This window comes from Triticum urartu, chromosome 3A (assembly GCF_056163025.1).
Source record: "Triticum urartu cultivar PI428250 chromosome 3A, HENAU_Tu73, whole genome shotgun sequence".
In the NCBI taxonomy this organism is placed as follows: domain Eukaryota; kingdom Viridiplantae; phylum Streptophyta; class Magnoliopsida; order Poales; family Poaceae; genus Triticum; species Triticum urartu.
Genome location: NC_141875.1, coordinates 266,531,507 through 266,603,595, shown reverse-complemented (window position 1 = coordinate 266,603,595; position 72,089 = coordinate 266,531,507). Strand labels below are relative to the sequence as shown.

The 72,089-nt window shown below is 46.3% G+C and overlaps 1 protein-coding gene and 1 pseudogene across 12 annotated transcripts; both read right to left on the bottom strand.

Moving 5' to 3' along the window:
* Nucleotides 1–30,248: 30,248 nt before the first annotated feature.
* LOC125543885 (uncharacterized) lies at nucleotides 30,249–34,049 on the bottom strand. 12 transcript variants are annotated; one of them, XM_087546875.1, is made up of 6 exons: nucleotides 33,239–34,049; nucleotides 32,299–32,612; nucleotides 31,682–31,913; nucleotides 31,517–31,545; nucleotides 31,328–31,422; nucleotides 30,249–30,790 (listed from the first exon to the last, which is right to left on the bottom strand). In XM_087546875.1, exons 1-2 carry the CDS (start codon nucleotides 33,761–33,763, stop codon nucleotides 32,478–32,480), a joined length of 660 nt encoding a protein of 219 aa, XP_087403001.1. In that variant the 5' UTR covers nucleotides 33,764–34,049; the 3' UTR covers nucleotides 30,249–30,790; nucleotides 31,328–31,422; nucleotides 31,517–31,545; nucleotides 31,682–31,913; nucleotides 32,299–32,477. The 12 variants fall into 12 exon arrangements, with proteins under 12 accessions (XP_087403001.1, XP_087403003.1, XP_087403005.1 ...); XM_087546877.1 differs by having other exon boundaries at nucleotides 31,333–31,422; XM_087546879.1 differs by lacking the exon at nucleotides 31,517–31,545 and having other exon boundaries at nucleotides 30,249–30,626; nucleotides 30,708–30,790.
* Nucleotides 34,050–38,673: 4,624 nt separating this feature from the next.
* Nucleotides 38,674–42,609, bottom strand: LOC147979414 (uncharacterized; annotated as a pseudogene).
* Between the last annotated feature and the right edge of the window lie 29,480 nt (nucleotides 42,610–72,089).

The following is a 72,089-nucleotide window of genomic DNA, read 5'->3' as shown; positions in this document are numbered from 1 at the left end:
GGCCACTTGGCAAATCTCGGTCTAGTCCGAGAACATTTAACACCCGCTCACGAAAAGAGATAAGAGGGGTGCGCCGGTGCAAGTAGGAGTGTCGGATTGCAAAACGGACAACAGGGAAGATGCTCGGATGCATGAGACGAACCCGTATGCAAATGTGATGCACATGATGACATGGTATGAAATGCATGCCATGAACAAAAGCAAAACAAAGACAAAACCCAACCACGAAGGGAATCTCACATCGCATCTCAAGAAAAGGTAAGGTTTAGAGTTACGAATACGGAAAGTTGTATCCGGGGCATTACAGCGGGTTATTCTCAAGAGGAGTGGACTCCGCTCCTCACTCACGAGAAAATGGCTGGTCAACGGGATGCCCAGTCCCATGCTTTATGCAAATCAAATGAAAATAACTACAAACAAAACTCCCCCGGGACTCTTGTTAGTTGGAGGCACTCGTTGTTTCGAGCAAGCCATGGATTGATGCTTGTTGGTGGAGGGGGAGTATAAACTTTACTATTCTATTTGGGAACCGCCTATAATGTGTGTAGCATGGAAGATATCAAGATCTCTCGGTTGTTACTTTGACAATGAAAGTATACCGCTCAAAATATTATTCATATCTATTTCAAAACCGAGCTCTGGCACCTCTACAAATCCCTGCTTCCCTCTGCGAAGGGCCTATCTATTTACTTTTATCTTGATTCATCATCCGCTTATTAAAAAGCACCAGTTGGAGAGCACCGCTGTCATTTGCATCCATTACTGTTAGTTTACATTGAGTATGACTTGACTGGATCTCTTTTACCATGAATTACAATGTCTAGTCAGTCCTTGATCTTTAAAGGTGCGCTGCATTTATGTTTTGCGGTCTCAAAAAGGGCTAGCGAGATACCATCTTGTTATATCATATCATGATTGTTTTGAGAAAGTGTTGTCATCCGAGATTTATTATTATTGCTCGCTAGTTGATTATGCCATTGATATGAGTAAACATGAGACCTAAATGTTATTGCAAATGTGGTTAGTTCATAATCTTTGTTGAAAACTTGAATGCTAGCTTTACATATTTACAACAACAGGAGCAAACAGAGTTTGTAAAATTTTTTCTTTATCACTTCCAGTTTATCAACTGAATTGCTTGAGGACAAGCAAAGGTTTAAGCTCGGGGGAGTTGATACGTCTCCGTCGTATCTACTTTTCCAAACACTTTTGCCCTTGTTTTGGACTCTAACTTGCATGATTTGAATGGAACTAACCCGGACTGACGTTGTTTTCAGCAGAATTGCCATGGTGTTATTTTTGTGTAGAAATAAAAGTTCTCGGAATGACCTAAAAATCAACGGAGAATTATTTTTTAATATATAAAAAATACTGGAAGAAAGATCCATGTCAGGGGGCCCACACCCTGTCACGAGGGTGGGGGCGTGCCCTACCCACCTGCCTCGTGGGCCCCTGATGCTCCACTGACCTCAACCTTGACTCCATATATTCACTTTCTGGGACAAAAAATCAGAGAGAAGGATTCATCGCGTTTTACGATACGGAGCCGCTGCCAAGCCCTGAACTCTCTCGGGAGGGCTGATCAGGAGTCCGTTCGGGGCTCCGGAGAGGGGAATCCGTCGCCATCGTCATCATCAACCTTCCTCCATCACCAATTTCATGATGCTCACTGCCGTGCGTGAGTAATTCCATCGTAGGCTTGCTGGACGGGTGATGGGTTGGATGATATTTATCATGTAATCGAGTTAGTTTTGTTAGGGTTTGATCCCTTGTATCCACTATGTTCTGAGATTGATGTTGCTATGACTTTGCTATGCTTAATGCTTGTCACTAGCGCCCGAGTGCCATGATTTCAGATCTGAACCTATTATGTCTTCATCAATATATGAGAGTTCTTGATCCTATCTTGCAAGTCTGTAGTCACCTATTATGTGTTATGATCCGTTAACCCCGAAGTGACAATAATCGGGATACTTACCGGTGATGACCGTAGGTTGAGGAGTTCATGTATTCACTATGTGTTAATGCTTTGGTTCGGCACTCTATTAAAAGGAGGCCTTAATATCCCTTAGTTTCCAAGAGGACCCTTCTGCCATGGGAGGGTAGGACAAAAGATGTCATGCAAGTTCTTTTCCATAAGCACATATGACTATATTCGGAATACATGCCTACATTACATTGATGAATTGGAGATAGTTCTGTATCACCATAGGTTATGACTGTTACATGATTGATCGCATCTGGCATAATTCTCCATCACCGATCCAATGCCTACAAGATTTTCATATATTGTTCTTCACTTATTTACTTTTCCGTTGCTATTGTTACAACCACTAGAAAACCCAAAAATATTAATTTTGCTACCGTTACCTTTTGCCACCGTTATCATTACTATCATATTATTTTGGTACTAAATACCTTGCTGCAGATATTAAGTTTCTAGGTGTGGTTGAATTGACAACTCAGCTGCTAATACTTGAGAATATTCTTTGGCTCCCCTTGTGTCAAATAACTAAATTTGGGTTGAATACTCTACCCTCGAAAACTGTTGCGATCCCCTATACTTGTGGGAAATCAATGTAATACGATTTTTGAAGGATTCTTTTGGAGTATTTTAGTGCATACATGTCCCCCCCATATCGGTTGCTTGATCCATATGGTTACAATCAATAAGCATTTCTCCTTTGGATTCATCTGTACTAGTTTTCTTAGGGAACTTTTCATCCACTCCAACCTCTTTTGAAGACGGCTACATTTTTCTAGAATGTAATCAAATGCCCATGTTAATCATGCAGATCAAAGATGGCATGTTAGTGCATTTTACAAATTCTGCAAACCAAATAGGCATGTAGTAATGTTCAAAACTGCATGTAGGCACTAACACATTTTCTTCTTTTGCAGATAAGATTAGGCCCAGTGGTGGATAATGTGATACAATATAATAATCACGTCGAATGCCTAGATCTGAATCTCTCCGAAATTACTTTGAACTCCTACTGAATGACCTTACAAGAGATTATATTCGCCAGGTTCTTTGTTCTAAGAGCAAGGTTGCTGAAGGAAATGAGGTTTGCTCTACATTTATTTCGCAAAAATGAATGGTTTGTTGATGAGCGCTGGCGCCTGCGGCAGAATGGAATATGCTCCAAAAAATGCTGAATTTCATTTTGGAACTTCGGATGACAGAGTAATCGGAAGTCATCGTGTCAACCCTATACATGTCTTCTTGGTGGCTGACCCCTTTGCAAAAATTGTGAGGTTTCGAAACCAGACTAAGAAGTGGTAATATTAGCATGGACCTCTCTGATATCCATGTGTAACGCCCAAGATGCGGCTATATCTCCCACGTGTCGAGGCACGACTTAGAGGCATAACCGCATATTGGTATCATCACAAGAAGGGTCATCTTCACACAATCCCATGTAAATGAACAAGGAAGTAAATAGTTGGCTTACAATCGCCATGTCACACAATGATCAAATAATTCATACATCATACAGAGTACACACAAAGTCCGACTACGGATGAATCCAAATGAAAAGAACATAACCCCCATTGCTAAATCCCGATCGTGTCCCTACTGGGCACCACTACTGATCGTCTGGAAAGGAAACATAGTAATGGCCAAGGTCTTCATCGAACTCCCACTTGTGCTCGGTTGCATCACCTACATTGGTGTCATCGGCACCTGCAACTATTTCGGTAGTATCTGTGAGTCACGAGGACTCAACAATCTCAAAACCAGCGAGATCCAGACTATTTAAGCTTAAAGGTAGGATGTGGTTATAAGGTGTAGTTGCACCAAGCACTAAGAAAATATGGTGCCTAACATACGAGTACAAGAGGAAGTTGAGAAACTACGCAACAGACGTAGAGCTAGAAGTGATCAAGAAGTGATCCTAAACTACTTACGTTCACACATAACCCAACCATGTTCACTTCCCGAACCTCGTCGAAAAGAGACCATCACGGTTACACACGTGGTTAGTGTATTTTAATGAAGTCAAGTGTCAAGTTCTCTACAACCAGATATTAACAAATTCCCATCTGCCACATAACCATGGCCACGGCTCTCAAAAGTTTATACCCTGCAGGGGTGTCCCAACTTAGCCCATCACAAGCTCTCACGATCAACGAAGGATATTCCTTCTCCTGGAACAACCCGATCAGACTCGGAATCCCGGTTACAAGACATTTCGGCAATGGTAAAACAAGACCAGCAACACCGCCCGATGTGCCGACAAATCCTGATAGGAGTCGCACGTATCTCTTTCTCAGGGCACACCGAATGAGACATCCTACGAGTAAAACTAACCGTCGAGTTTCCCCGAGGTGGCCCCACAGTCTGCTCGGTTCGGACCAACACTCCGAGGAGCACTGGCACGGGGGGGGGGGGGGTTATTAGAAAATCCTCGGGTTAATTACTCCCTATGCATATTTTAGTTGTTATTAGGCAAATGGTAAAACCAAGGTTGGGCCTTGCTGGAGGAGTTTTATAAAAAGCGAACTGTCAAGGGGGTCCCATAACCCCAACCGCGTAAGGAATGCAAAATCAAGGAACATAACACCGGTATGAAGGAAACAAAGGCGGCGAGAGTGGAACAAAACACCAAGAAAAAGGCCAAGCCTTCCACCCTTTGCCAAGTATATAGATGCATTAATTAAATAAGAGATATGACGGAAACGGTTTGCTAGGAAGGTGGGTTAGAGGCTTGAAATGTCAATATGGGAGGCTTGATAAACAAGTGGTAGGTAGCGCGACATAGCGATAGAACGAACAACTAGCAAGCAAAGATAGAAGTGATATCGGGGGTAATGATCATCTTGCCTGCAAAGTTCTCAGGGTTGTCCAAAGCTTGCTCCTCCTAAACGTACTCAATAGGATCCTCGTTCACGAACTCGTCTCCCTACTCTACCCAAAGCAAGATCACAAGCAACGGAACAATAATCAATCACGGTGCAATGCACAAGCAACATGATGCAAGGCATGGCATGGAAAGCAAGGTATGATGTGCAATGCATATGGCTACACCATAAGGGAAAAGATGATAATGGCATCAACTTGGCAAACCAAGCATGTCACTGGATAGGTTAGGAGATTTTGGTCAAAAACGATATAAAGATCACCAGAAACGGATGCATGGTTTGCAAATGACGAGCAAAATAAGAACAAGGCAAAACTACGCTTAACAACAACATAGCACTTAAGATGCATCATGACAATATTTTATAGCACTACCACATGGAAACAAAACACATGGCAGTGAAGTAAAGGTGTAGCTCTACAAATCATGAACACTGAGCTCCTGCTAGTACTCACTAGAACAAGTCTAAAACAACATCGCAAAGATGCAAATGACAAACAGTTTACAGACTTAGCAGTTTTGCACTGATCATGGCAGAAAAAGCATCAGGTAGCAATGTTTAGAGCTAGTAAACTACATGCTACATGATCATATCGTGGCAAACAAGGGCATGGCATGATAGTACTAAAGGCAAAGAACAAAACTCCCTTAGTGAACTTGACGCAAAGATGCATAGAAAATATGGTAGCATCAACGCAACCATGGCAAGTGATATGAACAGGTTTCAGACATGGAGGAAAATCATGCATGGCAGAATCAGATTCATGATAGCAACTTTGCAAGCTCGTGCAACTCACCACAAATCATTTAATGGCATCTCTAGGTAATCAACAGTAAGAAGACACATTTATGAAGCTAAACATGGGAAGATCATAGTCAGAGGGTGCATGGATCACTAGCAAACCACATGGCAAAAATGCACTTCCTGTTAACAGACTGACAGCAATAATATTTAGCAAAAGGAAAGCATGGTAATGACAAGCTACAGTTCCCCATAATTAAAAACAATGGCATGAATGGAAAGGGCATAACCATATCTTCAAAACACCCTTACTGAACTTCATCAAAATATGCATGGATCTACTTGTGGCAACAAATCAACATGGCAACCTAATGTAACAGCAAAAGACTTAGCAGAAAAAATAAGTAGCTGAAATTAGCAACATCAAGTGGACTACTTTGCATGCTTGTGCTAGTCAGCACAGGGCACATAAAAATACAACGCTTGCACCACTGTAAATATGGCATGAAGATGCTCCTAAAACATGTAGACATAATGCTCAAAGGATGAACACACAAAATGATATAAAAAGACAAAACAACAAGTTATGATGGATTCTAGCAGACAACTTCATTTAGCACTTTTGCAACGAAGATTAGGGCACCAATATGGACAGTAACATGCAAATAATTGATACTAGCATGTAGAGCATCATGAGATGGACATTTCCATATATCATATGCACAAATCGGAGCTACGAGCATGGAGATATGACATGGCAAAGATGGTCACATGAGACTTAGAGAGAATTTTGACCTCCGGATCTAGGGTTCGTACGGCACGTGAACCGAGGCGGTGGCTACTCGCACTCCGGCGAGGGAGGAAGTGGCCGGCAAGGTCAGGGGGCGGCGGATCCGGCCGGCGGGGTCCTTCCCTGGCCGGGATCTGGCAAGATCCTGGTGCGGCAGCGAGGTTGGAGCTACGGGACAGCGCGACGACGAGGCGGCGGAGCGGGGCGATGGACTCCGGTGGCGCGGGCGGCCGACGGGAGGCGGTACGGCGGTGGCAACGAGCGCGGGCGGTGCTGTGGGCAGCGGGGCAGACTGGGCGACGCTCGGGCGCGCGGGCGGCAGCGTCGGGCTCCGCAGGCCCGACTCGGGCATGCGAGCCAGCGGAGGTGGGTGCCGGCGCGGGACACGTGGCGGGCGGTGGTTGGCGCGGAGGCGGTGGCGCGGCCGTGTCCGGCGTGGGCGGACATGTCCGACGGCGCGGAGGAGCTAGGCTAGGGTTTTCGTCTATGAATTTTGGAGGGGAGGCTTATTTATAGGTAGAGGGAGCTAGGAGAGTCCAAATGAGGTGCGGTTTTCGCCCACACGATCGTGATCCAACGACAGAGAGCATGGAGGGGGTTTAGATGGATTAGTTGGCTGTTGTGGAGGGGTGTTGTGATGAAAAGAGAGAGGGGTTTCAGCGGTTACACAGCTAACCGTTGGGGGTAGCAAACGACCTCCCAATGGAACGAAATTTGACAGGCGGCCTACCAGTGTTGTACCAAGGCCACTCGACGAATCTTGGCCAATTCCATGAACGTTTTTCCCCCGCTCACGAAACAAGGTCTGAGAGGTGCAACGGGTGCATGTGTGAGTGTCGGATTCCGAAACAGACAACGGGGAATAAGACCGAATCCATGTGACGAACACGAATGCAAATGAGATGCACATGATAACATGAGATGAAATGCATGACATGAACAAAAATGCCAAACGAGGACAAACCGCAACCACGGAGGATATAACATATAACATTGCTGGAAATGGCAAGAGTTGGAGTTACAATTATGGAATGTTACATCCGGGATGTTACAACTCTCCACCACTACAAGAGGATCTCGACCCGAGATCTAGGATTGAAAGAACTCCGGATATTCGGAACGGAGGTGATCCTCGCGCTCCCATGTAGCTTCTCGGTCGGAATGGTGAGACCACTTAACTTTCAGGAATTTAATTGAGTTGTTGCAAGTTTTGCGATCGGTTTCTTCAAGAATGGCAACGGGATGCTCATGATAAGACAAGCCTTCTTGGAGGTCAATCTCTTTGAAGTTGATAGTGCGCTCGGGCATCTTGAAGCACTTGCGAAGTTGTGACACGTGAAACACATCGTGCACATTAGAGAAATTGGGCGGAAGCTCAAGCTGATAAGCGAGGTCACCTCTTTTGCCAATGATCTTGAAAGGACCTATATATATCGGGGCAAGCTTCCCTTTGATACCGAAGCATTGAGTGCCTTTCATAGGAGAGGCGCGGAGATAGACATTGTCTCTGATCTCGAAAACCAAGTCACGGTGCTTGCTGTCATAGTAACTCTTCTGGCGCGATTGCGCAGCTTTGAGATTTTCACGGATGACTTTACACATTTCTTCAGCCTCTGTGATCAAGTCATTGCCAAGAAGTTGGCGTTCAACAGTCTCGGACCAGTTGAGAGGAGTATGACACTTTGTGCCATATAGAATCTCAAATGGGGCCTTGCCCGAACTTGCTTGGAGCTGTTGTTGTAGGAGAACTTGTCATATGAGAGGCAATCTTCCCACTTCATACCGAAAGAGATGACCCAAGCCCTGAGCATGTCTTCGAGGATTTGATTGACTCTCTCGACTTGGCCACTTGTTTGAGGATGGAAAGTCGTGCTGAAGGGAAAGCTGGTGCCCATGGCCTTCTGGAAGGAGTCCCAGAACTTGAAACTGAAAATGCTTCCGCTATCTGAAGAGATCAATCGCGGAATTCCGTGCAACAAGACAATTCTGGAGGTGTATAGCTCTGCCAACTGAGCTACCGTGATAGATTCTTTGATTGGAAGTAAATGAGCCACTTTTGTAAGCTTGTCGATGACAACGAAGATAGCATCATTCCCATGCTTGGACTTGGGAAAGCCAGTGACAAAGTCCATTTCGATATTATCAAACTTCCATTCTGGAATAGCAAGAGGTTGGAGGAGACCAGCTTGTCGTTGATTTTCGGCTTTCACACTTCGACAGACATCACATTCATTCACGAATTGAGCAATCTCTCGATTCATTCGAGTCCATCAATAGGATTTCTTGAGGTCATGGTACATTCTTCGAACTGCCTGGGTGAATGGGAAGAAGAGAATTGTGCGCTTCATTCATTATGACCTTCCTTAGATCACCTTTAAAAACAACAATCCGGTCCTCAAAGAACAAAGTGTCTCTCTCATCAATGCGATAGCACTTATATGTGGGTAAGCCCTTGGCAATACCCTGTTTCACCTTCTTCACCATGGTATCAAGGAGTTGTGCCTCACGAATTTGGTCTTTGAAAGTTGGAGTGACTTGAAGGTTGGCAAGAAAACCTTGAGGAATAACTTGGAGATTGAGCTTGCGGAAAGCTTGACAAAGATCAAGTTGGAATGGCTTGAGAATTAAGCTGTTGCAATAAGCCTTTCTGCTGAAAGCATCTGCAATTACATTCTCCTTGCCTGGAGTGTATTCAATACTTGGATTGTACTCTTAAATCATTTCGACCCAACGATTTTGCCGGAGGTTCAGGTTGGGTTGAGTGAAGATATATTTGAGGCTCTTATGATCGGTGAAAATGTCCACTTGCCTTCCCAACAAGAGATGTCTCCATGTTATTAATGCATGGACGACTGCCGCCAACTCAAGATCGTGAGTGGGGTAGTTCCTTCAATTTTGCTTCAACTTGTGAGAAGTATAGGCCACAAACTTCTTCTCTTGCATTAACACAGTGCCGAGACATTGCAACGAGGCATCACAGAAAACTTTGAAGGGTTTGGACTCATTAGGAGGAGTTAGGACAGGAGCTGAGACGAGATTCTCTTCGAGAGTGTTGAAAGCAACATCACACTCAGGAGTCCGGGAATACTTGACATGCTTCTAGAGGGGGTTGGAAAGAGGCTTAGCAATCTTTGAGAAGTTTTCAACAAATCTTCGACAATAGCTTGCAAGCCCAAGGAAACTGCGGAGCTGCTTGACATTCGGAGGAGGTTCCCAGTTCACAATTACAGAAACCTTCTCCGGATTAACAGCGATGCCCTTGGCGGAGATGATGTGACCAAGGTAAAGAACTTCATCATGACAAAACTCACATTTGGAGAACTTTGCATAGAATTTATACTCTTTGAGCTTGTCGAGCACCAATCGCAAATGTTTGGCATGATCCTTCTTATTCTTGGAGAACGCCAAGATATCATCGAGATATACCAGGACGAATTCATTGGTGTAGGGGTTGCAGATGGAGTTCATCATGCAAGAGAAAGTTGGAGGGGCATTGACAAGGCCGAAAGACATGACAGTATATTCATAAGAACCAAAGCTTGTTCTGAATGCTGTCTTTGGGATATCTTCTTCACGAATGCGAATCTGATGATAACCCATAGGGAGGTCAAGCTTGGAAAACACCTTTGCACCTTTAAGTTGCTCGAATAGCTCATTGATATTGGGAAGTGGGTACTTGATCTTGATTGTCTTCTTGTTCAATTGGCGGTGATCGACGCAAAGTCTTTCCGTGCCATCCTTCTTCTGGACAAAAAGAACACCATAACCCTGTAACACCCCGGATGTAATTTACCTAATATGTACTCCAACTCTTGCCGTTTCCGGTGCTAAGTTATTTTATTTCTCGGGTTCGGGTTTTTGTCTCCGTGTGTTGTTGTCGTTGTCATGCATCTCATATCATGTCATCATGTGCATTGCATTTGCATACATGTTTGTCTCATGCATCCGAGCATTTTTCCCGTTGTCCGTTTTGCATTCTGGCGCTCCTATCTCCTCCGGTGGTCCTTTCTACCTTCCTTTCGTGTGTGGGGGTTAAACATTTCCGGATTGGACCGAGACTTGCCATGCGGCCTTAGTTTACTACCAGTAGACCGCCTATCAAGTTTCGTACCATTTGGACTTCGTTTGATACTCCAACGGTTAACCGAGGGACCGAGAAGGCCTCATGTGTGTTGCAGCCCAACACCCTTCCAATTTGGCCCAAAACCCACCTAAACCCTCTCCATCATCCAGAGCATTCGATCATGATCGCATGGCCGAAAACCGCACCTCATTTGGACTCTCCTAGCTCCTCCTATGCCTATAAATAAGTCCTCCTCCGAAATTCCGAATCAGATCCACCCCCAAACCCTAACCCCGCTCCTCTCCAGCCGCCGGACATGTCTGAAGCCTAGCCGGACAACGTCCGCCGCCAGCCCGCGCCAATTGCAGCCTGACACATGGCGCCCCCAAGCCCCACTTCGCTGCCGACTGCGCCGGCCCGCCCGAGCCCGCGGGAGGCCCCCGCGGCCCATCCTCATCGCTGCCGCCTGCCTCTTTCGCCCCAGCGCCCATCCGCCGCCCGACGCCGCTCCGTCTCACGCCGTCGTCGCGCGCCTCACCGACGCGAGGTCCGGCCACCGCGCGCATCTGGCGACGCTGACCCAACTCCAGCGCCGACCTCCGCCGCTCCGGCCACTCCCTCACCGCCCGGCCTCTCCTCCCCTCGAGTCCATCTCCGGCGACCTCCTCCGCGGCAAGTCCATCTCCGGCGACCTCCGAGCTACAGTAACTCCGGCGAGCGCATCAGGAACCGTGCCAGATCTGGATCTGGGATTCTCTCCTCTGTTGACTTTCTCCCAAAACCCTAGATATATTGCATTTTTCATCATGCTATAACTTTGCATCCGTAGCTCCGTTTTGCGCGTGTAGCATATCAAAATGTTCGTCTCAGAGAGTACATCATTTATTCTCATTAAATCATTTTCATTTGAGCTCATCTTGATGCCCGAAATGCTCTTCGAAGAGAGCTATTTGAGTTAATTGTCAGATCTGCTGCACCAAATAGCTATTTGTCATTTTTGCCATGATTAATGTGTGCATGATATGCTCCTGAGCTCTACATGTGTTTTGTTATATGCCATGCCATCTTTACAGAGGTGCTATCCATGTATTTTTGTGATTTGTGTGGTGACTAGCACAAGCTTGCAAAGTGGTGCATTCGTTAATGCTGATTTCAGGGACTTAGAATTTCTCTAAGTCCTTGATATGTTTTTATCAATATGCCATATGTTCATGTTGATTCCTAGTGATCCATGCCTCTTTTGAGGATGATCAGTAAGGATGATTTGTTAATCTTGTGGTGCTCTATCCATTCATGTCTTTTTTTGCAATTATGGAGCACCCTAGCTTGAGTCAATCGAGCTCTACTTTTGCTCTGTAGTGAGTGCATCGAGCTCGTAAACATGCCTACTTGTTAACAGATTTGCATGCTCCAGTTTTTCACCAAGTCTGTAATCTGATTATGCTTTTGCCATGTTCACATGCTTGCAATTGTATTTTCTGATCCCTTTTGGCTCAAGGTCACTAAGAGACTTTTGTTAAGCTCTTTGCGTAGCTTCATGTCATGCCTTACTTTTCCATGTTAAGTTCCTGTAGGATATAGTTTTCATGCTCCAAAGTGTGCTACCTGATCTGAAATTCCAGGCTTGTGTTAATTTCACTAAGTCTGAAACCTGTTTACCAATTGCACTTTTGCCATGCTTGTTTGAACCTGTTAATGGATGAATTGGCCGTAGCTCAGTGTTCATCTTTTGTCAAGCATTATGAGTGGATACCTGCCATGTATTTTGTTGTCATGTTTGGATGCCGTAGCATAATCAACTTGATGCATTTAGTTGGCTACTTGCTGTTTGTCGCAGACCGGTGCCATATTTGTTTTGCTTGCCATTTCCAAATCGTGCATCCGATTCCGGTGTTCTTTATATCGATTTCAACCGAAATCACCTCACCTTTCCAGTGGCACTCTTGGATTTCCAAGTTGAGGCCAGGTTCATTCATTTCTTGTCAAATCTTGCATATGCATCACATATCGCATCCTGCATAACATACCATGTTTGCATCATGTTGTTCGAGCATTTGCACGTGGTTGATTGTGTTCCTTTTGCTTGTTTGTCTTGTTTGGGTAGAGCCGGGAGACGAGTTCACTAATGAGGAGCCCGTTGAGTTTGCTTTCGAGGATCCAATCAACTCTGACAACTTTGCAGGCAAGATGATCATACCCTCGAAATCACTTCTATCTTTGCTTGCTAGATGCTCGCTCTTTTGCTATGCCTATGCTACAATGCCTACCGCTTGCTTATCATGCCTCCCAAATTGCCATGTCAAACCTCTAACCCACCATGTCCTAGCAAACCGTTGATTGGCTATGTCACCGCTGCTCAGCCCCTCTTATAGCGTTGCTAATTGCAGGTGAAGATTGGAGATCATTCCTTGTTGGAACATTGTTTATTGTTGGGATATCATTATATTATCTTGTTATCTTAATGCATCTATATACTTGGTAAAGGGTGGAAGGCTCGGCCTTTTGCCTATTGTTTTGTTCCACTCTTGCCGCCCTAGTTTCCGTCATATCGGTGTTATGTTCCCAGATTTTGCGTTCCTTACGCGGTTGGGTGATAATGGGAACCCCTTGACAGTTCGCTTTGAATAAAACTCCTCCAGCAATGCCCAACCTTGGTTTTACCATTTGCCACCTAGCCTCTTTTTCCCTTGGGTTTCCGGAGCCCGAGGGTCATCTTATTTTAACCCCCCCCCCCGGGCCAGTGCTCCTCTGAGTGTTGGTCCAAACTAGAGTCCTGTGCAGCGCCCCCTCGGGGAAACTCGAGGTTTGGTTTTAGTTGTATGGAGAGCTCATCTGAGTGTGCCCTGAGAACGAGATATGTGCAGCTCCTATCGGGATTTGTCGGCACATTCGGGCGGTGTTGCTGGTTTTGGTTTTAACTTGTCGAAGTTGTCTTGTAGAACCGTGATACCGAGTCTGATCGGAATGTCTTGGGAGAAGGTATATCCTTCGTTGACCGTGAGAGCTTGTCATGGGCTAAGTTGGGACTCCCCTGCAGGGATTGGAACTTTCGAAAGCCGTGCCCACTGTTATGGGCAGGTGGGAATTTGTTAATGTCCGGTTGTAGATAACGTGAACCTTAACTTAATTAAAATGAATCAACTGCGTGTGTAATCGTGATGGCCTCTTCTCGGCGGAGTCCGGAAAGTGAACACGGTGTTGGAGTAATGTTTGTCGTTGGTTGTTCTCTAGTTCTTCATTCGTTCTTTGCCTTCTCTTCTCGCTCTCTTTTGCGAACAGGTTAGCCACCATATATGCTAGTCGCTTGTTGCAGCTCCACATTTACCTTGCCTTTCCTATAAGCTTAAATAGTCTTGATTGCGAGGGTGCAAGATTGCTGAGTCCCCATGGCTCACAAATTACTTCCAAACCAGATGCAGGACCCGATGACTCCGATTCCAGATGATGTGCTTGATCTCAAGTGGGAGTTCGACGAAGACTCACGCCGTTACTATGTGTCTTTCCCTGATGATCAGTAGTGGTGCCCAGTTGGGGCGATCGGGACCATGCCGCATGTTGGGGTTGATCTTTTATTTTGGTACCGTAGTCGGACCATGAGTGTTTTGGATGATGTAATGCTATTTATGTACTTTGTTTGACGTGGCGAGTGTAAGCCAACTATGTACCTTTCCCCTTATTATCTATTTACATGGGTTGTTGTGAAGATTACCTTACTTGCGACATTGCTTTCAATGCGGTTATGCCTCTGAGTCATGCTTTGACACGTAGGAGATATAGCCGCATCGAGAGCGTTACAAGTTGGTAATCAGAGCCTTCCCCGACCATAGGAGCCCCCACTGCTTGATCAAATTAGCGAACGAGTTGAGTCTAGAAAAATGTTTTGAGTCATTTAGGAATTATATATCGGAGGGTTTAGGAATTCTTTTTACTCCCCAGTCCCCTCATCGCTCTAGTAAGGCATCCTGACGTAGAGTTTTGACTCTTCTCTTCTCAAATTTCACTAAAAAAATTAGGATCACGCGGGTATCTTGGAATCGTTCCGATGGTTTTGTGATGAGAACATTGTTCTTGGTGCCTCCTGTCATTTAGGGGTTGTGGCAGTGTCCCAGGGAGTTGAGCTCCGAGGTGTTGTTGTCACAATTTTATCGTTGCAGTTCGGGAATACCTGAGTTTAGTTCGCCGACATCGAAAATCTCTTTTATGTAGTTGTTGGTAAGATAACCTCGACGCCACCCAGTACTGGGGCGGGAGTTCGGGAGTATTGCCATAACTTGTATAATGGATGCTTTTCGAAGGTTGAGGTAGACGATTTCCGAAGTTTTCTCGGTTATGTGTTGAAGGATGGATACAGCTGGATGTAGGATTTGCTAGATTTGGGTGAGATATTATGCTTCCCCTGTATCCCCAACACCTGATTGCATAACCGGAAAGGTTCGGGAGTTTCATAGGTGGGAATTCTTGTAGCTCTAGTTCTTCTTCCACGGATATTTGGTCTGAGATTGGGTGATCCTTACCGAGTATTCGTTCTTGCTCCATACCTTGTTGATTTATTCCTCTACCTAAATTCTAAGTGGCTTCTCAATTTATGGATATGTGACCATTTCAATTGGAATGCATTCGTTCATTTTGTTCGGATGTGAAGGCTATATGTTGCAATTTCTACCCGTTGGATTCAGCTTCAATCTTTGTCTATCAATGTGCAAATGGATGTCAACCTCTTCAGGATGGCTCCTCCAACGCGCATGACTCCGAATCCTGATCCGCCACCACCACCCCCTCCTCCGGAGGCATGGCAAACTGTGATGGCCGCTACCAATGCAAACACGCAGTTGATCATGCAAATTCTTCAAGAGCGCAACCAAGCGAACCAAGGCAACCAAGGCAACCAAGGCAATAATGAGAATCACTTTGCTACACTCAACCAGTTCCTTGCTAACCAGCCAAAGACTTTCAGCAATTGTGTTGAGGCAACTGACGCTGATGATTGGCTCGTGGACTTGTGCAAGCATTTCGAGTGCAGTAACGTCAGGCCTGAGGACTTTGTCAAGTTCGTTTCCTTCCAACTCAAAGACCAAGCTGCCGAATGGTTTCAGTAGTACAAAGATTCCAGAGGAGGACGTGAGATTACCTGGGATGAATTCCGTCAAGACTTCAAAGCTCATCATATTCCTCAGAGCGTGGTTGAAATCAAGCGTGAGGAATTCCGCAACCTGAAGCAAGGCTCTATGTCTGTCTATGACTACAACAAGATGTTTCAGAAGCTCGCTCGCTTTGCTAAGCAGGACGTCCCTGATGAGAAGAGCATGATATATCAGTTCAGGGGTGGTCTCAGAGAAGAAATCCAGCTAGCTCTCGTTCTCTTTGAGCCCAGGAGGTACAATAAGTTTTACAACATGGCATTGAAGGAAGAGGATGCTCAACTGAAGTGTGATGCTTCCAAGAAGCGAGTCAGAGATGCTACTCCTTCTTCCTCTACTCAAGTGGCTAAGCAGCAGAAGTATTGGCTTCCTCCTCCTCTGTTCCGTCAGCCGTATCAACAGAAGAGCAAAGGTGGCAGTGGATCTTCCCACCCATCCAACCCTGGCTTTCAGAACAAGACTTCGTCTCAAGCTCCAAGATCGAGTGCTCCGTATCACCGTCCGCTTTCAGAGGTCACGTGCAACAAGTGCCAACAGAAGGGCCACTATGCCAACAAATGCTTCAATCAGAGGCGTCTCCCTCCTCCTCCTCCTGTGAGATTGGCAAGTACAGCTGTGGTCAAGCATAACCCCAAGTACGCCAAGGTCAACATGGTGAATGCAGCTCAGGCAGAGGACTCGTCAGATGTCATCATGGGTAACCTTCCTGTTAACGATGTTCCTGCAAAAGTTCTTTTTGACACTGGTGCATCGCATTGTTTCATTTCCAAACCTTTTGCATCAAAGCATGATTGCGATTATCAGTATCTGCAAAATTCTTTGCAAATCGTGTCACCGGGCAAGCAAATGACAGCTAATTTCTGCGTCCCGGATATTTCTATCACGTTGGGCGACTACAAATTTCTAGCTTCTCCTATTGTTCTGGGCGACTCAGATATTGATCTTATTCTCGGAATGGATTGGCTTTCTAAGCACAAGGCGCATCTTGATTGTGCTGCCAGGCAGATTCAATTGACTCATTCGTCTAAGGATGTAATTGTCTTTATCGCTCGTGATAATACAATCCGTCTGTTTTCTCTCAATGAGAAGGGTGAACTGGATGCCATCTCTCAAATTCCAGTCGTTTGCGAATATCAAGACGTCTTTCCAGAAGAGCTTCCAGGAATGCCTCCGCACCGGCCAGTTGAATTCGTCATCGATCTTGAGCCTGGCACGGAACCGGTGTGCAAACGTCCTTACAAGCTCGGACCTGAAGAGTTGAAGGAGCTAAAGAAGCAACTCGATATTCAAGAGCGAATGGGTCTCATCCGACCTAGTTCTTCTCCGTGGGGTTGTGGAGTTCTTTTTGTGAAGAAGAAGGATGGAACGGACCGACTTTGTGTTGACTACCGTCCATTGAACAAGAAGACTATCAAGAACAAGTACCCACTTACCAACATCAATGAGCTGTTCGAACAACTCAAAGGTGCCCAATTATTCTCCAAGCTTGATCTCCGTATGGGCTATCACCAGACTCGAATCCGTGAGCAAGATATTCCCAAGACGGCTTTCAGAACAAGCTATGGTTCATACGAATACACTGTCATGTCTTTTGGCCTCGTCAACGCTCCTCTGAATTTCTCTCGCATGATGAACTTCATCTTCAACGCCTACACAAATGACTTTGTTTTGGTCTATCTCGACGGCATTCTGGTCTTTTCGAAGAACAAGGAAGATCATGCCAAGCACTTGCGTTTGGTGCTCGATAAGCTTAGGGAACATCAGTTCTACGCCAAGTTCACAAAGTGCGAGTTTTGGCTCGATGAGGTTCTTTATCTTGGGCATATCATCTCTGCCAAGGGCATTGCGGTGAATCCTGAGAAGGTGTCCGCAATTGTGAATTGGGAACCACCTCAGAACGTGAAGCAACTCCGTAGCTTCCTTGGTCTCGCAAGCTACTGTCAAAGGTTCATTGAGAACTTTTCAAAAATCGCAAATCCCCTTTCAAATCTTCTCCAGAAGCACGTCAAGTACGTTTGGTCTCCGGAATGTGACATCGCTTTCAACACCTTGAAAGAGAAATTGGTCACTGCTCCAGTTCTGACTCCTCCTGATGAATCCAAACCGTTCGAGGTCTTCTGTGATGCCTCTCTCCGAGGTCTTGGTGCAGTGTTGATGCAAGAGAAGAAAGTTGTGGCTTATACCTCTCGCCAGTTGAAGCCCAACGAGAAGAACTACCCCACTCATGACCTCGAGTTGGCGGCAGTTGTGCATGCTCTCTTGACTTGGAGACATCTCTTATTGGGAAGAAAAGTGGACATTTTCACTGACCACAAGAGTCTCAAGTACATCTTCACTCAGCCTAATCTCAACCTCAGGCAGACTCGTTGGTTCGAAATGATTCAAGAGTATAATCCGAGTATCGAGTATACTCCAGGCAAGGCCAATGTGATTGCTGACGCTTTGAGCAGGAAGGCTTATTGCAACAGTCTGATTCTCAAGCCTTACCAACCCGAGCTTTGTGAAGCTTTACGCAAACTCAATCTGCAAGTTGTTCCTCAAGGTTTCCTCGCCAACCTTCAAGTCTCTCCTACTTTGGAAGATCAGATTTGCGAGGCTCAACTTCTTGATGCTATGGTGAAGAAGGTGAAGATTGGGATTGCCAAGAGTCAACCCAAGTACAAGTGCTACCACCTTGATGACAAGGATACTCTCTTCTTCGAGGATCGTATTGTTGTGCCTAAAGGTGACCTTTGTAAAGTTATCATGAATGAGGCTCACAATTCACTCCTCTCCATCCACCCTGGGAGTACGAAGATGTATCAGGACCTCAAGCAGGCTTATTGGTGGACTTGAATGAAGCGAGAGATTGCTAAGTTCGTGAATGAATCTGATGTCTGCAGGAGAGTGAAGGAAGAACACCAAAGGCCAGATGGTCTCCTCCAACCTCTTGCCATTCCAGAATGGAAGTTTGACCACATTGAGATGGACTTCGTGACTAGGTTTCCAAAGTCCAAGCGTGGCAATGATGCTATATTCATTATCATCGACAAACTCACTAAAGTGGCTCACTTTCTGCCTATCAAAGAGTCTATCACTGCAGCTCAATTGGCAGAGCTGTATACCTCTCGAATTGTCTCGCTGCACGGTATTCCACAAGTGATCTCTTTAGACCGTGGCAGCATCTTTACCTCCAAGTTTTGGGATTCTTTTCAGAAGGCCATGGGCACCAACATCCGCTTCAGCACAGCTTTCCATCCTCAAACTAGTGGTCAAGTCGAGCGTGTCAATCAGATTCTTGAAGATATGCTCAGGGCTTGCGTTATCTCTTTCGGTATGAAGTGGGAAGATTGTCTTCCATATGCCGAATTCTCCTACAACAACAGTTTTCAAGCAAGTTCGAGCAAGGCCCCATTCGAAATTCTGTATGGCAGGAAGTGCCGTACTCCTCTCAACTGGTCTGAAACCGGTGAACGTCAACTTCTTGGAAATGACTTGATCACAGAGGCAGAGGAAATGTGTAAAGTCATTCATGATAACCTCAAAGCAGCGGAATCATGCCAGAAGAGCTACTATGATAGTAAGCATCGTGATTTGGCTTTCGAGATCAGAGATCATGTTTACCTCCGCGTATCTCCAATGTAAGGTACTCGTCGCTTCGGTATCAAAGGGAAGCTTGCCCCTAGATACGTGGGTCCTTTCAAGATCGTCAGCAAGAGAGGCGATCTCGCCTATCAACTCGAGCTTCCTTCAAACTTTGCAAATGTGCATGACGTGTTCCATGTCTCTCAGCTCCGCAAGTGCTTCAAGACTCCTGACCGCACCATCAACTTCGAAGACATTGATCTCCAAGAATATCTATCTTATCGTGAGCACCCCGTTGCTATTCTTGAAGAGACTGAACACAAGACTCGTAATAATTCAATAAAATTCCTCAAATTCAAGTGGTCACACCATTCTGACCGTGAAGCCACCTGGGAACGCGAGGATCACCTCCGTTCTGAGTACCCGGCGTTCTTCCAGTCCTAGATCTCGGGACGAGATCCTTTCGTAGTGGTGGAGTGTTGTAACACCCCGGATGTAATTTACCTAATATGTACTCCAACTCTTGTCATTTCCGGCGCTAAGTTATTTTATTTCTCAGGTTCGGGTTTTTGTCTCCGTGTGTTGTTGTCGTTGTCATGCATCTCATATCATGTCATCATGTGCATTGCATTTGCATACGTGTTCGTCTCATGCATCCGAGCATTTTTCCCGTTATCCGTTTTGCATTCCGGCGCTCCTATCTCCTCCGGTGGTCCTTTCTACCTTCCTTTCGTGTGTGGGGGTTAAACATTTCCGGATTGGACCGAGACTTGCCATGCAGCCTTGGTTTACTACCGGTAGACCGCCTGTCAAGTTTCGTACCATTTGGACTTCGTTTGATACTCCAACGGTTAACCGAGGGACCGAGAAGGCCTCGTGTGTGTTGCAGCCCAACACCCTTCCATTTTGGCCCAAAACCCATCTAAACCCTCTCCATCATCCAGAGCGTTCGATCATGATCGCGTGGCCGAAAACCGCACCTCATTTGGACTCTCCTAGCTCCTCCTATGCCTATAAATAGGTCCTCCTCCGAAATTCCGGATCAGATCCACCCCCAAACCCTAGCCCCGCTCCTCTCCAGCCGCCGGACATGTCCGAAGCCTAACCGGACAACGTCCGCCGCCGGCCCGCGCCAATTGCAGCCTGACACGTGGCGCCCCCGAGCCCCACTTCGCCGCTGACTGCGCCGGCCCGCCCGAGCCCGCGGGAGGCCCCCGCGGCCCATCCTCATCGCCGCCGCCTGCCTCCTTCACCCCAGCGCTGATCCGCCGCCCGACGCCGCTCCGCCGCACGCCGTCGTCGCGTGCCTCACCGACGCGAGGTCCGGCCACCGCGCGCATCCGGCGACGCCGACGAAACTCCAGCGCCGACCTCCGCCGCTCCGGCCACTCCCTCACGCCCGGCCTCTCCTCCCCCCGAGTCCATCTCCGGCGACCTCCGAGCTACAGTAACTCCAGCGAGCGCATCGGGAACCGTGCGGCATCTGGGATTCTCTCCTCGGTTGACTTTCTCCCGAAACCCTAGATATATTGCATTTTTCATCATGCTATAACTTTGCATTCGTAGCTCCGTTTTGCGCGTGTAGCATATCAAAATGTTCGTCTCAGAGAGTACATCATTTATTCTCATTGCATCATTTTCATTTGAGCTCATCTTGATGCCTGAAATTCTGTTGGAAGAGAGCTATTTGAGTTAATTGTCAGATCTGCTGCACCAAATAGCTATTTGTCATTTTTGCCATGATTAATGTGTGCATGATATGCTCCTGAGCTCTACATGTGTTTTGTTATATGCCATGCCATCTTTACAGAGGTGCTATCCAGGTATTTTTGTGATTTGTGTGGTGACTAGGACAAGCTTGCAAAGTGGTGCATTCGTTAATGCTGATTTCAGGGACTTAGAATTTCTCTAAGTCCTTGATCTGTTTTTATCAATATGCCATATGTTCATGTTGATTCCTAGTGATCCGTGCCTCTTTTGAGGATGATCAGTAAGGATGATTTGTTAATATTGTGGTGCTCTATCCATTCATGTCTTTTTTTGCAATTATGGAGCAACCTAGCTCGAGTCAATCGAGCTCTACTTTTGCTATTTCGTGAATCCTGGCAGATTGTCTACTTGTTAGCGATTTTGCCGAGGATGTTGTTGTTGATCCGTGCATGCTATGTTGTTGTTCTCGCCATTTCTAGCTTATATAATATGTATTCTTGATGGGTGTGTGCTTAGATTGTTATGCCTTGCTCTGTAGTGAGTGCATCGAGCTCGTAAACATGCCTACTTGTTAACAGATTTGCATGCTCCAGTTTTTCACTAAGTCTGTAATCTGATTATGCTTTTGCCATGTTCACATTCTTGCAATTGTATTTTCTGATCCCTTTTGGCTCAAGGTCACTAAGAGACTTTTGTTAAGCTATTTGAGTAGCTTCATGTGATGCCTTACTTTGCCATGTTAAGTTCCTGTAGGATATAGTTTTCATGCTCCAAAGTGTGCTACCTGATTTGAAATTCCAGGCTTGTGTTAATTTCACTAAGTCTGAAACCTGTTTACCAATTGCACTTTTGCCATGCTTGTTTGAACCTGTTAATGGATGAATTGGCCGTAGCTCAGTGTTCATCTTTTGTCAAGCATTATGAGTGGATCCCTTCCATGTATTTTGTTGTCATGTTTGGATGCTGTAGCATAATTATCTTTATGCATTTAGTTGGCTACTTGCTTTTTGTCGCAGACCGGTGCCATATTTGTTTTGCTTGCCATTTCCAAACCATGCATCCGATTCCGGTGTTCTTTATATCGATTTCAACCGAAATCACCTCACCTTTCTAGTGAAACTCTTGGATTTCCAAGCTGAGGCTAGGTTCATTCATTGCTTGTCAAATCTTGCATATGCATCACATATCGCATCCCGCATAACATACCATGTTTGCATCATGTTGTTTGAGCATTTGCACGTGGTTGATTGTGTTCCTTTTGCTTGTTTGTCTTGTTTGGGTAGAGCCGGGAGGCGAGTTTGCTAATGAGGAGCCCGTTGAGTTTGCTTTCGAGGATCCAGTCAACTCTGACAACTTTGGAGGCAAGATGATCATACCCTCGAAATCACTTCTATCTTTGCTTGCTAGATGCTCGCTGTTTTGCTATGCCTATGCTACAATGCCTACCGCTTGCTTATCATGCCTCCCAAATTGCCATGTCAAACCTATAACCCACCATGTCCTAGCAAACCGTTGATTGGCTATGTCACCGCTTTGCTCAGCCCCTCTTATAGCGTTGCTAGTTGCAGGTGAAGATTGGAGATCGTTCCTTGTTGGAACATTGTTTATTGTTGAGATATCATTATATTATCTTGTTATCTTAATGCATCTATATACTTGGTAAAGGGTGGAAGGCTCGGCCTTTTGCCTAGTGTTTTGTTGCACTCTTGCCGCCCTAGTTTCCGTCATATCGGTGTTATGTTTCCGGATTTTGCGTTCCTTACGTGGTTGGGTGATAATGGGAACCCCTTGACAGTTCGCTTTGAATAAAACTCCTCCAGCAATGCCCAACCATGGTTTTACCATTTGCCACCTAGCCTCTTTTTCCCTTGGGTTTCCGGAGCCCGAGGGTCATCTTATTTTAACACCCCTCCCCCCCGGGACAGTGCTCCTCTGAGTGTTGGTCCAAACTAGAGTCCTGTGCAGCGCCCCCTTGGGGAAACTCGAGGTTTGGTTTTAGTTGTATGGAGAGCTCATCTGAGTGTGCCCTGAGAACGAGATATGTGCAGCTCCTATCGGGATTTGTCGGCACATTCGGGCGGTGTTGCTGGATTTGTTTTAACTTGTCGAAGTTGTCTTGTAGAACCGGGATACCGAGTCTGATCGGAATGTCTCGGGGAAGGTATATCCTTCGTTGACCGTGAGAGCTTGTCATGGGCTAAGTTGGGACTCCCCTGCAGGGATTTGAACTTTCGAAATTCGTGCCTGTGGTTATGGGCAGATGGGAAATTGTTAATGTCCGGTTGTAGATAACTTGAACCTTAACTTAATTAAAATGAATCAACTGCGTGTGTAACCGTGATGGTCTCTTCTCGGCGAAGTCCGGGAAGTGAACACGGTGTTGGAGTAATGTTTGCCGTAGGTTGTTCTCTAGTTCTTCGTTCATGCTTTGCCTTCTCTTCTCGCTCTCTTTTGCGAATAGGTTAGCCACATATATGCTAGTCGCTTGCTGCAGCTCCACATTTACCTTGCCTTTCCTATAAGCTTAAATAGTCTTGATTGCGAGGGTGCGAGATTGCTGAGTCCCCGTGGCTCACAGATTACTTCCAAACCAGATGCAGGACCCGATGACTCCGATTCCAGATGATGTGCTTGAGCTCAAGTGGGAGTTCGATGAAGACTCACGCCGTTACTATGTGTCTTTCCCTGATGATCAGTAGTGGTGCCCAGTTGGGGCGATCGGGACCATGTCGCATGTTGGGGTTGATCTTTTATTTTGGTACCGTAGTTGGACCATGAGTGTATTGGATGATGTAATGCTATTTATGTACTTTGTTTGACGTGGCGAGTGTAAGCCAACTATGTACCTTTCCCCTTATTATCTATTTACATGGGTTGTTGTGAATATTACCTTACTTGCGACATTTCTTTCAATGTGGTTATGCCTCTAAGTCGTGCTTTGACACGTAGGAGATATAGCCGCATCGAGGGCGTTACAAGTTGGTAATCAGAGCCTTCCCCGACCTTAGGATCCCCCACTTGTTGACCGAATTAGCGGACGAGTTGAGTCTAGAAAAATGTTTTGAGTCATTTAGGAATTATATATCAGAGAGTTTAGGAATTATTTTTACTCCCCAGTCCCCTCATCGCTCTAGTAAGGCATCCTGACGTAGAGTTTTGACTCTTCTCTTCTCAAATTTCACTAAAAAAATTTAGGATCACACGGGTATCTTGGAATCGTTCGGATGGTTTTGTGACGAGAACATTGTTCTTGGTGCCTCCTGTCATTTAGGGGTTGTGGCAGTATCCCGGGGAGTTGAGCTCCAAGGTGTTGTCGTCATAATTTTATCGTTGCAGTTCTAGAATACCTGAGTTTAGTTCGCCGACATCGAAAATCTCTTTTATGCGGTTGTTGGTGAGATAACCTCGATGCCGCCCAGTACTGGGGCGGGAGTTCGGGAGTATTGCCATAACTTGTATGACGGATGCTTTTCGAAGGTTGAGGTAGATGATTTCCGAAGTTTTCTCGGTTATGTGTTGAAGGATGGATACAGCTGGATGTAGGATTTGCTAGATTTGGGTGAGATATTATGCTTCCCCTGTATCCCCAACACCTGATTGCATAACCGGAAAGGTTCGGGAGTTTCATAGGTGGGAATTCTTGTAGCTCTAGTTCTTCTTCCACGGATATTTGGTCTGAGATTGGGTGATCCTTACCGAGTATTCGTTCTTGCTCCGTACCTTGTTGATTTATTCCTCTACCTAAATTCTAAGTGGCTTCTCAATTTATGGATATGTGACCATTTCAATTGGAATGCATTCGTTCATTTTGTTCGGATGTGAAGGCTATATGTTGCAATTTCTACCCGTTGGATTCAGCTTCAATTTTTGTCTATCAATGTGCAAATGGATGTCAACCTCTTCAGGATGGCTCCTCCAACGCGCACGACTCCGAATCCTGATCCGCCACCACCACCCCGTCCTCCGGAGGCATGGCAAGCTGTGATGGCCAATGCAAACACGCAGTTGATCATGCAAATTCTTCAAGAGCGCAACCAAGCGAACCAAGGTAACCAAGGCAATAATGAGAATCACTTTGCTACACTCAACCAGTTCCTTGCTAACCAGCCAAAGACTTTCAGCAATTGTGTTGAGGCAACTGACGCTGATGATTGGCTCGTGGACTTGTGCAAGCATTTCGAGTGCAGTAACGTCAGGCCTGAGGACTTTGTCAAGTTCGCTTCCTTCCAACTCAAAGACCAAGCTGCAGAATGGTTTCAGCAGTACAAAGATTCCAGAGGAGGACGTGAGATTACCTGGGATGAATTCCGTCAAGACTTCAAAGCTCATCATATTCCTCAGAGCGTGGTTGAAAGCAAGCGTGAGGAATTTCGCAACCTGAAGCAAGGCTCTATGTCTGTCTATGACTACAACAAGATGTTTCAGAAGCTCGCCCACTTTGCTAAGCAGGACGTCCCTGACGAGAAGAGCATGATATATCAGTTCAGGGGTGGTCTCAGAGAAGAAATCCAGCTAGCTCTCGTTCTCTTTGAGCCCAGGAGGTACGATGAGTTTTACAACATGGCATTGAAGGAAGAGGATGCTCAACTGAAGTGTGATGCTTCCAAGAAGCGAGTCAGAGATGCTACTCCTTCTTCCTCTACTCAAGTGGCTAAGCAGCAGAAGTATGTTGGGGAACGTAGCAGAAATTCAAAATTTTCTACGCATCACCAAGATCAATCTACGGAGAGACTAGCAACGAGGGGAAGGAGAGTGCATCTACATACCCTTGTAGATCGCTAAGCGGAAGAGTTCAAGAGAACGGGGTTAAAGGAGTCGTACTCGTCGTGATCCAAATCACCGATGATCCTAGTGCCGAATGGACGGCACCTCCGCGTTCAACACACGTACAGCCCGGTGACGTCTCCCACGCCTTGATCCAGCAAGGAGAGAGGGAGAGGTTGAGGAAGACTCCATCCAGCAGCAGCACAACGGCGTGGTGGTGATGGAGGAGCGTGGCAATCCTGTAGGGCTTCGCCAAGCACCGCGAGATATGAGGAGAAAGAGAGGGAGGGTTGCACCAACAGGCAGAGATCAGATCGCGTGTGTTGGGCAGCCCCTAGGCCTCATATATATAGGGAGAGGGATGAGGGTGCGCCCCCTCTAGGGTTCCCACCCCTAGGGGGGGCGGCAGCCCTAGATGGGAAACAAGGGGCGGCCAAGAGGGGAGAGGGGGAGGCGCCCCCTAGGGTGGGCCTTAGGCCCATCTGAGCCTAGGGTTTTCCCCTTCTCCTCCTATGCTGCGCCTTGGGCCTTGTGGGAGGTGCACCAGCCCACTTAGGGGCTGGTCCCTCACCACTCTTGGCCCATGCAAGCCTCTGGGGCTGGTGGCCCCACTTGGTGGACCCCCGGGACCCTCCCGGTGGTCCCGGTACGTTACCGATAAACCCCGAAACTCTTCCGGTGACCAAAACAGGACTTCCCATATATAAATCTTTACCTCCGGACCATTCCGGAACTCCTCGTGATGTCCGGGATCTCATCCGGGACTCTGAACAACATTCGGTAACCACATACAAACTTCCTTTATAACCCTAGCGTCATCGAACCTTAAGTGTGTAGACCCTACGGGTTCGGGAACCATGCAGACATGACCGAGACGTTCTCCGGTCAATAACCAACAGCGGGATCTGGATACCCATGTTGGCTCCCACATGTTCCACGATGATCTCATCGGATGAACCACGATGTCAAGGACTTAATCAATCCCTGCGCCGCTGCGTGCACCCCTGGATGGGGGTGAGCAAGGGCTCCCCCCTAGTGCCCTCAGCGCGGCAAGCCGCAGCCTCTAGCGCCACTCCGGCAAGCTGCGCCGCGTCTGTGTGTCGCCGGCGACTAACCCCGGCGGCTGCCGACGTGGCCGTCATTAGATTAGGGACTAATTAACCGTATTAGTTAACACTAGTCATTGACAGTGGGTCCCACTTTTTTAGTTTACTGGTTAACCAAAACAATTAGGCTAATTAGCAAAACCAGTGGACCGATGCGTCAGCTTTGACCGAGCCGACGTGGACCTTGACCGGCCCCACCTGTTAGTGACCCAAGCCAGCACTATTACACTGACCAGTGGGCCCCACTGGTCAGGTTTGACCCAGAACAGCTCAGTTGACCTACTGATGTCACAGCTATGTCATGCTGACGCAGTAAATCATTTTCTGGATTTTAAATAATTAGAAAATTCCAGAAAATGTCTAAAACTTCAGAAATTCATAGTAATTCAACCGTAACTCCCAATCAAATAATTTATATATGAAAAATTATCAGAAAAATCCAATCTATCCATTTATGTTGGTTTCATGCATGACAAAGCAACTTAACCTTGCTGTATAGATCAAAACATGATAAGGCACATTATAAATTCATAACTTGAGTTTGAATTTGAACCCTTGGGTCAAATTAGCTCAAACCATTCTGGTTTTAGTTGCATTAGTTCAAATCACAGCATATTGACATGTCATGATCATGTATCATATTGTGCATTGCATTGATTATATTCTTTCTGTGTTGTCGGTGATTGTTTCCCCCCGATAGACGTGGTTCCGACGATGTGATCGATGACACCGATGAAGAACTATATTATCTTCAGAACTGCCAGGCAAGCAAAACCCCCTTGTTCATTCTGATACAATCCCACTCTCTCGCTCCTGCTCTCTTTTACTGTATTAGGACAACAACGTTTCAACTGTTACATGCTGCGGTAGCTGAACCCCTTTCCTCTGCATGACCTATCATTGCCACGGTAAATAGATGAAACCCACTAGCATGAGTAGGAGTTGTTTGAGCCCTGATGTGCCTACTCATTCATGTTTGTTTGTCATGCCTGCTACTGCTTAGAGTTGAGTCAGGTCTGATTCATCGGGGATGAATTGGAATGTGGTGAACATGTCCTACTGTTGAGAGCTAAGTGTGTGAACATGATTTGGTAAAGGTAGCGGTGAGAGGCCATGTAGGAGTACATGGTGGGTTGTCTCATTGCAGTCGTCCTTAGGAACTGAGTTCTGTGTTTGTGATCCATGAACAGCTACTACCACACATTGGAATGCTTAAGTGCCCCTCTCGACTTATTAATCAACCTGATCTCTGTCCAGGAGTTGCAACTAGTTTCTGGTGTTTGTAGGTAGTGTTAGTAGTCTACCAAGTGGCACCCGGTACAGGTGGGCTTGGGACAGACTAGGCATCGTGGCCCGGTGTACCAAGTGGCACCCGGATGGTGGGCTTGGAAACCCTGTACACATCGTTTGGGGCCGTGAGCGACACCCCGGCCGGATCTCCTTGAGGATGGAACCCGAATAGGCGATAAACCTGGACTAGAGACTTGTTGGTTAGTCAGGTCGTGGCCGACTCCCTTGCCAGGCTTCCGCTTGAAGGTTGCCAAGATACACGACGTGTACATGGTGGTAAGTGGCGAGAGTGTGTGTGAAGAAGTACACCCCTACAGGGTTATCATTATCTATTCGAATAGCCGGATTCCTCGGATATGGAAACTTGGACCCCTTGCATAGTTCATAGACAAGTGAAAGTGGATACTCTAAAATGCGCAGGATAAGTGTGAGTGCTATGGATGGCGTTCTCGTAGGGAGACGGTAGCGGATCCATAGTGGAGTATTGATATGATGAATATGTGAACTCGTGTGCGCCACCTCAAAAGAGTTACTTGCAGTCGTAGTTCAGATTAGCCACTAAGTCAAAGCTGGCTTGTTGCAGTCAAACTGCACCACCTCTTTGTTGATAACGATACATATGTAATTAGTTCTGATGTAAGTCTTGCTGGGTACAATTGTACTCACGTTTGCTTAATTTATGTTTTGCAGAGAGACTTCAGTCTCGCTAGTAGTTTCGCGTGGACTTCGACGTTTAGCTTGTTACCTCAGCTACAATCTTGTATCCTTGGGAGGGTCTTGTAGATAGTCAGGCTTCTCAGCCTTTTTCATTTGTAGATGTCTGTACCCAGACATGTTAAGCTTCCACATGTGCTTGTTGCTTGTATGCTCTGTATGTTGGGTCATGAGACCCATGCTTGTAATATCTCGCTCCTCGGAGCCTAATGAATAAATACTCCAAGTCGTAGAGTCTTGTTGTGATGCCATGTTGTATTACACATATTGAGCATATTGTGTGTATGATTGAAATGATTGGTATGTGTGGGATCCGACAACCTAGTTGTTTATCCTTGGTAGCCTCTCTTATGGAGAAATGTAGTCTTGTGCTTCCATGAGCCATAGTAGTCCGCTACAGCCCGGTTCACCCGAGTCCTGCTAGCCCAGCACTAATGCTCCGAAACACTTGACTGGCCGGCATGTGATTCACTTCGTTCCTGTGTCTGTCCCTTCGGGGAAATGTCACGCGGTGACATCCGGAGTCCTGCCTAGCCTGCTACAGCCCGGGTTCCCGGAGTCCTGTTAGCCAGTGCTACAGCCCGGATTCACACGCTGCTGACCGGCATGCTCGATGTTGATTCATGTATGCCTGTTCCCGTAAGTTAGTGCCACTTTGGGTTCATGACTAGTCATGTCGGCCCGGGTTCTCTGTCATATGGATGCTAGCGACACTATCATATACGTGAGCCAAAAGGCGCAAACGGTCCCGGGCCATGGTAAGGCGACACCCGTAGGAATACCGTGCGTGAGGCTGCAAAGTGATATGAGGTATTACAGGCTAGATCGGTGTGACTTAGAATCGGGGTCCTGACAGGATCTCAAACTGCCCCTGTGGATATCAGTTCTGATGGAAGCATCTACTCTAAACAGAAGGATAATAATAAATAGAGGCTAACCTATGTGGCTAAGGTAAACAAAAAAGGAGAAGAACACACCATAATTCTTAAAGTACCTATCCTAGGATGCATTTGACCGCGGTACCATCCTAAAAGTCCTTCCTCATGCTTCTCAGCTTCTTTCCTTAGCTAATCGCCCCGTTTTTGAGTTTTCGCTAATTTTAACAAGGTCCCCCTTACCCCCTTCACATAATAGGTAAGAAGGTAAGAGTTAATTAGGGACCATGTTAAAACTGCTCTTTAGTTTTTGTGACACCTTCTCAACCCGATAAGAGTTCCATTGATAAGCTGATCTATGGGTTCAATACCCATAAATGTCAAGAGAAAAAGATCATGTGATGCATCTCAATTGATTGATTGTTTCATCTCTGCTAAGTCTTCAGAAGGTTGTGGAGCTCTAAATTTCTCTCGAATAGCCGCAACAGAAAAGAATAAACCATACCATACTCAAGTTGACTGTTGCAAAGCTCGTTATAAAACAGAAACGTCAAAGGCCATATCAGGTAATATGCTGATAGGATTTAGAAAACAATGGCTGGGAAAACAAAAATATTTCGTAGTACAGAACAAGCCAACAAAAACATTTCAACACTAAAGTAAAACTGTAGCAAGCACAATGGTTACACTACACTGTTTAGATACCTAATTGCTAATTTAGGTTATGCGGCTGATGGAACCAAAAAATATATAAAGAATCTATTTTCAAGTACTCCCTCTGTAAACGGTCCAGTCCTAGCTATGAGGACATTACACATCAGTCAGAGTTCCATGGAGACGGTCTCCTTTCCTATACCTAAACTATGTATATATGCCTCCATGGAGAAGGACGAAGACGACACGACCCACATCACGACAACACAGTTCTAGTTTCCTTGGTCCATCCCCTTGCTTCTCTTCAGGTCTCTCTACCTTGGTGTTGTCATGCTACTCCTGCATTCCAATCTAACATTTAGCCAATATAAACTCACTGCTCTCTGTACAAGAGAGCAGTAATAGGGTACAGAAGAAAAACTGGAACTTCACTTATCCACTGAAGTGTGTAAAGCCCAGCTCTGAATTTTTGGTTGCACCGCTCATCATCATCCATCTCAAAGAATAGGCAAAATCTGCAACAATATGAATGGCCTTAGAATTAACTGTTGCGAGAATAAAGGATGTACATCTACAACTACAGCAGAATTAACTGTTATGAATTTTTTTTGCAGGAGTGAACATGAGCTTTGTAGTTCTATGTTTATTTTATGGAGCAGTACTGGCATTATTAAAAACAATCCTGTTAGTATTATCATTTTTCAGGTCTTCAAGAAACACATCTCTTCTGTGCTAGATCTAGATACGCCCCGAGGTAGTATAAGTTATTTGAAATCATGGAAAAGCAACCTGAAAATTGTCTGAAGGCATGAAGACCAGAATTCAGAGTAAACGGTTGTAAAATACCAAGAAGCACTTCATGGAATATATTTGATTACTCAGCATTAAACAACCAAACAAGAGTAGTAAAAAATGACCGAAGGATGATTTTAGCAGGCATTTTATGAAAATAATCTAGCCTCATTGTACTGAACACTGAAATGAATCATCAACTAAGAATTTTAAATTCCTGCTGAAATCCTATTGGGATTCAAATTTAGGGCAAAAGAAACCTTGCATTGTTCATCGAAGGGTAAAATTCTCAGGGAATCTTGATTCTGGACCACTCAAATATCATGGAGGTTGTACCATATCCATTCAGTAAAATCTATAACAAAAGAAATGTACGCATACATATCAGGATGAAATTCCTCATATAGATCATTATAACTAAGGCAACAAATAATATTTCAGGCTAGTACCGTGTATGCTTTAATCATAGTATTTTTCACTGCAAATAATATTTGCTCTTTGTCAAAACATACGGGAATGTAAGGAAAAAGTCATACACAAGGGGAAGAGAAAAACGTAATGTAACATTCTTCAAGCCAAATAAACATTAGTAGAATCCTACAGGAGAGACTCACCATAAAATTGGTTCCATTCTTTGAATAACCACTTCATGCAAAATCCCTTACAATATATTCAGACCAATCCATCAACCAAAAAATTGTAGTGTTCTTCACCACTGAACTCTGATTCAAGAACTGAAGGGTATGTCAATTGCATATACTATATTGCATGTTTTCATCTGTCTTTTCCCCTCCAAATGATAATTTTCTCCTTGCCAAAAGACACGAGAATGCAAGCAAAAAGGTCCTGCAGAAATAAGGTGAGAGAAATGCATCCTGTTACAGCCTTACATGTGAAGCAAAATAAGCATTTTGTAGTAAGCATATATGGTAAACTACAATCTTCAGATAACCACATTGGGCAATCATTTACAATCAATTCAACCGACTAATCGGTCAATTCAACACCAGACAGTAAAGATAAACACAAGTTACTAAAAACTTTTGAACCACAGATGCCTTGTGCTTAATCCATATAATAAGACCCACGAGGCAATGCAGAATAAAAATAGTAGCTCTATATCTTAACCAAACCACAGTGCAAATATTTTCCACAAATATCACAGTGAGCGGGATAAGAACAACATGATAAAAACAGCAGCTCTGCATCTTAATCGGAAGTTCATCCCTACCTCGACTCCCTGTCCGCCGCCACCTCCTGGATCTCATCGCCGGTAGCACACCGCAGTCGGCCAGCCAGCAATCAACACCAAATGCACGTTGGCGCCAAACAATGGACTTAAACCAGAAAGTTGGTCTAACATTACATCATCATGCAAATATATGCACTGGAGGGTTAGCATTGAAACCCTCATTGAAACCCTGAAAATGGAAATGCAATACGGTTAGCATTGAAACCCTCATTGCAAAAGAACCACCGGAAGGCCTCAACTTTCTGGACAAAACTGGGTACTCCATTCCACTTGGAATGTACTGGCAGTATGGCCTGAATACACACAAATGAGTTATGTAAGACACAAAGGCAATTGTATTTTGTTGTGCAGCATCATTTACCTAGCACAAAACATTTTTTAAAAAGTGTGTTTCCGTCTTTCTGTTAGCAATTATTTGTCGAATAGGAATGTAAAAGCTATATTTAAAATGGCAGGGTCTTAATAAAATACAATTAGATAGAGCAGCTCAGATGAATCAATAACATCCCTGCTTTTACGAATCCAATTCTTAGAACTCTTGGTATATTGCTATCTCTATCCAGTCTAAATGTACACTCGCAACATCATCTTGCGAAGTAAAAAAAATGATTGGATGCATCCTAAGTGCATAACATGATCTATGAAAACAATTTTACACAAAGCATATGAACCAACTTGAACTATTCAACCACCCATTGCCATTTTCTGAACTTAATCAAGAAAAGTGGCTACATATAGCTAAAATCAAAGAAAAACTATGAGGCTGCAGAAGAGCATCGTCTCCTCATGCCTCGTTTCCTGAGAAGATAAAAGGGAAGGGTTTGCGAACACACAACCATGGCATGCCTCATCGATGAATCAGGGGCCAAGGGGAGGAGGCCGCACGGAGAGAGTAAGAAAGAGATTGGGTGAAGCTCACCTCGGTGCTGGCAACAGAAGCGGTCGCCATCGCTCCTCGTGTGCGCATCTCCCCCAATCTCTCCTCGTGTGCGCATCTCCCCCAATCCGCGCCCCTGGCCTTGACCGCCGCGCCCGCTGCCTGCCGCGCCCACTGCCCGCCGAGCCTGCTGCACCATGTGTGGCGCTCACAGACTAGCCGTCGCCGTGTATCAGTCATGGCACCATCGAGACGCTCGATTTCACCTTTTCCTCGTCTAAATCCCGACCGGAAGACCCTGCCGTTGCCATGGGGCCCAAGTGACGGAGATGGTCGGCTATGAGGACGAAGGAGGGGGCCGACGACGCGGGGAGGAGAGGAGGCGGCCGAGGCGAGACAGGAGAAGAGTCCAGCCGCCGCCGCCCCAGATGCTGGCTGCTGCTCCCCTGCTTTCCCCTCCTCCTCCGTCGTCCCCCCAGATGCCGAGTCCCGATCGAGGCCGCACTCCTCGGCTCGAGGTCCTCCGGCTGAGGCCGGATCAAGGCCGTGCTCGTCGAGGCCGGCCATGGGGCGGCCGCATCTGGGCCACCACGCGACATGACCCTCTTCCCTGTAGCCTCATCCCATCGCGACGGGTCGCCTACCCTGCTCCTTTATCTCACCATCGGCCGACTCGGTGTGGTGGTGGCAGGGATTCGGGAAGGAGGAGGGAGGAGGAAGAGAGGAATGGGGTGTGGCGGCTGTGAGAGGGGGAGGGAGGAGTGCGTGGCTGTGGATCGGGAGCTAGGGTTGGTGCGGTCGTGCCCAATGGGTTCCTCGCTCCAGCCCCAGCCCCCAGGCAAGCCACGGGACGCGCGACGTGGGGTGCGCGAGGAAAGGCTCACCCGACCGAAAATGACCCGCTGCTGACCCAGCCACTGCTAGCGTGAGACGAGCCCACTTGTCATTGGGCAGTAAAATGACTGCGAGGTGACGAGCCCACTTGTCATTAGGCAGTAAAATGACTATGAGGTGAAAAATGATTTAACTGCAAGTGAAGATCCAACGGTGCAACTGAGTTGGAGAGGCAGATAGAACGGCCAACGAGGCCCCAATCGGAGGAGCCTTGTGGAGGTGGGTTGGCTAGCCTCTTTATAGTTTTATTAAATAAGAGATATTGTGATATCCCAACATATCCATGTTCCAACATGGAACAACCTGCACTGCACCTGCAACTAGCAACACTATAAAAGGGGGTGAGCAAAAGCGGTAACATAGCCAAACAACGGTTTGCTAGGAAGGTGGGTTAGAGGCTTGACATGGCAATATGGGAGGCTTGATAAACAAGTGATAGATAGTGTGACATAGCGATAGAACAAACAACTAGCAAGCAAACATAGAAGTGATATCAGGGGTAATGAAACTACATGAATCAACAGTTTTGCCGTCTGGCGATTACAGACGGTAAAGAGCGAAATACAGACGGCAAAGACTTTGCCGTCAGCCGGTTGACGATAAAGTTAGACGCTAAAGCATAAATCAGCAAAGCAAGACTTTGTCGTCAGCTTTTTGTCGGGCAGACGGCAAAGACGGCAAAAACTTTGCCGTCAGCCATACAGTGTAGACGGCAAAAAAGTTGCCTAACAGAGATGGACGCCGTTACAGGTTTGCCGTCAGGCTTTAAGCTCGGGGGACGGCAAAGTTAGAATGTTTGCCGTCAGGTTTTCGTCCACGCGGACGGCAAAGTCTAGCGTTTTGCCGTTAGGCGGGCCAGGAGGCAGACGGCAAAGTCGCCAGGTTTGCCGTCAGGCGGCCCAAGAGGCAGACGACAAAGTCGCTAGGTTTGCCATCAGGCGGCCCAAGAGACAGACAACAAAGTCTCCAGGTTTGCCATCTAGCGACAAAAGGCAGACGGCAAACCCCTGGACTGGGCTGTAGTCCGATTGCACAGGCTTGTGCCACATGGGTACTTTTGCCGTCTAGAATCCCATTTGAATGACAGCAAAAGCTGTGCACTTTTTTTGGCATTATATATATATATATTAATTTAGCACACAATATATATCATAATTTGGCACAGATATAAATTGGTATAGTTTGTATACACAATATATATTATAATTTGGCACAGATGACACATAATTCATAGCACTGTTTCATAGCAAATATGACACAGTTCATAGCACTGTTCCATAACACATTCATATCAAATACCACACAGAGTATACCAAATGCCCATAGCGAGCTAGTCCATAGCAAATACAAGAGTACAATGTGTTCCATAGCAAATGAACAAAGCAGGCATCAATACGTAATATTTGGCACTACAACAAATGTCTTCATGTCCATATCATAGTCCAAAGAGCATCTGTGTGGCAACCTACAAGATGAAATCATCAACATGTCAAATTTTGGCATAATAAAAAAGGGCTTTAAATCATCAAGATGACGAATAGACAAAAGGAAGTACTTTCAGACCTTGTCCAATTTTGAACATGTCAATTTAACATTCTGGATCATGAAGATCTTCAGGAATGGTCTCTAAATCATGAAAACAAATAGCTACTTGTTTCTACTTATAAGATTGATTCATTTTAACACTGTGAATCATGAATATCTTCGAGTGCTCTCTAAATCATGAAAAAAATAGCTTCAGCTGGTCTCTAAATCATGAAAGTAAATAGCTTCAAGAATGCATATAGCTAATTAAGATCATGGTTGAAATGGTTCAAATCTATCATGGTTTCAAATGGTCTCTACTTGTCTCTATTATAAGTTTGATCTTCAAATGGTTCAAGCGGTCTCTGCTTACAAGTTTCTAAATCATGGAGATCATCAAATGGTCTCTAGATCATAAAAATAAATAGCTATGTGTCTCTAATTATAAGACTGATTCAACTTAACACTCTAAATCATGAATAAAAATAGCTTCAAGTGGTCTCTAAATCATGAAAATAAATGGTATCTACTTGTTTCCACTTAAAAATTTGATCTTCAAATCGAATGGTCTCTACTTGCAAGATTCTAAATCATGGAGATCTTCAAATGGTGTCTAAATCATGAAAATAAATAGCTACTTGTCTCTAAATCATGAATATCTTCAAGTGGTCTCTAAATCATGAAAGTCATGGAGATATGTAGGCACTAACCATACTCGATCTCAAAGGTTCGGAGAACCACCATGGTCATTGGCGTTTGGGCCTGGTGCATGTGAAGATCCATCATTATTTGACCCTTGGCCTGATTGATGCTGCAAAGCATTACATGGTTAGCACAAAACTCAGACTAAGAAATGCAATAATGGTGCATGCAAGTATTTCAGATAACTAACCATAGGGGCGAAGCAATGTCAGGCAACTGCATAGCGGGCATACCATTCTGGGTACAATAAGCCTACAAATTATGTTTGAGGAGTGAAAGTTAAGTACTGGTAGTAAAAGACTAGATGTATGTGCAAGGCTATTAAGGAACTAACCGCAAACATTGCAAAGTACTGTTGCATCCTCTCATCCGCTAGTCGCCTCTCCTCCGCCCTCTTCTCATCCACCAGTCGCCTCTCCTCCGCCAACCTCTCCTCCAACTTCTCATCTAGCAGTCGCCTCTGCTCCTCTAGTCAAGACTACAGAATATGGCATTGCAATCACATCTTCAAATCCAACACTAAGAATTAGAATAAGCATACATAGAAGGACTTGGATAGAATACCTCCATCGCAACCATTGCTGGAGTCGAGCGTTGACATATAGAAGATGTTGAGATACCTGACCGAGCTTTGTACTCAGGGAGAGTGCGACGGGAGGACCTAGGAAACATGCCACCTCCAGTCGCTTCCTTGCCATGTTTCCTACCACCTCCAGAGATCATAACCACCTCGTGGTCAAGGGGCTCCAATGTCACATCATACTCAGGCCCTCTCATCTCTTTTGCCTTCCTTTTAAATTTGTCCATTCGATCATAGGCAGTCTTGCTGGTGTAGGCAGGCAATGTGTCATTCTCATCGTAAGGCGTGGCAGATCGGAATGATCCCTTATGGGCCAAAGCGTACGCCACAAAAAGGTTGGGCTCCGGAGCCTTATTGTGAGACGCCTGCAACCAAAGCAACATGATTAAGACTTCATCACAAGGATTGGCAACATGTATGACAAGAAAAAGCTTATGAAGAACAAATCGATGGGAAGAAAGACATACCCAACGCTCGCCGAACCCCTTAAGGTTCAAGTTGCCTTGATGGTGTGGTGGATCCTCCATTGCGGCTCGCCGATTTTTATAATCTAGGTTTTTCTCCATATACTCTTCAGAACACCAGTAGTCCATGATCCACTCCCAGCACTACCCCTTGTCGACACACCATCTCGGAGTAACCTAATTGATCAATTGCATCTCATATACGTCAAAAAGAAATTGAGTGCCAGCCTATTGAGGAAATAACAAGCATGAACATGCTTTACTTGCATGTACTCATCCTTCTTAAGATGGAGGTTCCTACATGGTTTCTTATCAACACTCATATAGCCTTGAGTTGCCTTATACCTGCGGACGGCTAAAGGGCGCGCCTCATGCATCAGATTGCACACAAGCTTCTTGCAATGGTGGTTCACGACTGCTCGTGCCTCCTCCAAGTTCCCTTCCTCGCATCTATTGAAATCCTGCAAATACACGCGACACCAATCGAGATTAGGCAATTGACTAGCTATGAATTATAGATATGTAGTGTGTGAAGGAAACTTAATGATTACCCAAAGTTCGGCAAAGACCCGCTCCGCTTTGTTGTGAAACTCGATGTTGTTTGCTACACCAAGATCCTCGTAGGCTATGTAGTGGTACCAAGTCCGTGCTGGCTCTGGAACATTGACCTCCCCAGGCAAAGTAACTGTGCCAGGGTAATGCTCCCTCAAGAGGATCCAAGGACGCCATTCACAAGCCGGTGCTTCTTACCCTGGGAATCTCCAACTGTCGCCCAATCGCTATATAATGAGAAGCCAAAGTTATTAGCAATTGTCGCAAACATTGAAGGTAGAAAATGGGAAGCCGAAGTTAGTTTACCTTTCTCCATATGGAGTAATACATGGCCTCTGCTCGATAGGAAGCCCTCGTTCCGGGAGCCTTGACGAACCACGCATGTACACGGTTCGACCCTCCTCAACTTGGATAAAACCATCATTCTCGTCGTCGGCGGTCAGGGCCCCTGACCGATCCTCGTCCTCCTCCAGCGACAACCACTCATCCACCCTCTCCTCAGACATGGGGGAGTGAGACACCGGCTCGTCCTCCACCCCCTCATCCTCAGGTGGTGTCACGACAGGTGGTGGCGAGGGAGGCCGAATCGGGTTTCTCCTAGCCTTTCCTCCACCTCTTCCCCGGCCTCTTCCTTTTACTCGATGAGCCTGAGAGGAAGCCTAAGGAGGATCGGCGAGAAAACTGCCAATCAAATTTCTCGCTAGGGGAAATGGGGCCTTATTTGCCGGGTTACCCCTTTTCCCATGCAAGCTCACCATGCTTCACTCACCTGCCATGACAAAAAGTAAGCAGTTAGTACAAATGTAACATTATAGTTCAAATAAATAAGCATAAGTCCAAAGAATTGGCGCAATGAGAATTACTAAGGCAATTATATTACAAATACATTATAGTTGAAATAAAGAAGCATAAGTTCAAAGAATTGTCACAATGAGAATTACTAAGGCAATTATAGTACAAATAGTACATTATAGTTCTCATAAATAAGCATACGTTCAAAAATAATACAAATTCAACGTTACAGCATGTTCATGATCATTTGGGTCATGGTAACCCAACTAGTACAAAATCAACATTACAGTTCAACACTATAACTAAAAATAGTCGGGATCACCCGGATCACAATCCATATCTTCTTCGGGGTCAGTTCGGGCCTCATCATCGGTATCACGCGTGTCATCAAGGATGTCGTCCTCGTGTTCACCATCATCGTCACTATCATCGGCAATGCCTAGACGTAACCGTTCAAGCATTGATAGGTCTTCCACGTTCGTAACCTCTTATTCCTCTTCTGCTTCTTCTTTGTCATTGTCAATGTGTACTTCCATGCGTGGATGGATGTTGGGACGGCCTCTAGGCCCATGTTCTTCTTGGAAGAATTCTCCATCATAAGTGTCGGGGTTGATGTGAGGTTCATAATCCTCTTCATTCGGGGGAGGATGTTTACGATGTGGCGGCACATCGTACACGACATCCCAACCCTTAAGGTACTTTTTGGCATGAATACTTGAGATAAAAAACCTGTGTCGCCTGTTGAGCCACAATATAGACATCTTCTCATTCTAATTTGTTGTCTTGTCGAATTTCGACTTGCCCAATATCATCTCTTTGCCTAACCTTCTCCGGATCGAACCAATGGCATTTGACGACGACGACTTTTGGAGGATTTGCCCCAAAGTAATGTAGTTCATATATTTCATCAACTCTTCTAATACTCAACTCCATTGCAAATAGCCGACACTCCGGTGTTTCTTGTTTTTAGAACGGCCCGACGTTCCTTGTTCCCATGTGTGCGGAGGCGATACCCATTGATGTCGTAATTATCGAACGTACTGACCTTATAGTCAAACCCATTAGCAACTTGTTTCAATTCTTTGTCCCTACAAGTTTAAGCGGAAAAGATTATTGTATTAGTCGCACGCAATACCAACTTCAAGTCTACATAATAAGAAGTATACCTTTGCTCTGAACCAAGAAATCAAACCGTAATTGCCGTCTCCTTCGCCAACAAGAAGCTCATACTCTTCAAGTGAATCAGGTTCGACCCCTCCATCAGAGAATTGGGCAACGAATTCACTTTGCAATGAGAAATGAGCGGAGTTAGATACAAACATATGAGTAGATGTTACATAATGTACCCATCACTTACTCAATGTACGGCCACACTTCTTTTAGGTTGGTGAGGATATACAATGTAAGCGATCTCCACTCTTTTGGATCCAATATCTTTGAACCAGAAGCACCCACATGTCCGAGTTGGCCTTTGAAAAGGCTGAACTTGGATTCATGCCCGGGGTCGCTAGTATTGTAACGAGACTTTGCACTATGCAAGCTTGGAATATTGGCCGCATAACATGATGTGCTGAAGTTTGACATCTCCTCCGCCAAGAATGCATCGGCTATGGATGCTTCAATTCTACGTTTATTTCTACATTTAGCTCGAAGAGTCTTTTGCATTCTCTCAAGTCCATAGCACCAACGGTTCTGCACAGGGCCACCCATTCTTACCTCGGAAGGGAGGTGTAAAATCATATGTTCCATCGGATTAAAGAAGCCCGATGGAAAGATCTTCTCTAGCTTGCAGAGCAACTCGGGGGCCTGTTTTTCCATGTCATCTATCACGGTAGGAGATACTTCTTTAGCACAAAGAACACGGAAGAAATAGCTAAGCTCTGCCAATACTTCCCAATCATCCTCAGGGATATAGCCTCGAATCATCACGGGCATTAACCGCTCAAGCCATATGTGCCAATCATGACTCTTCAACCCACAAAGCTTCAATTTATCAAGATTCACTGCCCTCATTAGATTCACTGCATACCCATCGGGGAACAACAAAGTTTTGAACCACATGAGTATCTCCTTCTTTTGTTCCCTTGTAAGAACAAACCTAGCCCGTGGCATTGTCCAATTTTTCCGGCCCACGGGTTCCCGCAAGTTTTGTTTGGGTCTATCACATAGCTTCATCAGATCAAGTCTGGCCTTAGTATTATCCTTCGTGATCTTGGGAATGTTGAACAATGTGCCAAAAATGGCCTCGGCGATATTCTTTTCAGTGTGCATTACATCAATGTTATGGGGAACCTCGAGCTGGTGGAAGTAGGGGAGATCCCAGAAGCATGGCTTGTGAGTCCAGGCGTGTAGTTCATTATATCCCAGGAAATACCCTGGACGGTTGGGATCGGGCTGGAGAGCATTTAATTCATCACGAATCTGTTCACCCGTCATCTCAGGTGGTGGCGAGTGTTCGACAACTTCACCTTTCATGAAGTTCATCTTGTTTAGTCTGAATGGATGGTCAGGGCGCAAATGTTGTCTATGGAAATCGAAGCAAGAATACTTGCGACCATGCTGTAGCCAACGACACTTAAGGCTCGCCTTGCATCTTGGGCATGCGAACCTCCCATGCACAGACCACCCCATGAAAAGTGAATAGGCCGGTAGGTCATGCAATGAGTACTGGTACCAAACATGCATTGTGAAGTTTTTTTGCTAATAGCATCGTATGTCCGTATCCCATTCACCCAAGCTTCTTTCAAGTCATCTATCAGTGGCGGCATGTACACATTTATATTGTTCCCTGGATACTTGGGCCCTGGAACTATCAACGATAGGAATATGTGCTTGCGTTGCATCAGGACGCCTGGGGGGAGGTTGAGTGGAACAACAAACACGGGCCAACAACTATATGTCTTTGACACCATACCAAACGGATTGAACCCGTCAAGTCCGATGGTGATTCGTACATGCTTTGCCTCTTCTACTTTCTGATGATGTATTCGATCAAAACTCTTTCATGCTTGGCCACAAGACGCATGTACCATCATCGGCCTCCCATGGTCATCCTTGTCAGGTCTTTTCCCATATTTGTGCCATGTCATCATTTTGGCCGTATCTTCGTTCAAGAAAAGCCATTGAACTCTTGGCAAGATTGGAAGATATCGAAGAACATTTGCAGGGACATTGCTCTGCTTCTTCACACCATCATCGATGTCTCTCTCAACATACCTAGAGGCTTTGCACTTGGCACAGTACTTGTCGTCGGCATACTCTTTTGTAAATAAGACACATCCGTTTGGACAAGCATGTATCTGCTCATAGGGCATGTTTAGTGCACGGAAGATTTTCTTTGCTTCGTACCAACTTTTAGCCATTTTGTGACCTTCAGGGAGAGAGATACCCCAAGCGGTCATCATCGAATTAAAGCAATCTCTGCTCATGTTGAACTAGGACTTCAGAGACATTGCTCGTGCGATGGTATCCAGCTGACACTGTGCCGTGTACTCGTGAGGAGGTTGTTGTGACGAATTCAACATTTCTAGGTAAGCCCTCACGGACTCCTCCGGTTCTTCCTCTGATCCCTCTTCACGTGCATCATTGAAGTCAGCTACCATGTCAGCGATCCCGGTACCATTGTCATTGGTGCGCCGACGAACCACCTCCTCTCTGCTACGTTCAGGCTCGCCATGAAAGGTCCACCGGGTATACCCAATCTTAAACCCATGCTTCTGAAGGTGTTTACCCATCGTCTTCTTCGACTGTTCTATATCGTTCTTGCACTTCAAGCAGGGGCACCAACTTTTTCTCTTGCCACTAGCAAATGCTGCCTCCACAATTTCATTGGTCTTCATCACCCATTCAACGGTCATGTCTGCCTGACTAGGGTGGCCAGTGTACATCCACGCATGATCACCCATACTTGCACTAACAGTAGGTACACCAAATTTATATTCATCAAGTTAAGTACTAGATACACAAGTAATTACTTTTGTCATACTATTTACGCCTTAGTTTTATTTTTTACCATAGAAAAGAGAAACAGACATTCATGGGTTGAATCCTATCTCTAATAGGTAAAGATGGGTCCAAATCCCACCCGAGTACGTGTAGATTGGGTTCGTTTCCCGTGCTCTACTCTGGTCTGAGGCAAAATTTCGGCAGCACCTCCCCGCTGTTCTCTAGATACACGTCTCGGCAACAAGCCGAGAGAATGTGTACCCGGAGAACAATGGGGAGGCGCTGACGAAATTTTGCCTCGGACCGAAGTAGAGCACGGGAAACAAACCCAATCTACACGTACTCGGGCTGTCCATGGATAACATGGACAATTAGAAAGGATGACAGTTATAAATATGCAAATACATGCATATTTATAAATGCCACCCTTTTGAACGGGAGATGCCTAGGTTACGCGACTTAACATGAAAATAAAATCTAGTGGCATTGGCACGACGACCGGAACAGAGTAAATAAGGGGAGTGGGGATAACAGTCGAGCTCACCCCTATATGATCCGTGGAGGAGGTAGTGGACGGCGATGGTGACGGTAACAGGACCAACAGTTCTTCTGGAGGTGAAAAGATTGATCCCTGCACATCAAAGCACCAGCACAACCAACATAAGCACTCGCGGAAAATTTGAACAGAAACAAAGATGAACAAGTATAAAGAAAGGATGCATCAATCTTCTTCATATAATTGGTTTACCTGCAGATCTTATGGACAAGCATTTGAACAAAGGAAACACTCATAAAAACAAAGATATATAGTATCTACATTTTAGTTACAATATGGATCAGATTTACCTATATTTAAGCCATGTCATTATTGTAAATGTACTACGGCAGTAAGCATGAAATCCTTGTGGCCATTAATTATTTTATATGGTAGGCAACAATGTTACAGATACAATTTTCACTTGAACTTTTGACATACTCTAATTGCTCAAACAAGATTTCCTTTAGTTTTAACAAAAATACTATTTCCATGCTAACAATCATCAACAGAACTAGATTACATATTCTTTTTCCCCATCTCATCATGCTAAGGAGTGCAAAATCATCAACAGAACAGAATTTCTAACAAATGCGTGTAGCAAAAATGAGCACATACTATTTTCCCCAATTACAACATCCATTCATCCATCCATCGATCAATACATCCATCCATGCAGCGATGCATCCATCCATCTAGGGCAGAGGGGTAGGAGAAGGAATGCTCACCGTGGGGGCAGATGGGGAAGAGGGGGAGATAGTGCCCGGTGGCCGTGTAGTTGCCTCTCCTTTGCAGTCCAATAGCGGCGGAGGTGGTGCCCTGCGGCGGCGGCGGTGGCGGAGGTGGTGCCCGGCAGCGGTGGTGCCAGCGCGGTGGCGCTAGGGCACGGGAGGAGATTCCGGCGACGGTGCGGCCATTGGAGGAGGGGTTGGGGGCGCGGTGTAGGAGGGGGCAGCGGTGGTGCTGGAGAACGGCGGCGGCGCTCGAACCCTAGCGCTGCTCTCTATTCTGGTGGTGCGGGGCGAGGGGAGCGGTGGGGCTGCGATCTGTTTTTTTGTCGGCGCGTCCGACCAGGCTATCAGTGGATTGGGCTGTTTGCCGTCTGCCACTGGTCTCGCTGACGACAAACCCTTTTTCTTTCTTCGGGGGCATGTGTTGCGTGGCCGTGTTTTTTTTGCCGTCTGCAAGTTAGCGGAGCTGACGGCGAACTCACAATCTTAGTCGTCAGTTAACGGATGAGTTGACGGCAAAGTACATTGTAACTGGCGTCCGTTCAGGTGCCGTATTTGCCGTCAGTAGGGTCAGAGATGACGGCAAAGAACACGTCTTTGCCGTCTGCCTCATTTTTGCCGTCACCTTTTGCGTACGTTCGCCGTCTGTAATTCTTTGCCGTCTGTTATTCGTCTGTTTTACCGTCAGTTATTCTTTGCCGTCATCCACTAACGGCAAAACAACTCTTTGCCGTCTGCCCCAATGTTATGATGACGGCAAAGAACCTCACTGACGGTAAACTAGCTTATTCCTATAGTGTGATCATCTTGCCTGCAAAATTCTCAGGGTTGTCGAAAGCTTGCTCCTCATAAACATACTCAATAGGATCCTCATTCATGAACTCGTCTCCCGGCTCTACCCAAAGCAAGAACACGAGCAACGAAACAACAATCAATCACGGTGCAATGCACAAGCAACATGATGCAAGACATGGCATGGAATGCAAGGTATGATGTGCAATGCATATGGCTACGCCGGAAGGGAAAAGATGATAATGGCATCAACTTGGCAAACCAAGCATGCCACTAGATATGTTAGGAGATTTCAGTCAGAAACGATATATAGATCACCGGAAACGGATGCATGGTTTGCAAATGACGAGCAAAACAAGAACAAGGCAAACCCGCGCTTAACAACAACATAGCACTTAAGATGCATCATGGAAATATGCTACAACACTCCAACATGGAAACAAAACACATGACAGTGAAGTACAGGTGAAGCTCTACAAATCATGAACATTGAGCTCCTGCTAGTACTCACTATAATAAGTCTAAAACATCATCGCAAAGATGGAAATGACAAACAGTTTACAGACTTAGTAGTTTTGCACTGATCATGGCAGAAACAGCATCAAGTAGCAATGTTTAGAGCTAGTAAACTACATGCTACAGGATCATATCGTGGCAAACAAGGGCATGGCATGCTAGTACTAAAGGCAAAGAATAAAAATCCCTTACTGAACTTGACGCAAAGATGCATAGAAAATATGGTAGCATCAACACAAACATGGCAGGTGATATGAACAGGTTCCAGACTTGGAGGAAAATCTTGCGTGGCAGAATCAGATTCAAGATAGTAACTTTGCAAGCTCGTGCAACTCACCACAAAGCATTTCATGGCATCTCAAAGTAATCAACAATAAGAGGACACACTTATGAAGCTAAACATGGAAGAACATAGTCAGAGGGTGCATGGATCACTAGCAAAACACATGGCAAAAATGCACTTCCTGTTAACAGACTGACAACAACAATATTTAGCAAAAGGAAAGCATGGTAATGACAAGCTATAGTTCCCAATAATTACAAACAATGACATGAATGGAAAGGGCATAACCATATCTTCAAAACACCCTTACTAAACTTCATCAAAATATGCATGGATCTACTTGTGGTAATAAATCAACATGGCAACCAAATGTAACAGAAAAAGACTTGCACCACTGTAATTATGGCAACATCAAGTGGACTACCTTGCATGCTTGTGCTAGTTAGCACAGGGCACATAAAAATACAAGGCTTGCACCACTGTAATTATGGCATGAATATGCTCCTAAAACATGTAGACATGATGCTCAAAGGATGAACACACAAAATGCTATGAAAAAGACAAAACAACAGGTTATGATGGATTCCGGCAGACAACTTCATTTAACACTTTTGCAGCTTAAATTAGGGCACAAATATGGACAGTAACATGCATGCAAATGACACTAGCACGTAGAGCATCACGAGATGGACATTTCGATATATCCTACGCACAAATCGGAGCTACGAGCATGGATATATGACATGGCAAAGATGGTCACATGAGATGAAATATTCGGGGACTTAGAGAGAATTTCAACCTTCGGATCTAGGGTTCATCTGGCACATGAACCGAGGCAGGGGCGGCTCGCACTCCGGCGAGAGAGGAAGTGGCCGGCGATGTCGGGGGGCGGCGGATCCGGCCGGCGGGGTCCTTCCCTGGCCGGGATGTCGCCGGATCCGGGCGCGACGCGATAACAAGGCGGCGGAGCAGGGCGAGGAAGTCCGTGGCGCAGGCGGCCAATGGGACTGGGTGGCGCTGCGTGCGGCGGGGCATACTGGGCGGCGTTTCAGCACACAGGCGGCGGCTTCGGGCTCCCTAGGCCCGACTCGGGCTTGCGGGCCAGCGGCAGTGGGCGGCGGCGCGGTACACGTGGCGGGCGGTGGTTGGCGCGGAGGCGGTGGCGCGGCCGTGTCCGTCGTGGGCCGACATGTCCGGCTGCGCGGAGGAGCTAGGCTAGGGTTTTTGCCCATGAATTTCGGAGGGGGGGCTTATTTATACGTCGATGGAGCTAGGAGAGTCCAAATGAGGCGCGGTTTTCGCCCACACGATTGTGATCCAATGACAGAGAGCATGGAGGTGCTTTAGATGTGTAACACCCACAATGCGGCTATATCTCCCACGTTTCAGGTACAAGTTAGAGGCATAGCCGCATGGTAGGTGTGTCACAAGAGGGGTAATCTTTACACATCCCATGTACTGAATAAGAAAGGGATAAAGAGTCGGCTTACAATCGCCACTTGACACAATATATAAATAATCCATACATCATCCAAAGTACAATCAAAGTTCCTACTACGGAACCAAAATAAAGAAAGACAACCCCAAATGCTAGATCCCCGATCATCCCAACTGGGCTCCACTACTGATCATCCGGAAAGGAAACATAGTAACGGCCCGAATCCTCGTCGAACTCCCACTTGAGTTCGGAATCGTCACCTGCACTGGTATCCTTGGCACTTGAAACTATTTGGAAGCATCTGTGAGTCACGAGGACTCAACAATCTCACACTCACGAGATCAAGACTATTTAAGCTTAAGGGTAGGAAAGGGTAGTGAGGTGGACCTGCAGCAAGCACTAGCATATATGGTGGGTAACATACGCAAAAGAGAGCGAGAAGAGAAGCAACGCACGGTCGAGAAGCTAATAGTGATCAAGAAGTGATCCTGAAGCTACTTACGTTCAAGCATAACACAAGACCGTGTTTTCTTCCCGGACTCCGCCAAAAAGAGACCATCAAGGCTACACACGCAGTTGATTCATTTTAATTAAGTTAAGTGTCAAGTTTTCTACAATCGGATATTAACAAATTCCCATCTGCCACATAACCGCGGGCACGGCTCTCGAAAGTATATACCCTGCAGGGGTGTCCCAACTTAGCCCATCACAAGCTCTCACGGCCAACGAAGGATATTCCTTCTCGCGGGAAGACCCGACCAGTCTCGGAATCCCGGTTACAAGACATTTCTACAATGTTAAAACAAGACCAGCAAGACCACCCGACTGTGCTGACAAATCCCGATAGGAGCTGCACATATCTTGTTCTCAGGGCACACCGGATAAGCTAAGCATACAGGTACCAACATAACCCAAGTTGACAAGGGACAGTCCCGCATGGTGCTCTAGTTTGGACCAACACCCAGAGGGGCACTGGCCCGGGGGTTTAAAATAAAGATGACCCTCGGGCTCGCGAAAAACCAAGGGAAAAAGTCTTAGGTGGCAAATGTTAAAAGCAAGGTTGGGCCTTGCTGGAGGAGTTTTATTCAAAGCGAACTGTCAAGGGGTTCCCATAACACCCAACTGCGTAAGGAACGCAAAATCAAGGAACAAAACAACAGTATGACGGAAACTAGGGCGGCACGAGTGGAACAAAACACCAGGCAGAAGGCCGAGCCTTCCACCCTTTACCAAGTATATAGATGCATTAACGTACATAAGAGATAATATTGATATCCCAATAATATCCATGTTCCAACATGGAACAAACTTCGTCTTCACCTGCAACTAGCAACGCTATAAGAGGGGCTGAGCAAAGCGGTAACATAGCCAAACAACGGTTTGCTAGGAAGGTGGGTTAGAGGCTTGACATGGCAATATGGGAGGCATGATATAGCAAGTGGTAGGTAGCGCGACATAACAATAGAGCGAGCAACTAGCAAGCAAAGATAGAAGTGATTTCGAGGGTATGGTCATCTTGCCTGCAAAGTTCTGATAGTTGTCGAAAGCTTGATCCTCGTTAGCGTACTCAACAGGTTCCTCGGTCACATACTCGTCTCTCGGCTCTACCCAAAGCAAGAACACAAGCAAAGGACCAACAATCAATCACGGTGCAATGCACAAGCAACATGATGCACTACATGGCATGATATGCAAGACATGATATGCAATGCATATGCGTGCTTCGGAAGGGAAAGAATGATCAAGGCATCAACTTGGCAACCCAAGTGTGCTGCTGGAAAGAGGAGATGATTTCGGTTGAAATCGATATAAAGATCACCGGAAACAGATGCACGGTTTGCAAATGGCAAGCAAAACAAGAATGACACAATTCTGCGATTAACAGCATGATGCCACTTAGAATGCAACAAGGAACTAAGCTACTGCACCCCAACATAACAACAAAGTATATGGCAGTGATGTACACAAGATGCTTGACAAAACATGAAAATACTAACATGCCAGAAATAACATTAGCAAGCCATGTTTAGAGCAAGCAAACAACATGCTACATGAACATATCGTAGCAAACAAAGGCATGGCATGATTATGCTAAAAGCATAGATCAAAAGTCCCTTACTGATCATGAGCCAAAAAGGCACAGAAGATATGATGGCACCCATGTAAACATAGCAAGTTTTATTAACAGTTTCAGACTTGGCAGAAAAACAGAGCATGGCATAAACAGAATTATGATAGCAACTTTGCGAGCTCAAACCACTCACCACAAATTACTTTATGACAAGATAAGCATACCAACAGCAAGAATACATGTTCATGAAACTAACCATGGCAAGATCAAGTTCATAGGATGCATGGAACATTATCAACAACCATGGCAAAATTGATTAACATGTTAACATTCTTCCAGGAACATTTTATAGCAAAAGTAGAGAAACAAAAGGACACGCTAGTCTCATCCATAATTGCAAACAAGGGCATGGATGGATAGAGAATAACCATATGTTCAAACCATCCTTACTGAAGTATCTCAAAACAAGCATGGATCTCACTATAGCATCAGGTTTACATGGCATCAAAATACCAACAGGCAAAAGACTTAGCAAAAACCTAAGTCCCTGAAAACAGCAATATCACAAAGCCTAGTTTGCATGCTTGTGCTAGTCACCACATTTATCAAAAAAATTCAAGACAAGCACCCCTGTAAAGATGGCATGTTGCAGTTCAAAACACATGTTGAGCTCATGCTCATATGAAGCACCCATCAAATGTGGCAAAAATGACAAATCACCATGATATGATAAGTAACAGCAGGTATAGCACTCTTGCATCAATGATTAGGGCATCAAGATGAACTCAAACAAGCATGCCACAATGGAATGAAATGAAAAGCATCTCACAATGAACATTTTTATATATCATATGCATCAATCAAAGTCACGCTAACCGAGATACGAGGCGATGAACAGCTGCATAAAATGTTTCAGAAAAGACTTAGAGGAATTTGGGGGGTCAACCTTTTTGGATCTAGGGTTGCACGGGATTCGAGGTTCGTCGGGGGAGCTTGCCGGAACAGTCGAGGAACAGGGCGGCCGGGGCGTGGATGCTCGTCGGAGCTGCGGGAGGGCGGATCCGGCGAGGGAGGAGCTCGAGCCGGCTCCGGTGGCCGGATCCGGCGAACTTGGCGGGGGCCTTGGCATGGAGGAGCGGCGCGGCTACTGGCGTTGACCGGCGCGGGCGCGGGGCGGCGGAGCGGTGGCGGCAGCGTCGGGCGGAGCTCGCAGTGGCGAGGACGCGCGAGGGAGGCGGCCGGGCGGCGCGGGCTTCGTGGGCCCGCCGTGGGCTCGGGCGGGCCTGCGGCGGTGGGCGGCGCGCTGCCACGTGGCGGCGCCTGATTGGTGAGGGTGGCGGCGGCAATTCGTCCGGCTCGGGCCGGACGTCTCCGGTGGCGGAGGAGGGTGGAGCTAGGGTTTAGACTGCGATATTTTCGGAGGGGATCACATATTTATAACTAGGAGGAGGTTGGAGTGTCCAAATGAGGTGTAGTTTTCGCCCACACGATCGTGATCCGACGACGGAGGACATGGAAGAGGTTTGGATGGGTTATTGGGCTGTTTTGGAGGGGTGTTGGGCTGCAACACACAAGAGGCTTTTGCGGTTATCTAGTTAACCGTTGGAGCATCAAACGGACTCCAAATGGCACAAAATTTGACAAGCGGTCTACCGGTGGTGTACCAAGGACACTTGGCAAATCTCGGTCCATTCCGAGAACGTTTAACACCTGCTCATGAAAAGAGACAAGAGGGGTGCGCCGGTGCATGTGGGAGTGTCGGATTGCAAAACGGACAACGGGGAAAATGCTCGGATGCATGAGACGAACATGTACGCAAATGCGATGCACATGATGACATGATATGAAACGCATGACATGAAAAAAATGCAAAACAAAGACAAAAACCAAACCACAAAGGGAATATCATAACTTAAAACCGTAAATGGCAAGAGTCGGAGTTACAAATATGGAAAGTTACATCCGGGGTGTTACAACACTCCACCACTACGAAAGGATCTCGTCCCGAGATCTAGGACTGAAAGAACTCCGGATATTTGGAACGAAGGTGGTCCTCTCGTTCGCAGGTGGCTTCTTGGTCGGAATGGTGTGACCACTTCACTTTCAGGAATTTGGTAGACTTGTTGCGAGTCTTGCGCTCGGTTTCTTCAAGAATAGCAATGGGATTCTCATGATAAGACAGATCTTCTTGGAGATCAATTCCTTCGAAGTTGATGGTGCGCTCAGGAGTCTTGAAGCACTTGCGAAGCAATGACACGTGAAACACATCGTGCACGTTTGCGAAGTTGGACGGAAGTTCAAGTTGATAGGCGAGGTCGCCTCTTTTGCCAATGATCTTGAAAGGACCCACGTATCTAGGGGAAAGATCCCTTTGATACCGAAGCGACGAGTACCTTTCATTGGAGAGACACGGAGGTAGACGTGGTCTCCAATCTCGAAAGCCAAATCACGGTGCATGCTATCATAGTAACTCTTCTAGCGCGATTGTGCGGCTTTCAGATTTTCACGGATGACTTTGCACATTTCTTCAGCCTCTGTGATCAAGTCGTTGCCAAAGTTGGCATTCACCAGTCTTTGACCAATTGAGAGGAGTACGACACTTTCTTCCATAGAGAATTTCGAATGGGGCCTTGCCCGAACTCGCTTGGAAGCTGTTGTTGTAGGAGAACTCGGCATATGGAAGACAATCTTCCCATTTCATACCGAAGGAAATGACACAAGCCCTGAGCATATCTTCAAGGATTTGATTTACTCGCTCGACTTGGCCACTAGTTTGAGGGTGGAAAGCTGTGCTGAAGCGAATGTTGGTGCCCATGGCCTTCTGGAAGGAGTCCCAGAACTTGGAGGTGAAAATGCTTCCACGATTTGAAGATATCAATTGTGGAATGCCGTGCAAAGAGACAATCCTGGAGGTGTATAGCTCTGCCAACTGAGCTGCTGTGATAGATTCTTTGATTGGAAGGAAATGAGCCACTTTAGTAAGCTTGTCGATGACAACAAAGATTGCATCATTTCCGCGCTTGGACTTGGGAAATCCAGTCACGAATTCCATCTCAATATGGTCAAACTTCCATTCTGGAATAGCAAGAGGTTGGAGGAGACCAGCTGGTCATTAGTGTTCTGCTTTCACCCTTCTACAGACATCACATTCATTCACGAATTGAGCAATTTCTCGCTTCATTCGAGTCCACCAATACGACTGCTTAAGGTCATGGTACATCTTCGTACTTCCAGGATGAATGGATAGGAGGGAATTGTGCGCCTCGTTCATGATGATGTTCCTTAGATCACATTTAGGAACCACAATTCGATCATCAAAGAATAGAGTGTCTTTGTCATCAATGCGATAGCACTTGTATTTGGGTTGGCTCTTGGCGATCCCATTTTTCACCTTCTTCACCGTGGAATCCAGGAGTTGTGCCTCACGAATTTTATCTTCCAAAGTAGGAGAGACTTGGAGGTTGGCAAGAAAGCCTTGAGGAACAACTTGGAGATTCAGTTTGCGGAAAGCTTCACAAAGGTCCGGTTGGAAGGGATTGTGAATTAAGATGTTGCAGTAAGCCTTCCTGCTCAAAGCATTTGCAATGACATTGGCCTTTCCTGGAGTATATTCAATACTCGGATTGTATTCTTGAACCATTTCGAACCAACGAGTCTACCTATGGTTGAGGTTGGGTTGAGTGAATATGTACTTGAGGCTCTTATGATCAGTGAACATGTCCACTTTCCTTCCCAACAAGAGATATGATGCGGAGCATCCCACGACCATCACCATGGACCCAAATACATCTCCTACGACACCTCTTGGACCCATGACACGAGCACATTCAAGAGCTCTTGAAACCGAGGTGACATCTCTCCTCTCACATTTCCACTTTGATGCACATGAGACATGGCTACTACCACATACAGACACTTTGTGCATGCTCAGGTATCATGGAGAAGCTAAGGAGCAAGTAGAAGAGGAAGAGGAAGATGGATGTGATGATGGAGAAGTAGAAGGGATGAAGAAGAAGCTACAGGCTCCGGACGACCGGCCAGGACCGGACGTCCGACGACCTCCAGGCTCCGGACGTCCGACGACCTCCAGGCTCCGCACGTCCGACCTAGACCAGATGTCCGACACTTCCACACCTGAGACAAAATGACGAACTTCCGATGCTCCACGGACGATCGACGCTCCTCGGACGACCGACCCCGACCGGAAGTCCGACCGAAGACCACCCGAGCCGAATCTACGGACGTCCGACAGGCACCAGATGTCCGGACCCTCGCGAGCCTCCGGACGACCGGTGACTCCTGTACGTCCAACGCCTGTGCGCTGTTTCGTGTTGGGTCGCAGCCCATGTACCCCTTTGCCCCCCTCTTTTGCACTAAGACTATATATACTCCACCTCGCCCAACTTTCTAGGGTTAGCAAAGGATTAGCTCATATTTCGTGTGAGAGCTTTGCTCGTCCACTTGGTTATCTTCTCCTCTGAGATTCGAGCCTCCTACGGAGAAGATCCCCCAAGCGGATTCAAGACCCCTCTTTAGCGAAGAACATCAAGACCTCCTCATGGACAAGACCGTTACCCTTGTATCATGCTTAGTTGATTGTGTACCGTGTGAACCCTATGTATTCGAGGATCTAGTACATGTGTGACTTTCTTGTGTTAGATTAGTGATTCTCTTGTGTTTCCCCTCTTTTCCCCCTTGTGTTCTTCGTGTTCATCGCGGGAACCGCTCCTTTCATGAAAGGTCAAGCCACTAGGGTTCTACCCTAGATCATCTTGGTATCAGAGCCACGTTGATCACGATTTCGGAGCCTCCCTGTTGTGTTTCTAGCCTTGTTTTGTTGTTTTTCGTCCTAATTCGAAAATTCCCCACAAAAATAGCCCTAAAAAATTTTAGATGTTTCCCCCCTTTCCCCACCCTTTCCATCTACAAAATCCTTCAGATTTGAGCATTTTTTCCATCTCCATCTCAAAACCTAGCAGGTCATCCCATGCCCGAATTTCGCCCACGCACCGGACGTTCGACCCAGCCCGAACGTCCGACGAACGGATGACCGACCCAGCTCGGATGTCTAACGAACCCTGACGAAATTGAATTTTCTTAGTGTAGTCACCACCACCGCCCCACATTTCTGCATACGCACTCCTACCACCAATACACCATCACCACTTCCGCATACCACCACCATTTGGACCGTTTCGCTCTCCGACACGTGTTGCCACTTCGAGCTTTGAGAACTTGAGTTGCGGTTCCATATCCTTTTTTGTTTCGGCTATCTAGGTATGGTTCGACATCAACATCACCGCCGCTCATCTTCGCCATGAACGCGTCATCAACAACGACCACCTCGACTACATCTTCGTATTCGGTCCACCATTTTGACACCATACCATAAGAAAGAACGGTAACCTCGTCTTGGTATTGGACATATCACTCTTGACATTACATTGATAGCCATTATAGCCTTACTCCTTTGCGTTGCTTACCCATTGAGACTAGCCATTGCGTATTGCCGGCAACGAGACTTGTGCACATTCGTGATCATACTACCCATAGCATACATACATCATTGTTGCATCTATATTGGTATCATCTCTTGTGTCACAAAGTTGTCATCGCATACACAATTGCTATCTTGGTTCGTGAAGCATTGCATGAGAAAAGAGCTCAAACATCAAAGAGACAAACAAGCTTGTAAGCAAAGAGGAAAGACAAGCAAAGAGCTTTTAAGCAAGAACCATAGCATCATACAACATTAAGCTTGTCATACAAGATCATCTTGGATCATATTATAGAAACACCTTGCATAGAGCATTCTTGGGATAGAAGTCGTTTCATTTTTGCTAAGTAGGTTGTGTACAAGTTCTTTGTATCTGCCTATTGTGCAATCGTGCTAGCATCTCTCTAGTGTTGTGCAACAAGAGCATTTTTGTGGATTCCACATTTTGGCTCACCCTTGGTTGCACGACCCCACTTATCTTTTTGCGTGTGTGTTTCCGTGTACCTTATATGCTTGGTCTACTTGTTACATTGCATCTTGCGAATCTTTTCCAACATTATTGAAGCTCACTTACGATTGCATAAATTTTGTGCCACCATCCTAACCAAGCTCCGCCATAAGCTTTTACTTGTGTAGGTGTGAGAAACCGACAAGAGCTAGTACCAATTGTGCTATTTCCTTGTCCTACATTGCAGTGATCATTGATCCACTTTCAACTTCGGTCAAGGTACATTTGGTATTCGTTCTTCTCTTTCTACCACTCACATTTGTCTTGGAATGATGGATAGGCCAAGTACTTCTACCAACCCACTCTTCACTGAGCACGGTGACGACATGAACTCCTACGTCACCAAGAGCCACCTCTTTGGTGCACAACGTGCTTTGCATCAAGAGCAACAAGCAATGAGTGAACACATCGACAACCTCGCCGCCGACTTGCGACTCTTCGAGCAACGCACAAGGGACTACTTCGACCACAAGCTCGATGATCACAAGCAAGAGAATGATGCAAGGATGGATGAGATTCACGCTTTGTTGCTCAACCGCTCTTCTTCCACTTCGTCTTCATCAAGAAGGACCCGCTCAATTCAACACTCCGACTTCACCCTCTCCGGCTCAAGTACACCGACATCGAACACTCTTCGATGTGCCGTGCGCAATGATCGTCAAGCAATCCTCAATCCTCTACGCGATACCGACTCTCAAGAGCGCCAACAATGTCAAACTCAAGAGGCTTTTGCACTAGCACGCGAACGGCAACGACAACGCCAACATGAAGAGGAAGAGCGAGCACGTCTACACCAAGTCGCACAAGATGCCGATGTCACAGCCCTAGAATTCTTCTTGTAATTAGTGGCATTGCATCCATGCATCATCTTCAAATTCAATTAATCTTGAAATGGGGATGCTTAAACCCTAGCACCAAATGAATTAAACCAAGGTCAAAATAAACCTTTTCATTGAACTCAAAATGCCCACTAAAAATGTTCAACATTTCTGGATTGAGGTGGAAGCATCTACCAAAAATGGGTTACATTTTTGCAGGACATATTTGGGCTTTGAATTAATTCAAACATATTTGAATTGGAGCTATTTCAATGCTATATATATTTTAGATGCTCCAAAAATGTTGGAAGTTGTTATGGGTCACTGGAATAATTCAGACAACACCCCTAATTATTTCCAGGATTTTATAAAATGGGCTAGTATTTTACTAATCAAAACAAAATAGAATAAATAGAAAAACAGAAAGCAGAGAGCGAGAGACTTACCTGGCGCTCACCTGGCAGCCCACCTGGCCCAACTCCAGCTGGCGGCCCAGCCCACTAGCCTGCAGCAGCTGTCTTCAACCTCTGCCAGTAGGCAGAGGCGTGTCGACAGCGCGCGCGCCTGAGCTCCACCTCTTGCTTGCCACCAAGGCGCCCCCGATGCGTCTGGAGATGCCCCGCAGCCCCCTCTGCCTCTCCCCTCACTCTCTGCTCTCTCCCTCGCCCTCTAGCCTCTTTCCCGAGCTCACCCGAGAGCGACCGCCGACGCCGTTCTCTGCCACCGTGCCCAGAGCCACCCCCTCACCCTTCCGCCATGCCAAAGGCTCCGCCTCGACGCCACGAAGCTCCAAGATGAATCACGCGCCCGCGGGATGCCCGAAGCGACTCCATCATCTTCATCTTCGCCGACGGCCGCCGAGATCGTCGTCGCCGTTCCGACCGCACCAGCCTCTCCCCCGAGCTAACTCCGGTGACACCGCACTCGCCGTGAGCCTCTCCATCTAACCCCGCTCTTTGTTTCCTCCCTGGTACCCCGTAGTCGCTGCTCCATGGACGTCTGAACGCGCCGCCGCCCGCGCTCGTAGCCGGTGATGCTCCGGTGACCATTTGGTCCCGGGCATGCGCCCAACGCGCTCCCCGTATCACGTAGAGCCTCCGTAGCACCTAGCCGCGCTCATTTGCGCACCGCAGCCCCATCCCCACTTGCACCCGAGCTTCGGCCGCCGCCAAGCTCGTCGCTGGCGCCACTCCGGCCACTCCCCGACCGCGCCACCACCACGGTTGGATGCGGACGAGCGTCCGCATCCCGTAGCTGTGCTCCGCGTGCCAAACGGCGCCCTGTAGGCGAATCCCGCGCCGCTCCGCCATGTCTGCTGCCGCCGCCGGCTAAACGCCGGTGGGTTGACTGCTTTGACCGGCGGGGTTTGACCCCGCTGACGTGGTCGTTGACTGGACCCACACGTCAGCAACCCTAACTAGCACCGTGACACCGACCAGTGGGACCCACTTGTCAGGTTTGACTTGGACCGTCTCCGTTGACCTGCTGACGTCACATCGACGTCATGCTGACGTAGTAAATCATTTCTGGATTTAAAATAATCAAAAAATTCCAGAAAATATCCAAAACTTTGAAAAATCATAGAAATTAATCTATAACTCCAAATGAAATAAGTTATATATGAAAAATTATCAGAAAAATATGAAGAATCTGTTTATGCCATGATCATGCATGTTTGAACAAGTTAACCTCACTGAATAGGACAAATGATGATTAGGGCAATTTATGAAATAGCATTGGAGTTGGAATTTGATCTTGTTTGAGTTCCACTTCAATTAAAATTGACTAGATATTGCATTAGGTCAATTCAGTACCTTAATATGTCATATCATTCATTCGCTTGTGCATTGCATTAATTGAATGTTGTTTATGTTCCCTTGCCGGTTATTGTCCCCTCTCAGTAGACATGTTTCAACGACGAGTTTGATGACACCGATGAAGAGTTATACTATCTTCAGAAGTGCCAGGCAAGCAAAACCCCTTTGTTCATTCCGATACAATCCCACTCTCTCGCTCCTGCTCTATTTTACTGCATTAGGACAACACCCTTTCAACTGTTACATGCTGCGGTAGCTGAACCCCTTTCCTCTGCATGACCTGTCATTGCCACAGTAAATAGATGAAACCCACTAGCATGAGTAGGAGTTGTTTGAGCCCTGATGTGCCTACTCATTCATGCTTGTTTGTCATGCCTGCTACTGCTTAGAGTTGAGTCGGGTCTGATTCATCGGGAATGAATTGGAATGGTGATGAACATGTCCTACTGTGTGTGAGCTAAGCGTGTGAACACGATTTGGTAAAGGTAGCGGTGAGAGGCCATGTAGGAGTACATGGTGGGTTTTCTCATTGAAACCGTCCTCAGGAACTGAGTTCTGTGTTTGTGATCCATGAAACAGCTACTACCACACGTTGGGCCCTGAAATATGACCCCGCTTGACTTATTAACCGCCCTTGTCCTCTGTCCAGGAGTTGCAACTAGTTTCTGGTGTTTGTAGGATATGTGTTGGCAGCCGTGCGTAGCGCTGACCCCTGGGGTGGGCTATGATGTGGTAGATCCACTGTGGCACGGTGTAGCGAGTCGCCCGTTTGGTGTCTTGGGAACCCTGCACACATCGTTTGGGGCTGTGAGCGAAACTCCGGCCGGATCTCCTCGCGGATGGAACCCGAATAGGCGATAAACCTGGACTTGAGACTTGTGTGGTTGGTTAGGTCGTGGTCTACACCCACATCGGCTTTCTCTTGAAGTCTGCCGAGCACATGTCGTGTGCAGACGCTAAGTGGTGGAAACATGTGTGAAGAAGTACACCCCTGCAGGGTTATAAATGATCTATTCGAATAGCCGCGTCCACCGTAAAGGACTTCTGGGTTGCCTATAACAGTTCATAGACAAGTGAAAGTGGATACTCTAAAATACGCAAGATAAGCGTGAGTGCTATGGATGGCGTTCTCGTAGGGAGACGGGAGCAGATCCATAGTGGTGTATTGATATGGCGAATATGTGGACTCATGTGCGCCACCTCACAAGAGTTACTTGCAGTCGTAGTTTAAGATAGCCACCGAGTCAAAGCTGGCTTGCTGCAGTTAAACTCCACCCCCCTTGTTGATACCGATGCATATGTAGTTAGTTCTGATGTAAGTCTTGTTGAGTACTTTTGTACTCATGTTTGCTTATTTTATGTTTTGCAGATAGACTTTAGTCTTGCTAGTAGTTCCGCGTGGACTTCGACGTTTAGCTTGATACCTCAGCTACGATCTTGTGCCCTCGGCAGGATTTGGTAGATAGTCAGGCTTCTCAGCCTTTTTTTCATTTGTAGATGTCTATACTCAGACATGTTAAGCTTCCGCATGTGTTTTGATTTGTATGCTATGATTGTTGGGTCATGAGACCCATGTTTGTAATATCTCACTCCTCGGAGCCTAATGAATAAATTCTTTGAGTCGTAGAGTTTTGTTGTCATGCCATGTTGTATTTACGCATATCGAGCATATTGTGTGTATGCTTGAAATGCTTGGTATGTGTGGGATCCGACAACCTAGTTGTTTATCCTTGGTAGCCTCTCTTATGGGAAATGTAGTCTTGTGCTTCCATGAGCCATAGTAGTCCGCTACAGCCCGGTTCACCGGAGTCCTGCTAGCCCAGCACTACTGCTCAGGACACTTGACTGGCCGGCATGTGTTTCACTTCATTCCTGTGTCTGTCCCTTCGGGGAAATGTCACGCGGTGACATCCGGGGTCCTGCCTAGCCTGCTACAGCTCGGGTTCCCGGAGTCCTATTAGCCCAGTAGCTACAGCCCGGATTCACACGCTGATGACCGACATGTTCGATGTTGTTTCATGTATGCCTGTCCCCGTAAGTTAGTGCCACTTTGGGTTCACGACTAGTCATGTCGGCCCGGGTTCTCTATCATATGGATGCTAGCGACACTATCATATACGTGAGCCAAAAGGCGCAAACGGTCCCGAGCCACATAAGGTGGCACCCGTGGGAATACCGTGCGTGAGGCCGCAAAGTGATATGAAGTGTTACATGCTAGATCGGTGTGACTTAGGATCGGGGTCCTGACAGCTTTGGTATCCGAGTCTGACTGCCTATAGGATTACCAAGCCAAACTGGTCGAAGTCGAGTCTAGAAATGCTTTAGTTATGTAAGGGAATTGATTGTGGAAGGGAACGTAAGGCTCTTTTTACTCCTTTACCATATGCTCTTCTGATCTAAGTCAACCTCTTCTTTTCTACGGGATTAAGAACTAGGCCTTCTCATCTATCTATCTGGATGACGTGTTACTAATCCATAGACTTATAGAATTGATAGTTTCAAGCCTCAATTCCGTTCCTACTACTTCCGTATGTTGATAGTTGATGTCGAAACCTTGATATTGTGTTGATAAGTGGTTATGCCACCATTTGGCAGGATGTCTCAAATCTTTTGAGCATTTACAGCCATTATGCTGTCCGAGTCATCCTAGGTTTCTAAACAGTCTGATGCATTTGCAAATCCTTTCCATGTTCCTGATGTCCCATTGGGCCAGTTCAACCACACTAATCGGTGAGTTGAGGTACTCTGTTGCCTCGACATATGTGTTGGAGCTATTATTATGACCCTAAGTGTTTTAGGGAGTCACCTAGTAATCTAGCCATGTTTTGTGTTCCCAGTGTGATGATTCTGGCCACCATTCTCGAAAGCATTCCATGATGCCATTTAGTAGTAGGTATTCTATTCATGGGTTCTTGAACACGAGATTCACCCTACTTAACTCATGTTGATAGTGTTGCTAGTTCCTTTAGGATATTAGTAACCTTTGCATTAGTCCTCGAGGTCCGTGGTATTTCCTTCTTCCAAATACTATGAACCACTTATGGCAGAAATTTGTTGGATCAGAAGATCACAACAGGAGGGCTCTCGATGAGTTTCCCATTCTATATTGTGACTCTGCCAATCCTACCTCTCTGCATGGGTTATTCGGAATACATATGTTGAATTTGTTCGGCATACTAATCCAGGCATCCACAACTCAAAAAGTTACATGTTCCTTTGATTTTTCGCTTTTTAGTTGTCATCCGACCCTCGTCTATCAATTGATATCAGGAGTAGATGTGCATTCATTTTTCATCGTCGCCTTTTACTCTTATGGCCGTCAGGCCATTCTATTCCGGAATGACTAGGAGAAACGAACTCAAGTACCTCATCCATTTCTAGGATTGGGTCAAAGTAGTTGTATCCTGCAGATCAAAATGCCAATCTAGCTTTTGTTCTGTTCTACCTTGGAGTGTTGCCCTCTTTACGTCAGGAATGTCATGAGAATTGCACCACCTCTTACGAACTCTTGATATAGTGATACTTCTTGCCATTATTCTTCATCCCTCGGTTCCCGTGTTATTGTAACCGGAATGCCGACAAGTGAATCATGATGTGTGAAATCAATACTCCTAGCAACCCCGTTGCTTGCCTAGTACTTATTTCCGGTGCACTCTTCGATCAATGAGTTAGGAATATTCAACCCCTTGCTTATTTGATCATATCGTCTTGCTCTGAAAAGCAAGATTGTTCTCGAGCTTAGTAACATATCGGTGGTTCGTGATTTTCCGAAGATCTTCTTGGAAGTATTACCTGGTTGTCACCTGACCGCTATGTTGAGTTCGTGATCAAGTTGGTTTTCTTATAAATCACCCCTTCTCCAAGAATCTATGTTGGATATCCCTGAGCTAGTTGGTTGAGCTAGACAACAACTTGGAGAGTTGGAAGATAAAAGCTTGTCTGACTTAGTTCATGTTAAGGGATATCTTTTTGTGTGTGTGTGTGTGTGTGTGTGTTGAAGAAAGATGATATCTCCATCGATTGGTCCTCGTGATCAGTTGTTGGATCTATTGCCTTGTCAAAACTTTGACTTGAGTAGGGCTATCCTCAAGTCAAATAAGAACCAGCGATGTTCGTAATGTTTTCTTAATCGTGGTTGATCCCTCAAGCAACCATTACATCCCTTGGTCTGACCAATGCTATCACCGTGTTCACATGATGGTGGAAGTCAAGTGATATGGAAATTCCGATGAGTTGTTGTTGAGCCCATCAGCAGCATCTTGTCTCCCCCATGATTCGTGTTAAACATTAAGCTAGTGTTGGAAACTTTGTAACAATGCCTTCATGTTCCGTTCATGAAGCATATGTTTGGATGGAAGTAGTGACTTCCTCTAATTCATGCGCATTTGATGCAAGTTGCCGCCGTGGATTTGAGAAAGTCAATGTTGCTTCTTTTGGAATCATACCAAATCGGTCATGCATACGTGCGAAGTATTCTGTGGTTCGGAGACTTGCAACCTTCGTTCTATATGTGTCCCTAGCACACCAAGCCACTAATTCATTTGTTCAAGGAAAAGGGGTTGTTGTGCAAATCCTAGGTCATGCACAAGACTTAGTTACCCTAGATGATGGTTCCCCACCTGAACTCGGTAGTGTTTTATCATAAGACTACTATGTGGTCATGCTTGTCTGGGACGGCGTGTTCACATGTGTTTAGCAGAACCAGCTCATGTTTTGGAGCTTACTATCGTAGTTCATTTCCCGAGAATCTCGCAACATCGTCTTGTAGATTTGTGTTGCAAACTTTCGTTTTCTTCTAGACTCGGTGAGTCTGGAATATCCTGACACCAACCAAATCTGAATCTCAGGCGTATATTATGGTTGGAACATTCCCGACATTGCATTTTGTTCCTAGCTTGCACCGCCTTGTACCAATTTCCCATGGGCTACCCTTCTCAGCCATTGCTGCTCAAAATCATCTTCAAAGTGGTCCTACCATGGGTCCCATCCATTTCTGATGATAAGCAAAAATCATTCCTTGCGTTGTCTTCAACAAGGTAGTCCACATCACCCATTCGAATCCGGATATGCCATTCCTTTGAACTCCGCCAAATGATCGATTGTGATTGCCTTAGGCTGGTATAAAGAGTTTCGATGATCTAGATATCAAAAGTAATTCTTTTTGCCATTTAAGGGAATAACTCTACGAGTCACCTTCCCTAAGGTGCCCCGTTATGGGATCATGGCAATTATTTCCTCACCACCTTGACACCATCCACGATCTCTCTAAGCGTGGAATTGTTGCCCACCAAATCAAACCCCGTCGTTTGTTCTTCCATCTCTCTCGATGTGTTTTGTGTCTCAACTCGAGATGTTTCAACATCTCATTCCGCGAGTTGATCTTGTATAGCTTGATCTTCGAGAAGATCAATCCTAGTAGAGTTTCTTTCCGTTGTCATCGCGTGGATGAAGATCTCAAAAGCGAGGATGTCAAGATCAACGTATGCAACGAATCAACCACCTTATGAGGTGCAACCTGGATCATGAGGATTGTGTTGGTCTTGTGCCCCCTCTGTCTTCTTACCTCACGTCTTGAATCTTAGGACGAGATTCTTGTTTAGCGGGGGTGAGTTGTCACAGCCCTAGAATTCTTCTTGTAATTAGTGGCATTGCATCCATGCATCATGTTCAAGTTCAATTACTCTTGAAATGGGGATGCTTAAACCCTAGCACCAAATGAATTCAACCATAGTCAAAATAAAACCTTTTCATTGAACTCAAAATGCCCTCTAAAAATGTTCAACATTTCTGGATTGAGGTGGAAGCATCTACCAAAAATGGGTTACATTTTTGCAGGACATATTTGGGCTTTGAATTAATTCAAACATATTTGAATTGGAGCTATTTAAATGCTATATATTTTTTAGATGCCCCAAAAATGTTGGAAGTTGTTATGGGTCACTCGAATAATTCAGACAAACCCCTAATTATTTCCAGGATTTTATAAAATGGTTTAGTATTTTACTAAATCAAAACAAAACAGAATAAATAGAAAAACAGAAAGCAAAGAGAGAGAGACTTACCTGGCGCTCACCTGGCAGCCCACCTGGCCCAACTCCAGCTGGCGGCCCAGCCCACTGGCCTGAAGTGGCTGTCTTCAACCTCTGCCAGTAGGCAGAGGCGTGTCGACAGCGCGCGCGCCCGAGCTCCACCTCCTGCTTGCCACCGAGGCGCCCCCGACGCGTCTGGAGATGCCCCGCAGCCCCCTCTGCCTCTCCCCTCACTCTCTGCTCTCTCCCTCGCCCTCTAGCCTCTTCCCCGAGCTCACCCGAGAGCGACCGCCGCCGCCGTTCTCTGCCACCGTGCCCAGAGCCACCCCGTCACCCTTCCGCCATGCCCAAAGGCTCCGCCTCGATGCCACGAAGCTCCAAGACGAATCACGCGCCCGTGGGACGCCCAAAGCGACTCTATCATCTTCATCTTCGCCGTCGGCCGCCAAGATCGTTGTCGCCGTTCCGACCGCACCAGCCTCTCCCCCGAGCTAACTCCGGCGCCACCACACTCGCCGTGAGCCTATCCATCTAACCCCGCTCTCTGTTTCCTCCCTGGTACGCAGTAGTCGCTGCTCCGTGGACAACCGAACGCGCCGCCGCCCGCGCTCGTCGCCGGTGATGCTCCGGTGACCATTTGGTCCTGGGCATGCGCCCAACGCGCTCCCCGCATTCGCGTAGAGCCTCCGTAGCACCTTGCCGCGCTCATTTGCGCACCGCAGCCCCATCCCCACTTGCACCCGAGCTTCGGCCACCGCTGAGCTCGTCGCCGGTGCCACTCCAGCCACTCCCCGGCCGCGCCACCACCACGGTTGGATGCAGACGAGCGTCCGCATCCCGTAGCTGTGCTCCGCGCACCAAATGGCGCTAGGCAAATTCCGCGCTGCTCCGTCGCGTCTGCTGCCGCCGGCGGGTTGACCTCTTTGACCGGCGGGGTTTGACCCCGCTGACGTGGCCGTTGACTGGACCCACACGTCAGCGACCCTAACTAGCACCGTGACACTGACCAGTGGGACCCACTGGTCAGGTTTGACTTGGTCCATCTCCGTTGACCTGCTGACATCACACCGACATCATGCTGACGCAGTAAATCATTTCTGGATTTAAAATAATCAGAAAATTCCAGAAAATGTCCAAAACTTTGAAAAATCATAGAAATTAATCTATAACTCCAAATGAAATAAGTTATATATGAAAAATTATCAGAAAAATATGAAGAATCTGTTTATGCCATGATCATGCATGTTTGAAAAAGTTAACCTAACTGAATAGTACAAATGATGATTAGGGCAATTTATGAAATAGCATTGGAGTTGGAATTTGATCTTGTTTGAGTTCCACTTCAATTAAAATTGACGAGATATTGCATTAGGTCAATTCAATACCTTAATATGTCATATCATTCATTCGCTTGTGCATTGTATTAATTGAATGTTGTTTATGTTCCCTTGTCGGTTATTGCCCCCTCTCAGTAGACATGTTTCGACGACGAGTTCGATGACACCGATGAAGAGTTATACTATCTTCAGAAGTGCCAGGCAAGCAAAACCCCCTTGTTCATTCTGATACAATCCCACTCTCTCGCTCCTGCTCTATTTTACTGCATTAGGACAACACCCTTTCAACTGTTACATGCTGCGGTAGCTGAACCCCTTTCCTCTGCATGACCTGTCATTGCCACAGTAAATAGATGAAACCCACTAGCATGAGTAGGAGTTGTTTGAGCCCTGATGTGCCTACTCATTCATGCTTGTTTGTCATGCCTGCTACTGCTTAGAGTTGAGTCGGGTCTGATTCATCGGGAATGAATTGGAATGGTGATGAACATGTCCTACTGTGTGTGAGCTAAGCGTGTGAACACGATTTGGTAAAGGTAGCGGTGAGAGGCCATGTAGGAGTACATGGTGGGTTTTCTCATTGAAACCGTCCTCAGGAACTGAGTTCTGTGTTTGTGATCCATGAAACAGCTACTACCACACGTTGGGCCCTGAAATATGACCCCGCTTGACTTATTAACCGCCCTTGTCCTCTGTCCAGGAGTTGCAACTAGTTTCTGGTGTTTGTAGGATATGTGTTGGCAGCCGTGCGTAGCGCTGACCCCTGGGGTGGGCTATGATGTGGTAGATCCACTGTGGCACGGTGTAGCGAGTCGCCCGTTTGGTGTCTTGGGAACCCTGCACACATCGTTTGGGGCTGTGAGCGAAACTCCGGCCGGATCTCCTCGCGGATGGAACCCGAATAGGCGATAAACCTGGACTTGAGACTTGTGTGGTTGGTTAGGTCGTGGTCTACACCCACATCGGCTTTCTCTTGAAGTCTGCCGAGCACATGTCGTGTGCAGACGCTAAGTGGTGGAAACATGTGTGAAGAAGTACACCCCTGCAGGGTTATAAATGATCTATTCGAATAGCCGCGTCCACCGTAAAGGACTTCTGGGTTGCCTATAACAGTTCATAGACAAGTGAAAGTGGATACTCTAAAATACGCAAGATAAGCGTGAGTGCTATGGATGGCGTTCTCGTAGGGAGACGGGAGCAGATCCATAGTGGTGTATTGATATGGCGAATATGTGGACTCATGTGCGCCACCTCACAAGAGTTACTTGCAGTCGTAGTTTAAGATAGCCACCGAGTCAAAGCTGGCTTGCTGCAGTTAAACTCCACCCCCCTTGTTGATACCGATGCATATGTAGTTAGTTCTGATGTAAGTCTTGTTGAGTACTTTTGTACTCATGTTTGCTTATTTTATGTTTTGCAGATAGACTTTAGTCTTGCTAGTAGTTCCGCGTGGACTTCGACGTTTAGCTTGATACCTCAGCTACGATCTTGTGCCCTCGGCAGGATTTGGTAGATAGTCAGGCTTCTCAGCCTTTTTTTCATTTGTAGATGTCTATACTCAGACATGTTAAGCTTCCGCATGTGTTTTGATTTGTATGCTATGATTGTTGGGTCATGAGACCCATGTTTGTAATATCTCACTCCTCGGAGCCTAATGAATAAATTCTTTGAGTCGTAGAGTTTTGTTGTCATGCCATGTTGTATTTACGCATATCGAGCATATTGTGTGTATGCTTGAAATGCTTGGTATGTGTGGGATCCGACAACCTAGTTGTTTATCCTTGGTAGCCTCTCTTATGGGAAATGTAGTCTTGTGCTTCCATGAGCCATAGTAGTCCGCTACAGCCCGGTTCACCGGAGTCCTGCTAGCCCAGCACTACTGCTCAGGACACTTGACTGGCCGGCATGTGTTTCACTTCATTCCTGTGTCTGTCCCTTCGGGGAAATGTCACGCGGTGACATCCGGGGTCCTGCCTAGCCTGCTACAGCTCGGGTTCCCGGAGTCCTATTAGCCCAGTAGCTACAGCCCGGATTCACACGCTGATGACCGACATGTTCGATGTTGTTTCATGTATGCCTGTCCCCGTAAGTTAGTGCCACTTTGGGTTCACGACTAGTCATGTCGGCCCGGGTTCTCTATCATATGGATGCTAGCGACACTATCATATACGTGAGCCAAAAGGCGCAAACGGTCCCGAGCCACATAAGGTGGCACCCGTGGGAATACCGTGCGTGAGGCCGCAAAGTGATATGAAGTGTTACATGCTAGATCGGTGTGACTTAGGATCGGGGTCCTGACAGCTTTGGTATCCGAGTCTGACTGCCTATAGGATTACCAAGCCAAACTGGTCGAAGTCGAGTCTAGAAATGCTTTAGTTATGTAAGGGAATTGATTGTGGAAGGGAACGTAAGGCTCTTTTTACTCCTTTACCATATGCTCTTCTGATCTAAGTCAACCTCTTCTTTTCTACGGGATTAAGAACTAGGCCTTCTCATCTATCTATCTGGATGACGTGTTACTAATCCATAGACTTATAGAATTGATAGTTTCAAGCCTCAATTCCGTTCCTACTACTTCCGTATGTTGATAGTTGATGTCGAAACCTTGATATTGTGTTGATAAGTGGTTATGCCACCATTTGGCAGGATGTCTCAAATCTTTTGAGCATTTACAGCCATTATGCTGTCCGAGTCATCCTAGGTTTCTAAACAGTCTGATGCATTTGCAAATCCTTTCCATGTTCCTGATGTCCCATTGGGCCAGTTCAACCACACTAATCGGTGAGTTGAGGTACTCTGTTGCCTCGACATATGTGTTGGAGCTATTATTATGACCCTAAGTGTTTTAGGGAGTCACCTAGTAATCTAGCCATGTTTTGTGTTCCCAGTGTGATGATTCTGGCCACCATTCTCGAAAGCATTCCATGATGCCATTTAGTAGTAGGTATTCTATTCATGGGTTCTTGAACACGAGATTCACCCTACTTAACTCATGTTGATAGTGTTGCTAGTTCCTTTAGGATATTAGTAACCTTTGCATTAGTCCTCGAGGTCCGTGGTATTTCCTTCTTCCAAATACTATGAACCACTTATGGCAGAAATTTGTTGGATCAGAAGATCACAACAGGAGGGCTCTCGATGAGTTTCCCATTCTATATTGTGACTCTGCCAATCCTACCTCTCTGCATGGGTTATTCGGAATACATATGTTGAATTTGTTCGGCATACTAATCCAGGCATCCACAACTCAAAAAGTTACATGTTCCTTTGATTTTTCGCTTTTTAGTTGTCATCCGACCCTCGTCTATCAATTGATATCAGGAGTAGATGTGCATTCATTTTTCATCGTCGCCTTTTACTCTTATGGCCGTCAGGCCATTCTATTCCGGAATGACTAGGAGAAACGAACTCAAGTACCTCATCCATTTCTAGGATTGGGTCAAAGTAGTTGTATCCTGCAGATCAAAATGCCAATCTAGCTTTTGTTCTGTTCTACCTTGGAGTGTTGCCCTCTTTACGTCAGGAATGTCATGAGAATTGCACCACCTCTTACGAACTCTTGATATAGTGATACTTCTTGCCATTATTCTTCATCCCTCGGTTCCCGTGTTATTGTAACCGGAATGCCGACAAGTGAATCATGATGTGTGAAATCAATACTCCTAGCAACCCCGTTGCTTGCCTAGTACTTATTTCCGGTGCACTCTTCGATCAATGAGTTAGGAATATTCAACCCCTTGCTTATTTGATCATATCGTCTTGCTCTGAAAAGCAAGATTGTTCTCGAGCTTAGTAACATATCGGTGGTTCGTGATTTTCCGAAGATCTTCTTGGAAGTATTACCTGGTTGTCACCTGACCGCTATGTTGAGTTCGTGATCAAGTTGGTTTTCTTATAAATCACCCCTTCTCCAAGAATCTATGTTGGATATCCCTGAGCTAGTTGGTTGAGCTAGACAACAACTTGGAGAGTTGGAAGATAAAAGCTTGTCTGACTTAGTTCATGTTAAGGGATATCTTTTTGTGTGTGTGTGTGTGTGTGTGTGTTGAAGAAAGATGATATCTCCATCGATTGGTCCTCGTGATCAGTTGTTGGATCTATTGCCTTGTCAAAACTTTGACTTGAGTAGGGCTATCCTCAAGTCAAATAAGAACCAGCGATGTTCGTAATGTTTTCTTAATCGTGGTTGATCCCTCAAGCAACCATTACATCCCTTGGTCTGACCAATGCTATCACCGTGTTCACATGATGGTGGAAGTCAAGTGATATGGAAATTCCGATGAGTTGTTGTTGAGCCCATCAGCAGCATCTTGTCTCCCCCATGATTCGTGTTAAACATTAAGCTAGTGTTGGAAACTTTGTAACAATGCCTTCATGTTCCGTTCATGAAGCATATGTTTGGATGGAAGTAGTGACTTCCTCTAATTCATGCGCATCTGATGCAAGTTGCCGCCGTGGATTTGAGAAAGTCAATGTTGCTTCTTTTGGAATCATACCAAATCGGTCATGCATACGTGCGAAGTATTCTGTGGTTCGGAGACTTGCAACCTTCGTTCTATATGTGTCCCTAGCACACCAAGCCACTAATTCATTTGTTCAAGGAAAAGGGGTTGTTGTGCAAATCCTAGGTCATGCACAAGACTTAGTTACCCTAGATGATGGTTCCCCACCTGAACTCGGTAGTGTTTTATCATAAGACTACTATGTGGTCATGCTTGTCTGGGACGGCGTGTTCACATGTGTTTAGCAGAACCAGCTCATGTTTTGGAGCTTACTATCGTAGTTCATTTCCCGAGAATCTCGCAACATCGTCTTGTAGATTTGTGTTGCAAACTTTCGTTTTCTTCTAGACTCGGTGAGTCTGGAATATCCTGACACCAACCAAATCTGAATCTCAGGCGTATATTATGGTTGGAACATTCCCGACATTGCATTTTGTTCCTAGCTTGCACCGCCTTGTACCAATTTCCCATGGGCTACCCTTCTCAGCCATTGCTGCTCAAAATCATCTTCAAAGTGGTCCTACCATGGGTCCCATCCATTTCTGATGATAAGCAAAAATCATTCCTTGCGTTGTCTTCAACAAGGTAGTCCACATCACCCATTCGAATCCGGATATGCCATTCCTTTGAACTCCGCCAAATGATCGATTGTGATTGCCTTAGGCTGGTATAAAGAGTTTCGATGATCTAGATATCAAAAGTAATTCTTTTTGCCATTTAAGGGAATAACTCTACGAGTCACCTTCCCTAAGGTGCCCCGTTATGGGATCATGGCAATTATTTCCTCACCACCTTGACACCATCCACGATCTCTCTAAGCGTGGAATTGTTGCCCACCAAATCAAACCCCGTCGTTTGTTCTTCCATCTCTCTCGATGTGTTTTGTGTCTCAACTCGAGATGTTTCAACATCTCATTCCGCGAGTTGATCTTGTATAGCTTGATCTTCGAGAAGATCAATCCTAGTAGAGTTTCTTTCCGTTGTCATCGCGTGGATGAAGATCTCAAAAGCGAGGATGTCAAGATCAACGTATGCAACGAATCAACCACCTTATGAGGTGCAACCTGGATCATGAGGATTGTGTTGGTCTTGTGCCCCCTCTGTCTTCTTACCTCACGTCTTGAATCTTAGGACGAGATTCTTGTTTAGCGGGGGTGAGTTGTCACAGCCCTAGAATTCTTCTTGTAATTAGTGGCATTGCATCCATGCATCATGTTCAAGTTCAATTACTCTTGAAATGGGGATGCTTAAACCCTAGCACCAAATGAATTCAACCATAGTCAAAATAAAACCTTTTCATTGAACTCAAAATGCCCTCTAAAAATGTTCAACATTTCTGGATTGAGGTGGAAGCATCTACCAAAAATGGGTTACATTTTTGCAGGACATATTTGGGCTTTGAATTAATTCAAACATATTTGAATTGGAGCTATTTAAATGCTATATATTTTTTAGATGCCCCAAAAATGTTGGAAGTTGTTATGGGTCACTCGAATAATTCAGACAAACCCCTAATTATTTCCAGGATTTTATAAAATGGTTTAGTATTTTACTAAATCAAAACAAAACAGAATAAATAGAAAAACAGAAAGCAAAGAGAGAGAGACTTACCTGGCGCTCACCTGGCAGCCCACCTGGCCCAACTCCAGCTGGCGGCCCAGCCCACTGGCCTGAAGTGGCTGTCTTCAACCTCTGCCAGTAGGCAGAGGCGTGTCGACAGCGCGCGCGCCCGAGCTCCACCTCCTGCTTGCCACCGAGGCGCCCCCGACGCGTCTGGAGATGCCCCGCAGCCCCCTCTGCCTCTCCCCTCACTCTCTGCTCTCTCCCTCGCCCTCTAGCCTCTTCCCCGAGCTCACCCGAGAGCGACCGCCGCCGCCGTTCTCTGCCACCGTGCCCAGAGCCACCCCGTCACCCTTCCGCCATGCCCAAAGGCTCCGCCTCGATGCCACGAAGCTCCAAGACGAATCACGCGCCCGTGGGACGCCCAAAGCGACTCTATCATCTTCATCTTCGCCGTCGGCCGCCAAGATCGTTGTCGCCGTTCCGACCGCACCAGCCTCTCCCCCGAGCTAACTCCGGCGCCACCACACTCGCCGTGAGCCTATCCATCTAACCCCGCTCTCTGTTTCCTCCCTGGTACGCAGTAGTCGCTGCTCCGTGGACAACCGAACGCGCCGCCGCCCGCGCTCGTCGCCGGTGATGCTCCGGTGACCATTTGGTCCTGGGCATGCGCCCAACGCGCTCCCCGCATTCGCGTAGAGCCTCCGTAGCACCTTGCCGCGCTCATTTGCGCACCGCAGCCCCATCCCCACTTGCACCCGAGCTTCGGCCACCGCTGAGCTCGTCGCCGGTGCCACTCCAGCCACTCCCCGGCCGCGCCACCACCACGGTTGGATGCAGACGAGCGTCCGCATCCCGTAGCTGTGCTCCGCGCACCAAATGGCGCTAGGCAAATTCCGCGCTGCTCCGTCGCGTCTGCTGCCGCCGGCGGGTTGACCTCTTTGACCGGCGGGGTTTGACCCCGCTGACGTGGCCGTTGACTGGACCCACACGTCAGCGACCCTAA

What these genes read in the sequence shown, in the direction of transcription:
- LOC125543885 (XM_087546875.1), bottom strand. Translation starts at nt 33,763, where the DNA reads ATGGCCGGCCTCGACGAGCACGGCCTTGATCCGGCCTCAGCCGGAGGA. An exon ending in CTTCTGTTGCCAGCACCGAG is followed by an intron (nt 32,613 to 33,238) that starts GTGAGCTTCACC and finishes GTGTGTATTCAG; the next exon opens with GCCATACTGCCAGTACATTC.